The sequence below is a fragment of the Protomyctophum parallelum genome, assembly GCF_964188405.1.
Source record: "Protomyctophum parallelum genome assembly, chromosome: 3".
Taxonomy (NCBI): Eukaryota; Metazoa; Chordata; class Actinopteri; order Myctophiformes; family Myctophidae; genus Protomyctophum; species Protomyctophum parallelum.
The window spans coordinates 55,155,211-55,227,299 of record NC_139698.1 but is presented as its reverse complement, the minus strand read 5'-3'; the positions used below and the strand labels follow the sequence as shown (position 1 = coordinate 55,227,299).

General features: G+C 42.2%; 1 protein-coding gene across 1 annotated transcript; it reads right to left on the bottom strand.

Moving 5' to 3' along the window:
• Positions 1–28,537: 28,537 nt before the first annotated feature.
• LOC310856760 (uncharacterized protein) lies at positions 28,538–53,214 on the bottom strand (the record flags this gene model as incomplete). The annotated part of the gene is made up of 4 exons (XM_083762235.1): positions 52,481–53,214; positions 34,986–35,228; positions 29,431–29,562; positions 28,538–28,548 (listed from the first exon to the last, which is right to left on the bottom strand). Exons 1-4 carry the CDS (start codon positions 52,767–52,769, stop codon positions 28,538–28,540), a joined length of 675 nt encoding a protein of 224 aa, XP_083618361.1. The 5' UTR covers positions 52,770–53,214.
• Between the last annotated feature and the right edge of the window lie 18,875 nt (positions 53,215–72,089).

Sequence of the window (72,089 nt, the reverse complement as noted above, 5' to 3'; positions counted from 1 at the left end):
GGCTGAACACGCCACAGAACAGGGCTTAAGGGCCGATTCATACTCCTATTTTACCGCTGTTTCAGCGCTGTAGTGCCGAAATGATTTCGGCTCGTCAGAACTTTTCAGTAGCACCGAAGAGCCGACTTTAGGACGGTACCCGCCCCCCGAACCTCAAATGACGTCAAATTGTAGGCTCTACAGAGCCAAATGACGTCACATTGTAGGCTCTACAGCGCCGAACCGACTTTTATTCGGCTCTAAAATAGGAGTATGAATCGGCCCTTAGAACAGGGCTGAACTGAATGTTACTGTGTTACGGAACCTAAAGATGTCACGGTAACAGCCATCACCAAATCCATCAGGTGTGAGTCCAGCAAGAGAATCTCTCTCTTTGCTGGTTTCAGGACCTGCCAACCATTTCCATTTCCAATACATGATACATTAATTTTCAACATACATGAAATTAATGTAAATTTTTTCAGCATATTTTGATTTAGTCTTACTCTTTTGAATAACACACATTTAGTCTTTAGTCCCATTTAGTCTTCTGAAATTATTTTTTGTCTTTTAGTCTTAGCCTTGTTTTTTTAGTCTTTTACTAAGGGGGGGGGGGGCAGTGTCTGGGGAGGCATTGGGGGGGACACGGGGGGGGGGGGGGGGGGAGTCTTAGTCGACGAAATTAACACTGGCCTAGAACAAGAAAATAGATGCACAGCACAAACTCCGTTCAATATTTCTTAAGACTTTTGAGAGGATTTTAAATAGACTCACACAAAGCAAATAGTGATCAGCTTGCTCTGGCTGTCGACTCCAGGCAGGGACGATGACCAAGTCCTTGGACCCGATGTCACCCTAGCATTTCAAACAAGGAATTTTGCAGTACTACGGCATCAATCTCAAACAACACAGACTGTCACAGAAAAAGAAACTTACGGGCAAAGCAGCCATAGGATCCACAGACCGGGTCTTCCACGTCGGTACAACATAGAGGTCCAGAATGTGTACATCTATGCCCTATATTGACATATTACATAATCATGAAGATTACACAACTGTTGGTTTGCACCACTCAGAGGCTCAAAAGCCATACTTGGACTGGAGTGGATGACAGTGTATTGTTTTATGATTATGGATAAAACCTCACATGTCTTTGAGCGGCTTCGCTCACAAGGTTGAGGCATGCATTTCCAATCTGCAATAGAGAAAGAAAAAAGGTAAGTAATGTGTGTGCATTCATTTTGAACGCAATGCAATGCAATGCAAAGGGCCACAGCCTGTATACCTACATTTGAGTCCATCCATCGGGGAGATTAATGTCCTAAAGTCAGCGCGATTAAGACAGACATTGCCATCCCTCACGATGACCTCTTCATCCTTTTTGGATGCATCAAGTACATAGTTCAGCTGAAAAACAGATTGGAAAAACAGTTAAAAACAAGATAGTCAAATTAAAAGAATGAACACAAGTGAGAATACAGTAGATATATTCCGACCAACCAGCATTTGTTGACGTGGTTGCAACTCCCTGGACCAGTCTGCACCAGACCAGTAGGAATGGTCATGCAGCAAATCAACTGTTAATTGAAGGAAAAGGGACATGCATATGGAGAGGCAATTCAATATTTTGGCTATATTCCTTACTACCACAGCTTCTGGCAAAACTGCATTTTAATGTACCTTGGAAGCTACTCGCTTGCGGGATGGTGCTGTCCATTCCTGACTCTATGGAGAAGAATATGGAATTATTCAGAAACTACATACTGTAGATAGTCTTTACCATTCATGATTGTATTAACAGTACCTCTGAAATCAGGCCTTCTATACGGCTTCAACTGAATGACATTTGTCTTTGTTTTTAGCAGAGTGCCCGTCTTTCCTTCGGACAGACTCGTGACACCCTTAGAGGAAATGGAGTCTACAATGTAGGGCCCACTCCATTCTGGCTCCAGCCGCCCTCCTTTTCGGCCTTCCTTCCTTTTGTTGGCTTTCAGGACCTCGTCTCCAACTTTAAAAGAGAACGATTTGACATTATTTCCTTTTCGTTTCTCGTATTCTTTTTTTTGGATGTCCTGGGCCATTTTGATGTTGTGGTAGATCTGGGGAAACAAAAATAATAATAGTTTTCATTAGCATCAAATGTGGCATGGCGCCCTTTTATTAACAGAAACCTTTCTCTTACAGGAAAATAAATGCAGTCAATTGTCAGAGGTAAGTGCAACTACGCAGTCTTTCTTTCAGGGGGAATAGGGCGACGATGGAGGACCAGCGGACCGGGACCAGGAGGACCAGGACAATGGAGGAGGTAAGTGGTACAAAGGTAGGTTTAGCTTGAGACTTTCTCTTAGCTTTGCATTTGTCTTTTCAGGGAGCAAAACAGTAAACTAAAACTTTCATAATTAATTAACTTAAATCTTCTTCCTTTCTAGGGCTTCAGAACAAAAGGTCCATTCACTGACACACAGGTATAGTATAGTTCTTACTTACTCCACAGGGTGGGGGATTTAGGGGTACAGCCTTCAGTTTACAAGCCACACTTGAACACATCCAGCCGAGCCCAACTGACCTTTTCAAGGCATCAGAGCAAAGCTGCTAGAACTAGAACATTTCACCATCACCTTTGCATGCATATCAGCAATGTCTTTGGCCTTGGTCTCCAGGTGCTCCTCCGTCACATCCTCACAAATAGGGCTCTCGTCATCCGCTGGTTCTGCAGCATTAATGAGACCAGGGACGCGAGGGTGTCGCCCGAATAGTGCACAGTATGGTGTGTACTTTGTTGACCTCTGTTTTGTTTTTGTTTTTAAGAAAAGAAAAAAGAATCAATTGCATTTTGCAGTTTCTCTCTGTTAAATATAGTTTCCATCTGCTGTAGTTACACAATATGACCTGTTTCGATGTGTTGACGGCAGCCACAACCCCCCTTATATGGACATCCCAGTAATTTTGTTCTTCCCCAACGTATTTGCTGATGGCGTCCTTTATGGTCTTGTTGGTGCGCTCATCCTGTCCATTGGCCTGGGGATGGTAGGCTGATGTGATGCATTGTTTCACCCCAAGGGCCGCAAAAACACCACGGTTGAGCTGGAGACATATTCATTATGCAAACAATATTTACATATATGCGTGATTTGATAATCAGTCAGTGTCACACATACACTTCTTTAAATATTTATCTAATTTACAAATTCACGTCCCTGGTCAGTGATTATCTGCTGTACGAGTCCGAAGTCCATTAAAATGTTTACTATCTTCCTGGACACCTCGGGTGCCGTTTTGGTGTACAGGGATTTTGCCACAACCCACTTTGTGAAGAGATCCGTGGCTGTCAGAATGAATCTGTGACACAATAAATCATATATACACATGTAAATATATGCTACATTCCTGACTGTCACTTTTTCCTTGCTTTAAAAACTAAATCAAAAAACATTTACTGTCTTTAAAAAGGAACAGTTCACGCAAAGTTGAAAATACTGTCATCATCTACTCGAACGACAAGATGACATACTGTTTGGGTAAACTGTTCCTTCAAAGGAGGGTTACAACAATTCACAGAATATAATAATACCTCTTTCCCTTTGAGGTAGTGGGAAGCGGACCGATCAAATCCACGCCAAGGACACTCCATGCTTCCTTGACATGGATCGGATGGAGAATAGGTGCGAGGGTCTTAATCATCTGATCAAGGCATCTGATCTAAGGGGCATTAAAACTACAATGAATAAAGAAACTTCATTTTTTCCAGAAGCATATGTAGCCGGCTGGAATTGAGCCTTTGGGGCCACCGTCGCAGCAGCCTCACACGCTGCGTCAATCGTATCACGTATTTAAATGCCCGACCGGAAACCAGACATTAGCTTGTTGTTGTGGTGTCGGCTGTGGGTTTTGCGACCCAGGTTGTTTGTTCGCCTTTCTTTTCCCTGACCGGGTGAGTGACATGATGCATTGTGTGCGTATATGTATATATGTGTGTATATATAGCATTTTAATTATTTTTGTTACTACCCAGGTTTAGGTCACGTGTGACGATGGATAACGTGATAACGTGTGATATACCAGAAGGATAACATGACAGAACACAGACACTTAAAGGTACATATGTAAACAAGTTGGTGTTCTGATGCTTTGTTTTGTTATGTTTTACTAAATGGTTGTTTGTCTCCATTTCCCTAGTAATCGCCACTGCTGTTTTGTTTTGTTTCTTTTGTTTAGTTTAAGTTTCTTTTGAGCCATTTCTGTTTCTTTCTGTTCATTGAGCCGTTTTCGTTTGTGTATTAATTTGTTGTTTTCTCCCCCCACATGGTGGCGAGTACACTGCTACTGAACCTGTTGTATATGGCTGCCGAAGGGAGCCGTTGGGTGAATTAGCTGACTGGCCGTATGGGTTGCGGCAAGTTAGGACCTCACGTTAGCCCACGAGTCACGACTAAGGTTTGGCTGTGAACGCGAGCACCTCTCTTCACGGTGTCACTCCTGTTTTTTCTTGCATGCTGTGTGTGTTGCTGTGCGTGTGTTTAGTTCATTAATAGTTTGTTTCTTGGTCGTTCTTTGGGTAGATCTGTGCTTTCTAGCTGCTTAGCTCCCCGTTTAGACTGGTCAGTTGTTTTGCCTAGTGGCCCCACTGGCTCCGAATACAACATTGTTTCCCCCTTTTATCAGTAGAGTTTTGACCTGTGTATTGGCTTTAGTAGCCTACAGTTTTAAATATATTGTTCGCATGATATATAATAATAAATGGTTTGTACACTTAGTCTTAAACGTTTAGTTTTGACCTGTGTATTGGCTTTAGTAGCCTACCGGTTTTAAGGATATTGTTCGCATGATATATAATAATAAATGTTTTGTACACTTATTCTTAAACGTTTAATAAATGTCCTGTTTTTTGGAACTGTGTCTCAAGTCCTTATAAATGTACTTGCATATGTTGGGGAACCCAGTTTACTGGTCTAGTTAGTTAATTCCTTGAATGATCTCAAGGTGGCGTAGTCATACCTAAGAGTAAATCCTTTGCTACACTTGGTTACACATAACATAAATCTCACCCATTTTTTTACATCCTCCCGCAAGTTCAACCAGTGGTAGGACATCGTGACCTTCTCGGTGGTTCTCCTCACTCCTGGATGACCTCCGGTGCCGAGGTTGTCATGGCACTCCTTCAACGCCGTGCATACCTCCTCTTTGGTGAACAACACCAGGCGGGGTTTCCCCTTACCCGCCTTAAGGTACCACAACTTGTCATCTGATGAAGTAGAAAAACACAACATTTAGTGTATGTACAATAACGACGTCACGTGGGTTACATTATGACTAAAAGCAACTCCAGAAAATCTAATGGCCTTTAAATGTTGCAAATTGGTAAAATACAACATACATTACATTATAGTACTTAGAAGGAATATAGACAAAACCTCATAGAGAACTAATAACCATTTACATTTTGTGTTGTGTATAATAACTAGTGTAACAGTTATTAGAATATAGGGCACAGGTTGCTCCCTGACAACTAGTATTACTACTACTAACCTGATGCCACTGTCCTTAAGTCACAGCAGGAGCAGAATAGTGGTGAAGCCTAATGCCTAACACCCAGACCCAGTCTTCGTCTGATATGCAGAAATAGCAGCAAGACAAACATCAATGGATATGGGACCCATTCAGGGGTGGCTCGTATCTATGGGCAAGGGGGGCTGAGCCCCCCCTATCTTATGGAGTAAAGATGAGAAATTATTATTAAAATGTTTTAGAATAGATACTTTTATATTCTGGTATAATCTAAAGCAGCAACAGCATCAAATAGTTACAAGAAAAACACAAAATAGCCCAAAATGGGCTGATTTTTTACAGCCCAAAATGCTTCCATTGGCTTTCATTGCGTTGAATGATTGACAGCTGCCAAGACACGCCTGCTTGGTTTACTTGACATTGGGGCTACAATCTCTCAGCCCCAGAGCCAATAGAGGGCTGTGCTCAGCCCTAAGGCCCGCCTCAGACCGTGAGGTCATTGGCTATTGACCAATCACAGCACGTGGCCACCTGCTCATGTGTGGTTGTTTATGATGTGAAAGAAGTAGCCTATTTTAAATGAAATAAGTTTATTATTTACTTTATAATCCGTTTTGTCCCGTGTCCGTGGAGGGGAAAATGAAGTTAAGAGACTGGGAGCATATCGTCCATTTTGGATATAACAAAAGGAAAGGATACGAAGAATACGTTTTGTGAGTTTGAAATTCTTGCTTGGGGCAGACACCGGACCCACAGAAAGGTAGAGTGGTCTGCTTCATTCATCTCACAAAGTTAAGAAACATAATCGCTGGTTTAATCACATTGAAAGTGGCTCGAGCTCTCATTGAGTTGGGAAGAGAGAGAGAGAGAGAGAGGCTGTGTTTGTGTGCGTGTGTTAGTGTTGTTTCGGTGCCGTGTGCGTGCGCACGTGCGTGCATGTGTGTGTGCCTTGCAAGTTGCTTGTTTCGAAACGGCACCGACGCGCGCGCGCAACGCAACTGGCGCAAACGGCCCGTTTGCGCCAGTTGCGCGCGAGCGTGTGTGTGCGTGCATGTGTGCGTGCATGCGTACTGTTATTATTAATGACAGTATAAGAGCAGCTATCTGTACATACAAATACAAACAATGTTCAGTGGAGTGTTTTTTTGTGGGCATGCACTTCTGTTGTTGTGGAGCATTTGCTGTAACAAAGTATAGGCCTGTAGTAGTGTCATTGCTGTACTTTGATATCTGGAATATGATGCTATTGCTGCAGGTTGAACTAGTTGGGTAGCATAGTGTAATAGATTTTCTGAGTAGCACTGCATGGGTACTGGCTGGGTTGTTGTGGAATGTGATGTTGATGCTGTTGTTGCTGTAGACCAGTATTCTGTGAACATGCTGTAGTATAGGGTGAACAATGGATAGCATGTTTTTGTATTGAGTTGTACTTGAAATGTACTGTAATTCTGCAAACTGTTAATAAATCAATCAGCATATACTATCGTATATTGGCCCGTAGCATAAGATTTCTTCAGCCCCTCCAACCAACATCAGCTAGAGCCGCCACTGGACCCATTTGTGGGTCACAGACCAATTTTTATGGGTTACACTTGAGTAAAAATCCCATTTTCTTTTCCTGCGGCAGCAGTGGTCCATGGGTAGAGTGGCTGGAAAGGTTGCCAGTTCGAACTCGGGCTCCCCCATAGTTAGTGTCAAAGTGTCCTTGAGCAAGACTCTGAACCCCTAATTGCTCCTGATGTGCAGGTTGGTGCCTTGCATGGTTCCTGCCACCATCTGTGTATGAATTTATGTGAATGGGTGAATGTAATGCACAATCTATGTAAAGGTGTGTGAATGTGAATGTAATGCAAATGTAATTACATCTATGTAATGCCCCCCCCCCCCCCCCCTCGACATGGCTCTCAAATCCCCCCCAAGGCTTTTATAAATGTGGCAACTGCACACACTGCTCCAACTCTTTCAACTCAAATTTTTTTACCCATCCACGCACAGGCAATTTTTTTAAAATATCATCTTTTATTAATTGCAACTCCACACATGTCATGTATATGCTTAAATGTCCCTGTGGACTAGCCTACATAGGCCAAACCAAAAGACAACTTAAACTAAGAATTGGAGAACACAAAACTGCCATTCGTACCCAAAATCTTGATTATGCCATGGCCAGACATTACAAAGAGGCTAATCATGGGTCACCAGCTTCCCTCAAATTTTGGGGAATAGAAAAAATCACAGCCCCACCACGGGGAGGTGACATAATTAATAAATTGCTCCGTAGAGAAGCACAGTGGATACATGCACTAGACACTTTAGAACCCAATGGCCTTAATGAAGAGCTGAGCCTTACATGCTTTTTATAAACATGCCCCCTTTTTAGACGGTCCCTGACATCTTCTGTTTTGTTGTTTTTCTGTTTTTCTTGCCCTGAGAGTGTTGTATTGCCTTGTCTCTGATGTACCTCTGTTCTGTTTATTTTTCCTTTCATTTGGCCACAAGGCCCTTAAATATGTATGCGCACTGTTGTTCTTAACCCATTCTGACCTGAGATCAGATTCACACGAGGTTTGCACTGGACACACACTGGTCTGACGAACCCATTCTGACCTGAGATCAGATTCTAAAAATGTCAGTCGTTCTTCGATTTTTCAAAAAATAGCAGACCTACAAGCTCGTATCGCGCCACTCGGTGGCGCGATATGAGCTTGTAGATCTTGTAAATAGCTAAAGCACGACATGATGCTAACACCAAAATGGGTGCCCGTTCAGAATGGGTTAAATACTGTTTTTATTATGATGGCTTTTTTATGGTTAAATCACTGTTTTACTTTATTTATTTCACTGTTCAACAGCGTTTTCTCCATAGCCACCCTTACATTATCTAGACTGCTGGTACGTAGTAACGGGTTATTACATGTCATATGGTACCCTGTCATTGGCTTATTGAGAGCCCAACCTGTATATATAAGACATGCCCAAATACTACCACTCATGACTCTGATGAAGACCGCAAGGTCGAAACGTTAGTCGTTTTTGTATACTGAGCACCTAAATAAAAGGCTCTAAATGTCCGTGCTGCTCCAGTCTCTTCTCCTTATGTAATTACATATACACACACACAATCGAGTCGGAATGTTAAAATCACGTTGTGTGACTTACCTTTCACTGTGTAGTGCTTGGATGCCTGCCTAATGTAAGTCTTTCTGCTGTCTACATTCTTGTGGCTGCTCGTGAGTGAGTGGTATGAATCTGGACCAGGTCCATTTTAAACATATAACTTGATTTCTTCAAATAAAGACATACCGACTCGCCACTCCTACTACTCTCTACTCTACTATGTCTCCTACCACTCCTTACTACTCCTTACTCCTTAGCCTACTCCTTACTCCTTACTCCTTACTCCTCCTTACTACTCCTTACTCCTTATCCTTACTACTCCTTGCTAATGCTACTACTGCTACTACTACTACTACTACTACTGCTACTACTACTATACTACTACTACTACTACTACTAATACTACTACTACTACTACTAATACTACTACTACTGCTGCTACTACTACTACTAAATCTAAATATGAGGTACAACTGAATTACTTTCTATCACAACTACTGCTTCCAAATTCCTACAACACCAATACCATACACAACACGCAGAGGGCTGAAAGGGGCGGGCGGTCTCGGGCGGCGCGCTTTAAGCCTTCGCGGATGTGACGTCGATCTCCTGCGCGGAGAAAGGACCCCACAGACTTCTACCCACACCGTCACGGGGTGCGGCATGTTGTCACAGTCACAGGCTTTTGTCATTAATTGTACAGTCTAGGTCTTGTATTTCTATGTATTGTTCCATGGTCTAGTTTTCTTGGTTCTATGTTTGTTTGCTCCAGCTGTCTCTCATTTTGTAATCAACCCTCGTGTATATCAGTCTTGTTCCCCAGTCAGTCCTTGTTGAGTCAATGGCTACGTTTGCATGGACTGCAGTTAAATCCCCTTTTCATTCAGAATAAAGTTAAATCCTATTAAAAGTTGTCATGTAAAAACCTACAAAAACCTAAATCGGAATGAAAATGGCCAATCTGATTTAAACTTAGATCTGATGTAACTGACCGGTTTATTCCATTTTAAAATCCTATTGAAACAATTGTGGACTCATGTAAACACTCATTCGGATTTAAGTTAATTCTGGTCTTTCTGCGCATGCTTGTTTCCATGTAATTGGTATGGCTATATTATGCTCTTTTTTGTGATTAATTATAAGAAACTAGACATGTTTAATTTCACATCTCTGGGAGCAACCTCTCATAGGCTACAGCAGGGGTTTTCAACTGGTTTTGACCCAGGGACCACCATTCTGACTAGGAGCAGCCTGGGGACCACCACTATTGTGTCTGGTGGGTTCATCGTAGATCTATGATGGACCCACCCGACACAATAGTGGGGGGGCATTCATGCACCATGGGTTAAGATTGTTTTTGTTTTCTTCTTACTTGTTACTCACTAATCACACTATCACAGGCTACATTCATGTAACCTGACGCTGCCAGATCCAAGAAGCTTGCTACACAAATTTGTTTCACAGCTTATTGGGATCTGGGATCGCGGAAGCAAATTCGATGACGGGGCTGTTCCTTTTTTTCAAGATACTTGGTAGATGATTGGATGGGACCGTCTGTCTATCACCGTGTGGGCGTGCAAACACAACCAATCATATTGACGTGTCTATATAGCTTCACATCCGGTTTCGCCCATGTCCCGCCCTTAGCTCACGCTGATTGGTCCGGTACGGAACGGATTTTTGTCAGCTCAACTGCCTGAGAGATGTTTCAAGTATTTTATTATCAAAAGTTTTACAGTGTTTTTTACTTGTACTAAGCATGACTCAAAATAAGTCTCAAAATAATAATCCATTTCAGTTATACACACACACACACACACACACACACACACACACACACACACACACACACACAATATATATGTTTTATCTTATTCTATTTTAATAATCTTCTTTATTTTAACCAACCTACAACCTGCACTACATTTTACTATAGGCCTTATACAGTACCTCTCTAACAGACAGAGGGAACTGTTCATTGTGTACCGTCACTTTAAAAGCGTAATGTATACATCATCGTACCACAGTGTCACGCACCAAAAATAGCCAATCTACAAGCTCACATCACACCTGGTTGCATCGCGTTGTGAGCTTGTAGCTCTGCCTTTTCGGCAACGATAGACTGAGAAGTTGCACATTGAATACGTCGCGTATTACGTGAGACTATTCAATCGATCCGCGGCAGATATAACTATCGCAGGGAGATTTGACTTTCCCAAACGTATTATTATGAATTGGATGAATAACTTATGGCAACGTCTTACCGTGCTTGCCTTGGGCAGAAAGCACGGTAAGCACAACATGCGTTGGGTGGAAGAGCAGGATGGTTGTTCCGCAGAAACGAATTCTGTGCATGATATGTTTACATCGTGAGTTGTTTTTTTTGTTTATTTGACGCGTTGAGCACTTTTTGAAATGTTAGATTCGACTTAAGTCATTATTATTATTCACAAACAAGTAAAAAGAGTGCAAATAAGTTTTATATATATATTAGAAAGGTAAAAATACAACTTTTCTGAATGCCTGGCTGCGGACCACCAGGCTGCGGACTACCAGCAGTACCTCCGCGGACCACCGGTTGAAAACCCCTGCGCTACAGGATACATAAAATATAAAGTAATATGGCATAAAAGTGTTTTGTTTATTATTATTATTATTTTGTTGTACCTGAAATGTAGTGGAGTAGAAGTAAAAGTATTGGAAATTGGAAATACTCAAGTAAAGTAGAAATACCTCAATGTTTTACTTTAGTAGAGTACTAAAGTAAATGTACTCATTTACTTTCCACCACTGGACGTAAACATATCCGCCCCGCCCCCTATCCAATCAGAAGCCTTCCCAGCCCCAAACCTGATGTGGAATGAAATAATGGGATTTAAAAGTATTGTCCATGTAAACACTCATTCGGAATGACCATTCCCCATGTAAACACGCAGCAAAAAACTTACTTCTGAATTAATTAATTCTGAAGTTTTCATTCTGAATGAAAAAGCCCTCATGTAACCGCAGCCATTGTATCCTGTCACCTGTTTTAAGTTGTTCATGTTCACCGGTCTTCTGAATTAAAACACCAATTCATGGTTTTGAACACTACATGCCTGGCTGTCCTGCGCTTGGGTCCTTACCTCACCTACACGTGACCAGGGGGGCAGTCAGCCAGATATTTAGTGAAGCCTCATTTGAAATCGGTAGTTCATATAATGGCCTGTTGTGGCGCTGGACTGGACCAAAAAGCCCCATAGCTCCATAGAGGCCCATGTATTTTGGCCCAACTTCACCTAGACTGTATTACCTTAATAAACATGGTCATGAATACTTTCTTCTTCCAGTCACTAGTTTAAAGTCTAATTTCTAATGTCATAATATTCTTTTTGGAAAATTATGGTCACATTAATTAAAATAATGACCATAAAGTCGCGTATGTTCTGAGGGGCGTGGCTACCGTTACCGTCTATGATCGGGATTCCCCTCCCACTCAAGAGTCTTCTCCTCCCACTCGAGTCAAAATAAAAACCAACGGAGAAGAAGGGGGGAAGTCCCGCCTCGTTGTCTGGGCAGCCAATGGCCAGCTGGACCCAAACGGAGCCAGCCAATGGCCAGCTGGTCCAAAACGGATCTAGAAAGATGGCAATTTACAGTGCAGGAATAACAGGCTTCATTTTACGTCCATGTTAGACCCGGAGAACGCTTTGTCCATATTTTTTACAGTCTATGCACGTGACACATGTGAGCGGGCTAGCCAATAAGGTCTCTGTGTTGCGGATGGAGAATTGTGTAGGTTAGTGTGTGTGGTGTAGCCGCACTGGTTGGTGAGAACATGAGGGGGATGTTGCACAGCAATCGGTGACCCCTACATTAAGCTGTGTCCTTCCAAACATGCAGTGTGGGGGCTATTAATGAATGCATTAAACTTTATTGACAGCCATAGCCAGTAGAAGACAAACAACAATTAAAAACATACAAAAGTTACAAATAAATACATTGGTTCATAAAACTCTAAAAATCTCTCGTAAAAAAGAGAGGCACTCATACCAATGTTTCCACATCAAAGAGCGGTATCTAACAGTGCTAAACCTAGGATTGGTCAACACCTTAATCACGTTATTATGTGACGCATCAAGTCTGCTTTTAAAGCTGAACATAAGGTTTCTAAAGAGAGCCTGGAAGGTGGTTAGACCAGAGTCGCAGAAGAGCTGACTAGCACTGCCACCCCTAGGTTGCTTCAGGAGAATGATGAGAGCATCATTATAAGCCACCTTTAGCTTGTGCAGACTCTTTTTTATAATTCACCCATAAGGGGGCTGTATACAGCGGGGTGCAGTACGCTCTAAATAGGTTCACCTTGACCTTAACTGAGCAGTAGTGAAATTTCCTGGCTAACATATTAGCTTGGGCATAGAGCATTCTTCGCTGCCGGTACATGTCAGCATCAACTTCCATCTTATCAGTAATGATGTGCCCCAAATATTTACAACTGCTACATACAGAGAGGGTTTGATCCGACAAGTAGAATACTGGGAAATGTTGTTTCTGATCCTCCTTGGTCCTGCAAATGACTACCACACTCTTTTTGGCATTGTATATGACATCATACGTGAACCCATAATCAGAGCAAATGTTCAGTAGCTGCTGGAACCCAGCACTACACGGGGAAACAATGGCCAAATCACAGGCATACATAAAATGGTTGATCAAGGTGTTACCTATCATGCAGCCAGTCCTGCAGCCTTGACAGGTCATCCATATACAGGTTGAATATGCCTCACACCATTGCCTACACTGAAGGGGGAGGATAGGCTGTTCCCCAATTTTACCTGCATACTCTGCTTGGCATACCAGTATGCCAGGATGCATATAATGCATCCAGGCACACCCCTCTGCTTCAGTTTGACAAAGAGCTTGTAGTAGTTAATTCTGTCAAAGGCCCGGGAAGCGTCAATAAAACCAGCATGGTTGAGACGTGCCTTCTGTAGGATTCTACTGCTTCTTTTAAGGGTAGGGGAGGACACTGATGACTATGAGACTGTGTTGGAGAAGCTGAATAATAACAACAACACAGAGGACGAGGAGGGGCACGAGGCAGCGGCGGCTTCCAGGCGTCACGGCATCACGCCGGGGAAACAAAGTGCTTCAGGTGTGGAAGGGACCACCTGACCTGCAGCGCACACTGTGCGGCCAGGCAGGCAAAATGCAGGAACTGCCAGAAGATTGGGCACTTTGCCGTTGTGTGCCGCTCTGCGAGAGTGAATGAGCTGACAACGATGGAGCAGCATGACGACGGTTACAATGACGGACAGTTCCTCGGTGAGGTTAAAACATCATCATCATCGTGACGGATTCCAATAGGCCATGGACTGTTAAGTTGAACGTCTGTGACACATCAGCTCAAACGGCTGCCCCGGTTGTCCAGCAACCACAGAGCTTTCGAGAGCCCCGGAGGTAGGCTTAACTGTCTGGGACTGTTCTCTGCTGCAACCAAGTACAAAGGCCGGAAATACAAGTTCGACATCCATGTGATCAAGACGGCTCATGGCAGCAACCTGTTGGGCCGTGGTGTTACGGCGGCGATGGGACTTGTGAAGAGAGTGGGGCGGATCTGGCGGAGAGTGGGGCGGACCTGGGCCTCTTAAAATCTTATCACTGCGGGACGATGCTGTCCCATACAGCATTACAACAGCAAGAAGGGTGTCTGCCCCCCTGCTTACCAAGGTCAAGGCTGAACTGGACAGGATGCTCAAGTGCGGTGTCATAGAGGAGATCACAGAACCGACAGAGTGGTGCGCTCCCATAGTTCCAGTTCCCAAGAAAACTGGGGAGGTGAGGATCTGTGTTGATCTGAAAAGACTGAACACGGCTGTGAAGAGGTAGAGATTTGTTCTGCCCACTATAGATGACATATTACCAAAGCTGGCAGAGTCTCGAGTGTTCTCCCTGCTCGACGCAGCGAGTGGCTTCTGGCAAATTCCACTAGAGAGAGACACAGCTAAACTGACCACGTTCATCACCCCAGTGGTTAGGTTATTTTTCAAGCGCCTTCCTTTCGGGATCTCCAGCACACCGGAGATCTTTCAGAGAGAAATGTCAGTGCTGTTCAGAGGCCAGGAGGGAGTAGAGATCTACATGGATGACGTCTTGGTCCATGGCAGGGACGACAAAGAGCACGAGGAGAGACTCCAGAACGTTCTACATATCATGGTATATGCTGGTCTGAAGCTCAACGACAAGAAATGCTTCCTGCAGCAAAAACAGGGCATTGGATCGACAGTGAAGGCAGCCTGACCCCTAAAAATGTGAGCGTCATCACAGGGCTACAGCCGCCATGTGACGTGCCAGGCTTGAGAATGTTCCTGGGCATGGTCGATTATCTTGGGCGCTTCCTGCCAAACTTGTCTGAAGTGATAAAGCCGCTCAACAACCTGCTGAAATGTGATGCTGTATGGTCCTGGGACGCGCCACAGGACGTTGCATTCAATAAGGTGAAGCGACTCATCTCTACCGCACCTACACTGGCTTTTTTTTTTTTTTTTATATATATTTTATCCCACGATTTTGTAACCCATTTTTCACCCCTGTGTCAATCATCTAATGTGATCCTGGGCTCTACACACCCTCCGCCAACCTGGGGAGAGCAACAGACTTAACTCATGCTTCCTTCATGCTTGAGTGTCCAAGTTGCTCCTTTACACCTGACAGGGGGGAGTTTCCCTGGTTGGACGTAGCGCGTGGTAGGAACACGTTATTCCAACCAGTTCCTTTCCCCTCCATCAGGCGCCCCGGCTGGCCAGGGGGAGGCAGTTTAGAGACCAGGATTACTGCATGTTTTTGTGAGGGTATCTATCCTAGGGGACACGGGGAGAACATGCAAACTCCTACACTGGCATTCTACGATGTGAACAAACCCACGATAGTGAGTGCAGACGCAATCGGCTACTGGCTGGGCGGAGTACTGCTACAGAGACACCCGGATGGACTGAAACCGGTGGCATTCTGTTCAAGGACATTGACTGATGCTGAGAAGCGCTACGCGAAGATAGAGAAAGAGTGTCTTGCTGCTGTTTGGGCCTGTGAACGATTTTCCACGTACCTATATGGCCTGGACAGCTTCACAGTCCATACAGACCACAAACCACTGGTTCCGTTGATTAACAGCAAAGACCTTGATACTGTTGCCCTCAAGCGAGAGACAAGAGCGGACCACGACCTGCTGGTCGTGAGCAGACTGATCAAAGAGGGATGGCCGAAGTACATGGGCAGTGTACCAGCGCAAGGCAAAGCATATCACCACTGCGGTCACAGCCTGTCAACATCAAAGGGTCTTGTGCTGTACAGAGATCGCATAGTGATCCCTCACAGTATGAGAAAAGAGATACTCCACCGGCTGCACGACGGACACCAAGGCATCACCAAGTGCAGAGAAAGGGCACACATGAGTGTGTGGTGGCCCGGGCTGGAGATGGAGATTCAAGACCTGGTGACACAATGTCCCGAGTGCATGCAAGTCAGACCTACACAGAGAAGGGAGCCTCTGATTACACCACTGCCACAGTGACCCTGGAAAACGATCTGTGCGGACATCTGTGAGTATGAGAAACAAAACTACTTGGTAGTTGTTGACTATTATTCTTGCTGCATAGAAATAGCTCATATGCCTGACATGAAGAGCGAGACAACATGTTCTCGTCTGAAGAATATCTTCTCCAGGTGGGGCTGTCCAGACGAGCTCCACACAGATAACGCCAAGCAGTTCACGAGCAAAGTGTTTGAAGATGTCACTGTTGCCTATGACTTTGAACTCGTCACCTCTAGCCCTTACTATCCTCAAGCCAACGGTGCGGCCGAGAGGGCGGTACAGACAGCGAAGATTCTGCGTCAGGACTCAGGATGACCCGTTTCTGGCTCTCATGAGCTACAGGGCTACTCCAATACAAGCCACGGGTGCCAGTCCTGCACAGCTGATGATGGGCCGTCAGATCAAAACGACGGTGCCTACGGTCGATAAATTGCTTTTGCCTAAATGGCCCAACTTCACAAAAGTGCGTAAAGCTGATGCCAAGTTGAAGAGGGACTACAGGCAGGCCTACAACCGGCGCTACGGCGCCAGAGCACTTCCACCTCTCGGCCCGGGACAGAGCGTGGCGGTGAAAATACGGCAAATTAAACACATAAAACAAAAGGCGGGAATGTCGTATTACGCACGGTGGAACCCTGGATTAAACAATTAGCGGCCGTCAAACTGTTTTAATGGCACTTTTCTATTGATTGATATGAATAGAGGACACTACTATAAATATATTGTGGCCACAGTGTTGTTCTAGCATTGTTTAAGAGTACATGTTATTTGCAGATCTGAAAGGACAATACACTGATTTTGTATTCACCAGTATACACTGTCTCTGACTCAAAGGAGGGGAGATGTCATGTGAATGAATGTACTGACGGAACAATGTGCGTTTAATCGCGGACAGCATTGAGAGGTGCACGCGCCGGAAGTAATAGAACTACATGTGATGATAACAAACAAGCCAAATAAATACTACCTCTACAGTTAAAGTACGTTGTCAAGAGTTGCTCATTATATCGGTCATAACCTGCACATGCTGCACGCACCAGTTTGGGAACCACTGCTCCATAGGAACAACATACATTTAACCCCTTGTTGGAGACAAATCTGGGTTGAACGTGTTGGTCTGGTGTTGTGAACATGGTCATGGACTTTGTTGACATTAAGGAGGTATTTTGATGTCCAACGGTATACAATGTGGAAGAAGGGACATCCACACACTGCCACTTGCTAGTTCAGAGCAATTTTGTCCAACGGTATAAAAGGTCAATGCCTAAAACAGTGTTACAATCGAGAAATAATCTACCTAAGGCAAAATGTCCAAACGTTTTGCGCCATGTTTATATAGGTTTTACATACAAAAGATAATCAATATAAAAACGTTAATCGTGGTGGTCTTTAATCAGTCATGTTGATATTGTCAGATTATGTGATTCCAATGTTTTAGTATCCATCACTTGTCATTGCGTGGATTAGAATGAAGGATCATTCAATTGTCTGTGTTATATCATGTGTCAACTCAAATGGGTTAATGGGGAAAATGTGCATTTATTACAATACAACTAACCACTTCTTCCCTGTATTTCTCATTAGCTCATTAGCTTTCTCACTAGCTTCATTTTGACCCAAGCATTTGCCCCCGGCCTTTTCATGAGTCCTCATGTGTTTTTTTAGATCACGATTGATAGCAAAGTCTTTACCAAACATGTTACAAGTTAACACCTTGAGGGCCCGGGCCTATTTAATCCATTAATAAAATGTGCCCATCGTCAGCAAGCGCCTCTAGGCTTGCTGACGATGGATCAGTTTTCATAGCACTAATTTGACAGAGATTATCAATCTCTGTCTCGGGCACATGACTTGAACTTGACTTTGATTTACGTCATGGGCCCCGATGGTGTTAAAGGCTTCTCACCTGTATGAGTCTTCATGTGTTTGTTTAGATGAGGAATCTGAGAAAAGCCTTTACCACACACGTTACAAGTAAAGGGCTTTTCCCCTGTATGAATACGCATGTGTGTTTTTAGCTGACCATTAGTAGAAAAGCCTTTACCACACACGTTACAAGTAAAGGGCCTTTCCCCTGTATGACTATGCATGTGTATTTTTAAATGACCAATCTGAGTACAGCCTTTACCACACACGTTACAAGTAAAGGGCTTTTCCCCTGTATGAATATGCATGTGTAATTTTAGATAGTTTTGATGAGAAAAGCCTTTACCACACACATTACAAGGAAAGGGCTTTACCCCCATGTGAGTCCTCATGTGCATTTTTAGTTGCCTACTAGAAGCGCAGCCTCGACCACACATGCTACAAGTACCCCCTGTATGTTTCTTCATGTGTGATTTTAGATGACAACTCGTAGGAAAACCTTTACCACACACTTCACAAGTAAGTAATGAATTGAAATGAATTGAAATGAAGTGTTCCTTTAGAGCAGAATTTCTAGCATAACCTTTGCCACAAACTTGGCAAGTAAAGGGCTTTTCTCCTGTGTGAGTTCTCATGTGGTTTTTTAGATCACCATCCTGAGAACAGCCTTTACCACACACATCACAAATAAAGGGCTTTTCCCCTGTATGAGTCCTCATAGAGCGAGTTTGTTTAGATGATTTCAGGTCCTGGGACAGCTTGCTGCTCAAAGACAATCTTTGTCCTTCCACATGTTGAGTCTTGTGTGATTTCAGTGTGTTTGAAGTTGACTGACCTTCACTGGTCTCCAACCAATCATCACTGTCTTCAGTGTCAGATTCAGAACAGTGTGAATAGAGGAGCTGGTCGTCACTAGTTGGCTGTGATGTTCCACAGTCCTCTACATCAGCTTGTGTTTTCATGTGTTGAGTTGAAGTGCTGGCTACAGGCTCTGTCTCTCTGTTTTCATCATCATGACCATCTTCACTTTTCACTGCTAGTAATGTCAACGTTGACTCATCAGACTCCTCTGGTCTTTGAAGTAGCTCCTCATGTTCCTCTTTAATCTGTGGAGGTTGTGGTTCCTCCTGGACCAGACTGGAGCTCCTCTCCTGTTGTTCATTGAAAACCTCCTCTTTACACACAGGGAGGTGTGGTGCGGCTAGAAATAAAGACAAAAAAACATGTGAAGGGGTGCTCTCATCATCATACATCCTCATACATCACATCCCGTGCTCATACACATAGACACACAAAGCTTGACATTACATTTTTGAGCCCCTTGTCCTTGAGGGAGGGCGGAATCCGTCCGGATTTTCTTTTTCTTTGTACCGGTTGTTTGATATGTCGGCCGGTCCGTGGATAGGTCGGCCGGTCGTTTGATATGTCGGCCGGTCCGTAGATAGGTCGGCTGGTCCGTGGATAGGTCGGCCGGTCCGCGGATAGGTCGGCCGGCCGGTCGTTTTTCTTTTTATTATTATTATTTATTTATTTTTCGGGGGACCCCCAGGGACACCCAGGAACCCAAATGGTAACTCTGTCATTTCTCTACCGTTTTGGACGGGGGTGGGCTCGTTGGAATCGTGTCGTCCCCCTGGGGGCGTCTTTGGGGGTCTCAAGATTCGGGGACCCTCAAGGACCCCAGGGACCCCAAATGGTAACTCTGTCATTCCTCTACCGTTTTGGACGGGGGTGGGCTCATTTGAATCGTGTCGCCCCCCTGGGGGCGTCTTTGGGGGTCTCAAGGTTCGGGGACCCCCAGGGACCCCCCATGGTAACTATCAATTCTCAACCGTTTTGGACAGGGGTTTGTTGGAATCGTGTTGCCTCTCTGGGCGCATTATCGGGGTTTAGGAGGTTCGGGGACCCCCACATGGTAACTCTTGAATTTTCATGATAGATCTTTATTGATGGGAGGGAGACAGAGAACCATTTATATTGATCTGCATATTCTTCTTACAATAACTCTCACACACTTTTCACCCCCATCCAAAACGGTAGAGGAATGACAGAGTTACCATTTGGGGGTCCCTGGGGGTCCCCGAACCTTGAGACCCCCAAAGACGCCCCCAGGGGGGCGACACGATTCAAATGAGCCCACCCCCGTCCAAAACGGTAAAGAAATGACAGTTACCATTTGGGGGTTACTGGGGGTCCCCAAACCTTGAGACCCCCAAATACGCCCCCAGGGGGGCGACACGATTCCAACGAGCCCACCCCCGTCCAAAACGGTAGAGAAATGGCCTATCCTATCCACGGACCGGCCGACATATCAAACGACCGGCCAACCTATCCAATTCAATTCAAAGGGCTTTATTGGCATGACAAAACATACGTTTACATTGCCAAAGCAGAAAGAACAATACAACAATACAGCAATACAATCAAAACAAAATGTACTTTGAAGGTCAGGATCTTCAATAGATCAACTTCTATGTACCAAGATCACTCGATGCAGGTATAGTGCAGGAATATACACAATGATTAGTGTTTACTCTCCTATCACAGCAGCTCACAAATCTTGCTGCTGTGTTTGCACATTGTTGTACTTCGCCCAGCAGATATGGGAGTTTTTTGTCATTGGTCATGTTTTCAAAATCTCCGTGTGTGGTTGTAATCTGTGGGAAGTATGTGTCTCTGATGTCTTGGTACAATGGACAGATGGTTGTTGAAGTGTAGCTCGGTTTCCACTTCATTTAGTGTGCAGTGGGTGCATAGTCTGTCTTCTCTCGGGATACAGGTCTGTCTATGACGGCCTTTCTCGATCGCGAGACTGTGCTCACTGAGTCTGTACCTAGTTAAGATTTTTCTTTGTTTTGGGTCGGTCACGGTGCTCAGGTATTCTGCCACTGTGTATTCTCTGTTTAGGGCCAGATAGCATTCTAGTTTACTCTGCTTTTGTGTTGCTTCTTTCCAATGTGTCAGATAGTTTTCCTTTGGCTGTTTTATAATTTGGTTTAGTCCAATGGGTTTTCTATTTTGTGGCTCTGTTTGTGTTTGTGCCCGGAGTTCCAGGGCCAGCTGGAGAGGGGGCATCTCTCTAGAGTTTCACTGTGTGTGAGTGCCTTGTTATGGAGTGCATCTAGGTCGCTTTCTTTTAGGTGGTTGTATAACTTAAGTGCTCTCTTTTTTATTTTGATTATGAGTGGGTATCGTCCTAATTCTGCCCTGCATGCATTATTTGGTGTTTTTCGCTGGGTACAGAGAATGGATTTGCAGAATTCTGTGTGTAGGGTCTCGGTTTGGTGTTTATCCCATTGTTCAAGGTCATGGTTTGCTAATGGTCCCCAGATCTCGCAACCATAGAGGGAAATTGGTTCTATCACAGAGTCCAGTATTTTAAACCAGGTTTTAATTGGGATGTCTATTTTGATGTTTCTTTTGATGGCATAGAATGCCCTTCTTGCCTTGTCTCTCAGGTCCTTTACAGCTTGGTTGTAGTTCCCTGTGCTGCTGATGTTTAGGCCAAGGTAGGTATAGTTTTTAGTTTGTTCTAGTGGGATTGTATTTAGGAAAAATTGGTGGTTTTGGCGGCTGGGCCTATTTTGAAATATCATGATTTTAGTCTTGGTTAGGTTCACTGTCAGGGCCCATGTCTGGGATAATTTGTGTAGGAGATCAAGTTGCTGCTGTAGTCCTTCCTTGGTTGGGGACAGCAGCAGCAGGTCATCTGCGTGAAGTAAGCATTTGATTTCTGTGTTTGCCAAGGGGATGCCTGGAGCTGTAGACTGTTCTAACGTTTTTGCTAATTCGTTGATATATATGTTGAAGAGTGTTGGACTCAGGCTGCATCCCTGTCTAACTCCACGGCTTTGGGGGAAAAAGTCTGTGTGCTTTTCGCCTATTTTAACTGCGCATTTGTTGTTAGTGTACATTGATTTTATGATGTCATAGGTTTTCCCCCCAATGCCACTTTCCAACAGTTTGTACATCAGACCCTCATGCCAAATTGAATCAAATGCTTTTTTGAAGTCGACAAAGCAGGAGAATAATTTGCTTTTGTTTTTGTTTATTTGGTTGTCAATTAGGGTGTTGAGAGTGTAAATGTGGTCTGTTGTTGCTGTTTACACAAATCCCGCTGTAGTTATTTGGGTTATATTTGTCTCCACTTTTGTGGAGTGGCGTTATCAGCCCTTGATTCCATGTGCTGGGGAAAATCCCAGAGCTGAGCACGATATTTAGGAGTTTTAATATGGCCAGTTGGAATTTGAGGTCTGTGAATTTTATCATTTCATTTAGAATTCCGTCTGCCCCACAGGCCTTCTTTGTTTTAAGTGTTTTTATTTTGTCTTGTAGTTCTTGATTTGGGAATCTAGTGGATTCTGGTAGTCTTTTATGGCTGACTCTAGGTTTTGTAGTTTATTTTATTTGTTTTTGTTCTTTGTTCTTCTTGATTGGGCCAAAGAGGCTAGAAAAATGGTTTACCCATATATCTCCATTTTGGATGGGTAATTCGTTCTGTTTCAGCTTATTAAGTCTGTTCCAGTTTTCCCAGAAGCTGTTTGTCTGTATGGAATCCTCAATATCTTGCAGTTGGTTTCTAACGTGTTGATCTCTTTTTTCTCTTATTGTGTTCTTGTATTGTTTCAGTGTTTCCCCATATTGGAGACGTGTGTTGTGGTTGTCTGGGTCTCTGTTTTTGGTTTGATAGTTTCCTTATTTTTTTCCTGAGATTATTGCAGTCATTATCGTACCATTTGTCATTCTCAACATTTTTTCTGGCTTTCTTGTTTGATACTTTTAGGTTTGCTAGTGAGGCTGTAAGTTCGAATATATAATTGAGGACTTCTACTGCCCTGTTTACACTTTCACTGTTTTCTTCAAAGTTTCTAGGAACTGGTCCAGTTGTGATTGGACTTGTTTTTGTCTAATAGCATTTTGAAAGGCTTCTGCGCTATGTTCCTTCCATTTGTAACGTTTTCTTATATTGTGTAGTTTGTTTGGCATTTGTTCTTTGTGTCTGTGTGTTGATCTGTTTAGATAGGCTGTGGTTCTGTTGTGGTCTGACAGGGGTGTTTGCGGGCTGACTGTGAAAGCTCTGAGAGATGCCAGGTTCATGTCAGTGATAAAGTAATCTACCGTGCTGTTTCCCAGGGATGAGCTGCATGTATATCTACCGAATGAGTCCCCTCGGAGTCTACCGTTAACGATGTACAGACCCAGTGAGCGACAGAGCTGTAGTAGTTGTGACCCATGTTTGTTTGTTGTTTTGTCGTGGTTGAATCTCGGGGGACATGTTGGGGAGCTGATGTTTTGCCCTCCTGGTAAGTGTTTGTTTCACTGTGTGTTGAGGGTGTCAGGCCCATGTCCTGTTCTGGCATTTAGGTCTCCACAAACTACAATGTGACCTTGTGCCTGGAAACGGCTGATATCCTCTTCTAATGTGGGGAAAAAGTCCTCCGTAAAGTAAGGGGATTCAATTGGGGGGATGTAGGTGGCACACAGGTAGACATTCTTTTCGGTTGTGGTAAGTTCCTTGTTTATTTATAGCCAGATGGAAGAAGTTCCAGTTTTGACTGGCTTAATGGAGTGGCTTAGTTCAGATTTGTACCATATTAGCATACCTCCGGAGTCCCTTCCCTGGGTGACTCCTGCCAACTTTGTAGATGGTACCACGAGTTCTCTGTAGTTCTCGAGTTCTCTGTAGGGTGTCTGGGAGAGGGTCTGCCTGGTGGGTGATGTCTAGTAGAGTGTCCTGTGTATGCAGTGCGTTGTACTCTGGGTGTAGGATGTTGTCCACGTTGGTTGCGTTTGTAGGATGTTGCGTCTTTAGGATAGTCGCGGTCGAGTGTGGTGTCCTTCAGGCTCTTTGCAAAAGCTGGGATTTCAGCCTTGCGGATGTGTACCTTGTCGTGTAGGCTTCCCTTGTGCAGGGTTGGGTGTTCTGCGAAGTGGACCTTATGCTTCCTTGCACAGATTTTGGAAGTCTGTGCGTTGATTGCGTCAATGTAGTTGTAGTCCACATCGCCTCTGTGTAGCAGTGCCGAGATGACTACTTCTGCGTTGGGAAATGTTGAGGTGGCTTTCTCTATCATTCCCTTGGTAGATCCACGGACTGGCCGACCTATAAAACGACCGGCCGACGGTGCGCAACGGCCGGCCCAACAGCCGGAACAAATGGATTCTGCCCTTGCTGTTGTCCTTTGGACAAGAACTCACTTGTCCGGGTAAATATTAGTCATTATTTATTTTATTCTCCTGAATAAAGTGTCTGGTGCAACGCACAGGTCCTGGCGGTACTCCTAGTGAGATCAGGAGTGGACCTGGTGAGACGTAGGAGGGGCCCGAACATGAGTCAACCCACAGAGCCTAGTCCCTCCACATGCCAGAATTGTACCTCCCAGTCCCAGAAGAGTAGTTCCGGAGTGGATTCAACGGATTGTGTGGCCCTGGTCTTTCCCTAGTGGGTCTGATCGAGACTAGCTACTGGGACATAAGTCGGGACTTGATCATCCCGTCCGGGTCACCCGAGTGAGGGGTATGATGTTCGCGAGACCCGAAACCCAGATGACCTTGGGATACATCACTGAGGATACGTCCCAGGTGCATCCAAGCAATGCGCTTGCACACATGCCCTCTAGGCCGCACACAGAAGCCTGTGTGCTGCGTTATTGGCTGCATGGCAGCCAATCGGGCACTATGTCCTTTTTTGGGAAACAACATTATAGACATACAAAAACTAGACTAGAGCACAGCCTCATTGCGCACTTAAGGCCTCCTGCATGAATACATTTAAGCAAACCCGTTTGTCCTAAAGCCTTTTTAGCCTACACACCCGTCGACCTGCGGCAGTGGTAACACATTCCAAGGTGAATTAGTATGTTACAATACTAATTCACCATTGAGCAGCCTGCCCTGCACCGAATGTCACATGATAGAACATCTATCTATGATAGAACAACATCTATCTATCTGCATAAAAGATGAATAGTCTATCAGCAAAATTACAAATTGATTATCTAGGTTATATATAAAAATAATATAAAAATGATTGTACAATAAAATATTGTTGTGATATCGTGATATTGGCTGAAATTGGCAAAAAACTAAAAATGAAAATGAAACAAACAACAACATTTAAACAGGCAGGCAGTTAAACACTAGGATAGTAGCAAAGAACATACAACAGTGGCAAATTAGGCAAGGACAGTGGTACAAAAATAAGAACAGATATTTTAAAACTCAACTAAAAGCAAGAGTCTTAAGCTGTGTCTTAAAGATGTCTATAGTCTGTCTGAGCTGTAGTGGTAGTTTATTCCAGGCCGTTGGCCCATAGAAGCAGCACCATATGTCTTAGTAGCCACCTTTTTAGGGAGTTCAAGTAGGCCAGCAGTGGAGGACCTGGGGGGGGGGGGGGGGTTAGGGACATATCTAAGCAGACAATAATGGAGATAAGAAGGTGCAAGACCATTACGAGCTTCATCATTTAATTTTAAAATCAATCCTAAAAACCACAGGGAGCCAGTGCAGTGAGGTTAAAACCGGAGTAATTTGATCACTCGTCTTACTTTTGTTAACACCCCCATCGCCCAGGACAAAGTTCTTTGTCCTTTCTATTAGTAACGACCGACGCCCAGGACGAAGTTTGATCCAAAAGACGAAGTTTATGCCTGTTGTGCAATGTTTAGACTAGTCATTGGTTAGACCAGTCATTAGTCCTACGACTACAACCTATCTCAAACCCTCACCCTAAACCTAACCTCCCACGGGGCAGCACACCTAAACCTAAAAACTGCTCCCGGTGTGTTCACAAAACCCTGAGTAGACAATAAACAATTATGTTGAAAGTGAAATATCCCTTAAAACAGCACATACCTATACGGTACAACTTTACAACAGGTTGCATCATTGCATCAAACGGTCCACGTCCCTCGTCTGTCTCTGGCTGTTCCTCTGAAAACGTTGAGTGTCTTTTGGAGGCCATCTCTCTAGATATGGTAGGCCTCTCCCTGTGGTGCTCTGTGGAAATCACTGGTATAAACAAAATGATTAGAATTTGTAATCAGATTAATCACAGCTTCAAAATCATTAATCATGATTAATCACCATTCAAACTGATGATAGTGTACTCCCAGAGAATGGTATCAAATGCGGGTCTGTGGCCTAATGCATACTATAGGCTACTAGTGTGTAAACTGTGTTGTATATGCTATAGGCCCCTCTTATTTAGCTGCTACAGTATTTATTTACTCTTTGAGTGAGAAGTAAAAAATATTATAAGCCTTGAAAAGTCATTGGTTTAAGAAAGCAGGGCTGTCTGTACTACTGTCACTTTGTACCTTTTGCATAATCATATCGGTGCAAAATCTTTGCCTCACAGAAAAGGCGTGTTTTTTTTGTTTTTTTTAGATATTTTTTTTGCGGCTTACGCCTTTTATTGATTTTTTAAGGGACAGACAGTAGGCTGACAGGAAATGGGAGAGAGATGGGGGGATGACATGCAGTAAAGGCCGTGTCGGGTCCGGGAGTCAAACCCGCGGCACACTGCGACTGGATTACCAGTCCGGTGCCCAGACCGTTACGCTACGGCCTGGGCCAAAAGGCGTGTTTTTATTCCAGTTTTAAATAAATCACTATATCGGTTGCATATCGGTTATCGGTGATTGTTACCCTCTATCGCATCGGTTATCGTATCGGTCACAAAATTCCATATCGGTCGGTCTCTAATAATAACGGCATTTATTGTGTGCTGGCGCTTCCTTTCTTTCCATTTAATTTTTAACTGTTACAAGTTGTACAATCTAGTACAAGTTGTACAACCTGTCAACCTTGATTCCAATGCCAATGTATTAATACCTGTACGCTATAGACGTTTTATTTAAAGACATTTAAAAAAAATTGACTAAAACTGGACTAAAACCTTTTACATTTTCGTCGACTAAAATGACTAAAACTGACTAAAACCCTTAGGATTTTATTTATGTGTGAAAATTAATAAAAAAACTTTGATCAAAAAACAAAAAAATAAAACAAAAAAACAACACTGCTTTTATCAGACATGTTCATCAATGTTCCAATGCAGCCAATGCATGACATCAGAGTGTGCATCATGCCGTGCTTTCAGATTCCAAGACGTCCGATCTACCTCATGAGCCACTGCTGCCCCGTCCCTCCACTGGATTAGACATGTCATAAAATACGCCGAAAGAGGAATTAGTATATAGGCTACTTCATGCAAATTATGCAAATGAGGAACAATTTCATGATTTAGTTATGGCAAGAGATTAATTTATGTAACATAATATAGATGTAGACTCTAAAACAACCTTGATATGTTGATATGTTAAAAGCAATAACACTGTACAGCTAATTCCTAATTTGTACCTATGTTTTACATAATTTATGCCAATTATGCTAATGAAGAAAGGGTGTATGACTTCACCATAATAACAGTTATGCGTTTCTGGATATCACAAACATAGACTTTGACTCTTAAGTCAGTTAAATTGAGTTAAATGGATGCAAAATGATAGCCATCTCCAGTTAATTTGCTCATTAAGCAATTAATTTGCTCATTATGCTAATTAATCAAATTGTCCAATATTTAACTTTTAGCAAACAATCATCATCTTCTAGCCTATAGATGACATTTTAATCATACAAGTTTAAAGGAAACAACATTTCTGGGTTTAACATGGGCCCTATGGCGGTTTACAGCCCGAAATGTGTAAATTCAGAAGTGTTTCCACGTCTAAAAACAAACTTCATGGTATATAGAAACACTGTAGAAAGTGTCATGCTTTAGTCATAACATGCACAATACCTTCCATATATGAGCTTAACCCTCTTTCTCTCCTCTCTCTCTCTCTCTCTCTCTCTCCTAGATGTTTTTAATGTTATAACAATGTCATAACATTTATATCATAAAAGTTGACATGATTCAACATTTCTGTAGACTATTGGGGTTTAAGTTTTCATTCATTAGAACAAAACTTCCATTTAACAAAGAAATAAATTATTATAGTGGAAAATAAACGTGCAAAAAAGCAATTCTGAGGTCAATGACTCCTCAAGGTCACCAGAGGTCAGTCAGAAAGTGGTTCCACCCGGGCCCCAACAATAGGGGGCCCGGGTGGGAGATGCTGCGAGCTGGCCCGGCGCGACTGGGGGGCCGGATGGGAGAATCACATGGCGCTGGGTGGCTGAACAGACGCCGGTGTCCGTTTGGCGAACTTTGTCTGTTCGGCCATGTTTGAAAACCTTTCCCTAACGGCGGGGAAACCGGTCAATAAAAGTAGGATGAAATGTCTCCCCGCTCAGCATCAAGGTTTGGATTAGGGTAAGGTACAGTAAAACATTTAGGCCAAAAGTATTACACAACAATTCCTGGGGACTTGTTTCCTGTTCCTATATTATCCAGATATTATCATTGACATATGTTTTGCCAAGATTATCGTATAGTGAAAATACATACTACGGTTTGGGTGGTCTTCAGGTTCCTCCTGTTTAGGAGAGCTGTCTTCAGGTTCCTCCTGTTTAAGAGAGATGTCTTCAGGTTCCTCCTGTTTAAGAGAGATGTCTTCAGGTTCCTCCTGTTTAATAGGGATGTCTTCAGGTTCCTCCTGTTTAATAGAAATATCCTTGGCTGAGTCTGGGGAGTTCATCTTCACCTGCAGTCTGGACTCCACACACTGGTCTGAAATGAAGGAATTGAATAATGACTTGAGCCCTAGAGAATATAACAAATATTGGCAGAAGGTAAAGGCAATATTATGTTAACCTTACAAAAGATAATGAAATTGATATATTAGGGCAGAATCTTGCTGAACATAAGATTGCAAATTCGCCAAAACTGATATTCACAAGTAGGGATGAGCAAGTTGGTTCAGGATGGGTCCCCGCCCTGCATTTAGTTTGGCTGAATACAATTCACCCTTTGTCAAGTCCCGCCCGTGGCTGTGCCCCTCATTGCCGTTTCGTGGTTGGACAAATCCTCTCTCTTCATCCACTACCATTGAAATAAAAATTCAGTTGCTTTGTAGTGATATTCTGTGCACTCAATTCTTATTTTAAACTTGGTGTCAGTAAAAAGGAACATCACAAGTGCAGCATGGTGACTGGGCATATCATGTTTGTTTTTAGTTTTTTCCACAAAATATGTTTTAGCAAATTCAACATAAACAAGGCGGAACCAGGTCGGAACAAGGCAGAAAGAGCCTGCTGATTAGTCAGTCAGGGACCAATCAGAAGGCTAACAAAGGGTGAATTAAATTCATACTCCCTCATGGCTAGCTAGTCGCTTATAAATATTGGGGGTTTGTCAAGGACCTGGCAATGGCCAGGAAATGAGCTTCACAGACATTGTAGCAGCCCAACAGAAAATATTAAAGAGAGTAAGACCACATGAAACTTACTTAGGTGTAGGTGGTCTTCAGCTTCCTCCAGGTTAATAGAAATGTCTTCAGGTTCATCCCGTTTAATAGAAATGTCCCTGGCTGAGTCTGGAGAGTTCATTTTCACCTGCAGTCTGGACTCCATACACTGGTCTGAAATAAAGTTAATCAGGACTTTAATAAGAATCTTGAGATTATGGGATTCATGAATTACTACTATTGCGTGGTTCTCAACTATTCTCCAATATTCGGAGGTCATTTCTGATTATCTGGTCATTGCGATTGGAACATTGTCATTTTCTAGAGCAAGGATTGGCCTTATTTTAGCTTGGTAATAAATGCTAATACTTTAGTATCCAAGATGGTTGCCAAAAGCGGACGTGAGTCATAGTGGAATAGCCTGGAATCACCGGCACCCAAGTCCTTCCATTCATCTTCAACCGCTTATCCGTAGTCGGGTCGTGGGGGCAACAGCTCCACCAGAGTGCTCCAGACTTCCCTCTCCAGAGAGCAACATTAGTGACTTCCTCCTGGGGGATTCCGAGACGTTCCAAGGCCAGTGAGTCGATGTATTTCCTCCAACTGCGCCTTGGTCTGCCCCGGGGTATCCTCCCAGTGGGACGTGTGTCGAGGACAACCCTAGGGAGGGGCCTGAGAGGCATCCTAACCAGATGCCCGGACCACCTCAGCTGACTCCTTTCCAGGCGAAGGAGCAGCGGTTCTACTACCGCTACTACTACTCTCTCGTGTGACTGAACTTCTCACCCTATCTCTAAGGGAGATGCCAGCCACCCGCCGAAGAAAACTAATTTTGGCCGATTGTATTCACGACCATATTCTTTTGGTCATGACCCACACTTCATGACCATAGGTGAGAGTAGGAACAAAGATTGCTCGGTAGACAGAGAGCTTTGCCTTCTGGCTCAACTCTCTTTTCGTCACAACAGTGCGGTACAGCGACTGCAATACCGCCCCTGCCGGCATCCAAGTGCCATACGACTTTCGTCCAGCAGGCAGCACTCATTATGTTAAAGTGGGTTTGAGGCTAAATTTGCAACGTATGAACAAGACAGGAAAACAATTTCCAATGTCATGCATTACCTGAATGGTCATTCTAAGACTGACACAATAATACATAATGACAAAGGTTTAGTTGGTAAGATTTCAATGCTTGTTTCATGAAGACATGGAGCTATACGTTCATTTGACAATCACATTAACATTACAGTGGACAGAGTAAATATCCTACTCGTTTACAATATACATTTGCATTGCTTGCAGGGCTTGACATTAACTTTTTGAGGCACTTGTTCTGTGGACAAGTACATTTCCCATTCACTTATCCGGGCACAAAAGTCACACAAATACATTTTAAATTAACTAACTGTAAGTTGGTTTTGGTGAATACATGTTTGAATATTAGTTAAATATTCTCAGTGTACAAGTTAATAGCCCTAGAATGTCTGTGATCTAACTCCAAATACACAGGAATATATTGTTTATTTCCACGCACGGTTAGCAGAATGACCTTGTCGGCATTTAAACTTGTAGCACTGCGTGTGCACTCACCCAATAATTAATTCTAGGGATGCACCGAAAGGGAAATTCTTGGCCGAAACCGAATACCGAATATAGGAAACAGTTGGCCGAAAACCGAATACCGAATAGCCGAATACATATTTGTTGTAAAGCTACCTGATTATGGCAAAAGACATGATTTTGGCAAAACCTAACTTAAATAATAAACACTTATGGGTCCATTAAAAAACATATAATTAATTGGAGGCTTTGTGATTAATTAATCTCAATTAATCACATTTGAATCGCATATCAATAGGCCTATTTGACCTGAGCAGTGAGCTTTTTTTTCTACATAAGCATAGGCAATAAAACAAGTAGTAATAATAATAGTGATAATATTATTTATATAAAGCTTCTCTGAGTACTTAGACACTTTTCAAGGAGAACATGAGAAAACAAATAAAAACAACTTTATTAGAGAAAAACTAAAGGCCTATTCATAGTCTGGATTTTCGGTGGTAAGGTGACCACCTCTCCGGTGGTGAGCTGACCACCGGAGCTGAAATAACGTTGAGCGGTGGTGAGTAAAAACAGAGAGAAGGGCTGGAGCAGTGGCGGTGGTTTGCTCTTCACCGCGGCTCGTGACGTCATGTTGTAGTTCGGTGGTCACCCCACCACCGTAAATCCAGACTATGTATGAGCCTTAAGACTATGGAATAAAATAAATTAAAGTGGAATGAGATAGCAATATTCCAGAGGTGGGTTTGAATTTATAGGTGGTGGCATGTCTCTGAGTTTTGGGAAGTGCATCGTTTTGACAGGTCTGCCTGCTAGTGAAACCCTTCATGACCATTAAACATGGGCAGACGCAACGATACAGTATCATTGTGTGAGGTGTTACCGTGTTGGGGAACGGATGGAAAGTACTGTTAAAACTAACGTTAGCTCCCATGCTATTGCTAGCTATAGCTTCCCTCGTCAACACCACCCGTCCACAGATTGGGTGGAAGAGCTGCTGATACCACGTTGCTTGTGCCCGTGGATGGGAAATAAGATTTAAAAGGCTATGGAATCTTGGATGAAAGCAGATGTATGCAATAAAGTTGTGTCGGATCTGCCTGTGCATTGAAGCATTCCGTGACTGCTGCCCGTGTGTTGTGTTAACTTGTGACTGCTGCGCTGATGCAAGAGCGTCATAAGCATGCGCCCTTCCTGCGCTGAAAGTAGCAGATCTACAAGCTATCTACCCGTCGCAATGCACAGCGCGTTGGGCTTGTACATCTGTGTTTTTCCCGCAGTTTAGTTCGATTCACAACTTTAGGACCACTACTACTATTCAGTGATATTTTTCGGCTTATTTGAGCCGAAACCGAATAGGCCGAAAATACATTTTTAGCCATTTTCGGCCGAATATTTTCGGTGGCCGAATTTTCGGTGCATCCCTAATTAATTCCTAAGGCTTGGAGTCGTTTGGAGACTAGTTTCATATCCATTTGAAAGTTCTGGCATGAAACTTATATTTAGTAAAATATCTCTACAATTCCACGAGCTGCACACGGATGACATTCTCTCAAGCAAGGGGAATGAGCGCAGGAGTCAGGACTGAACATATCAAAACTTCCTTTAGGAAGCACAAATGTATGGGCCCCATAAAAATAGGTGGTGGGATCAATTACCACCTGTCAATTGTGTGCCACATACGTTTGTGCTTCCCAAACAACTGTTCCCAATGGAAGTTCATATTTACAGTCCAGGTTTTTCTCGTGTAAAAGTGGCGATATTTTACTTAAAACACGTTTTCTGCCAGAACTTTCAAATGGATATGAAACTAGAGCACAATATCTGACTCCAAATCTTAGTAATTCATTACTGGGTGGGTACAAACGCAGTAGGACAAAAGCATGGCTACAAGTTTAAATGCCGATCCAGTCTGGATACCTCTATTGCTGTGTATTTGGAATAAATTAAATCTATGTAAGATCAGACATTCTAGGGTTATTACCAATATTGGAAAGGTGATTAGGAAAGCCAGACAATAATGCCAGACAATATGTGACCAGTGCCAGTATTTTCAACCATTAGTCTGCGTTGTTTATATTTTACAATTGACCAAAATACAATGTATTTATTTTTTTGGTGTTTTTTTTAATTGCTTAAACATAACTAACAAATGCTAACCAGAAAATAGAGTTTTCCTCTTAAAGTATGCAAATTCCGCTAAAATTCGCCTTTTTGTACACAATCGTTGAAGATAATACTAGTCTTTTACTAACTGGCGAAAGGCTCATACATAGTCTGGATTTTCCGTGGTTATGTGACCACCGAACTACAACATGACGTCACGAGCCGCGGTGAAGATCAAACCACCGCCACCGCTCCAGCCCTTCTCTCTGTTTTTACTCGCCACCGATCAACGTTATTTCAGCTCCGGTGGTCAGCTCACCACCGGAGCGGTGGTCACCTCACCACCGAAAATCCAGACTATGAATAGGCCTTAACAGAAATAGCAGAGAAAGAAGTATTAACAGTCATATTTTGTAAAAAGTGTGTTTATTTTCAGTCCTCCTAAAGCTAATTCATGCTAATGTTTTAGCTAGGGGCACTGTTCATCAAAACAATGGAACATGGCTTCCTATTTTCAGCAGAAGAAGAAGACTCGAATTAATTGTACCATTGTACCATAAACATTGTAACATTATGTCACCATAATGTGGTTATTATTAGTTGCTTTGGAATGTACCTGCCATGAAAATTAAGGTCATAATAATGCAGATTGCATCGATATGTAATATAGCGCGATAATGTACTTGTTTTAGCTACAGGATTGACGATTGATATCAATATAATGCTAAATGTAGCTATAACGGCTATCGTTGCGGGGTTGCCAGGTTCTGCGAGAGTAACAAGCAACCCATATATGAAAATAAGTGAAAATAGCCGATCTACAAGCATTTAACAAAACCAATCTTGTCCCTGGCATACATTATTTTCAGATGGGGGTTCTGCAGACAAATAATAATAATAACAGGCTAATATAGCTATCTTATTTGTACTCATCTGGACCATTTACATAAGCCTAATTTATCTGCCACTGTTTCTTGCCCTTTTTTCATACTACAAAATGCCAAATAAATACAGTAGCCTATTTAAAAAAGGAGAGATAACAGGCAAACTATCAAGATAACAACATTCTCTAATTGTGTGGACTAGACTTATTGGTACAGTAGGCATATGCATTATTTTTCTTTAGAAACAAGGCCAACTAATTATAATAAGCAGACATGGCAACACTGCTTGTTGACTAAAGGGAGGAATGAAGGGAAAACAGCGCCCCCTAAAGTCACAGATCACTGCTGAAATCTTTGAAGGGGGAATGCTCCAATTTGACATTTCTGGTTCACCAAGTTTCAAATGGTCATATCTTCTTCATTCCCCCCCCCCCCCCCCCCCAATTTCAATGAGCAATACATCATATGAAAGGTTACAGTGTGCAGTTTCATAATATGTAAAGAACTGAAAAATGACCATGGCCCCCTTGTATATCAAACTACTGTCCCCGGTCACATATTGTTGGCTGCTAGGAGTATCTCAGAAAAGGTTAAACCAAGAGTCACTTGTCCAATGGACAAAAATGGAAAAAATGTCTGGAAAGATGTATTACTTGTCCCGGACAAGCCTTAATGTTTGACATTTGTAGTTTGAGATGTACAGACGAGAGACGACCCGGAAGTAGGAAGTTATTTTCAAAATGGAATGAAAAAAAACAATGGTGTTATGCTGTCTATGAGAATGCAGCATCTTAGAACGCTAATATCTGGTGTTATGCTGTCTGAGGACACAGCATCTTAGAACGCCAATATCTCAGATTCTTCTTTTTAGACCAAAAACAAGCTTGATTTAGATTTTCTCTAAACGCTTTGGGTGGATTAGATGGCAATCGTGGGATTGTTACACAGCAGATTTGTACTTCCTGATTTGTACTTCCAAACCGGCTTTCAAACTAAAAGAGCTCGCCATTGAGAATACAGGCGTGGCGGCGATAGAGTTTGATTTACCTGAGAGAGTGTCATAGCTCGTTTCCCAGTGTAGTAATGTCAATGGTGACACATCAGCCTCCTCCTCCTGTTCTTCTTTAATGTGTGGAGGTTGTGGTTCCTCCTGGACCAGAATGGATCTCCTCTGCTGTTGTGGAGGTTGTGGTTCCTCCTGGACCAGACTGGATCTCCTCTGATGTTGTGGAGGTTGTGGGTCCTCCTGGACCAGACTGGATATCCACTTCTCATATTCAGTTGAAACCTCTTTACACACAGACAGAAGGAGAGAATAGTCGGTCATTTGTCTGGAAATGAATGGTTTAAAAAAAGATCTTGGCAAATCGTACCGTGAACCCAATATCTTGATTCGAATCGTATCACAAATTGAATCATTGACACATATTTTAATATCATCGTTAACCTACTGACTATTCTATCATTTACTCTCTGAGTCTACACCGAACCTAGATCTGTGCCTGAAATAGCCGATCTACAAGCTCACAATGCCTTGCAAGATTATAGATTGGCTATTTTCGTATAATGTTCCCCTCATAATGGGGATGCTAGTGCTCAAGTGGTTGATGCATTTGTTTTCTTCTTCCAATAACACAACACATTTTTATGTGCTTTGTTTAACTGTTCAACAAACAACCTTTTTTGTTTTTGCAACACATTTTTTCACCCAGTGTGAATGTAATCCTGGGCACTACACTCCCTCTGCCAACCTGGGGAGGGCAGCGTACTGACCTTATGCTTATTTATATGCATGAGGAGTCCAAGCTGTTTCTTTTCACCTGAGAGGGGAGAGTTTCCCCGGCAGGACGTAGCGCATGGAAGGAACACGTTATTCCAACCAGTTCCTTTCACCTCCATCAGGCGCCCCGGCTGGGCAACAAACAGCTACTGGGAAATGTAGTTCAGCTAGCTTAATGTAGTTCAGCTTGCTTAATGCTACGTGTAGCTAAGCTGGTGTTGTTCAGGGTTCACCAACATGCAGTGTGTAGTTTGGTGTTGTGTGTAACACACACACACACACACACACACACACACACACACACACAGTGTGTAGTTTGGTGTTGGTGTTATGAAATATACCTGCAAATAAGACCCTTCCTCACCCAGGAGTCAGCCCAGCAACTTATCCAGACATCAGTCATATCAAAACCTGACTATTATAACTCTCTCCTACTGGCCTACCAGCATGTCCACTTAAGCCTCTCCAATTGATCCAGAATTCCGCAGCTCGCTTAGTCTTCAACCAGCCAAAACTATCACATGTCTCCCCACTTCTCCGCTCCCTCCATTGGCTCCCGAGAGTACAAAATTATGATGCTGGCATTCAAAGCAACCCACGGTATTACTACATGGGCTAGAGGTCTATTTCTGGGATATTGGTACCACTAAAAGGGACAAAGGTTGCATATGATTTTTGTATTGCTACATGACCTGTAGTTCATGAAATGATATGATATGATATGATTACTTGTTTTCAGCCCTTATATCTGGTATCTGATGAAATAAATTGGTACATAGTGAATGGCATAACTTGGCAACCAATGGGCCGATTTGGATGATTCTGCTACTAAAGTATAGGTTTACTGGAGTGCAGTACTTTCATCCGACGGAGCATTGGTCCGAACGACAACCTACCTCCTCCCTCACCCTAACCCTAACCTCCCCCGGGGCAGACACCTAAACCTAACCGCAACCCTCTCCCGACCCGCAGCGCACCTCGGAGCATTGCTCCTGCGGAGCAATGCTCTGTCGGATGATAGTATGCCTCCCGGTTTACTGGGGTGCTGAGTTGATTTATGAGCTGACAAAAGCAATTCAAGTTCATTCAAAGGTCGAAGGTCAATGCAATTTTCGATCCAAAATGTTAAAAAAACTGGCATATCTTGGCCTTGACTTTTATGTTGACCTTTATCTCAATAATACGTATACAATTAAAATAAAGAATTGTAGCAAATAAACAACAAGCTCAATAGTTTTCATTTTTTTTAATCACGATAATCACAAATATTACATCAGTAAAATGTATTTTGCCGTCTGTTCTCCCCTTGGTAAGGCCTTTTCAGTCAGGTCCATATTTTAAGGCAAAGATTAGCCCAGGTCGTTAACAGGAAGTTAGTAAATGGCTAACGGATCGACCTGCAATCTCTTTATAATTAACCCGAAACGTAACCCCAAGCTAATCAGATGATAATAATTCCGGAGACCTTTCTGAATTCATAGATCTAAATATTCTGTGGGTCTTGAAAGATTAGTAAAAATGCTGACAGTGTTCTAGATGAACAGTTAATGAGTTAATATTGAATTATGCACCTCTTCCTCATCAGAACTGTCCTGTTCAACTGTAGGCATTTAATCTTCCTCAGGAGCTTTGTTTGTACAGTTCTGGAGTTTGCAGAGGTCTGTATATTTCAACCCATTGCTGAGACAACTGCAGTTAGGAAGCCTGCATAGACGTGCTCATTTACAAGCCAAAAACTCAAGGTGCAGGGGCTGAGCGCATCCAGTGAATTGCTAACTGTCCATCATCAACAGTTGTCCATCCACTTTGTATGGGATCTGGTGCAGATGGGCGAGTCTGCAGAGAGCATCTCCATATTAGAGTCTGGTAATTGGCATGGATGGCATGGAGAAATAGACATTCTCTACATGTTAGGATGTTGTTTGAATGTCTCCTGAAATTCTGGGTTTTTCTTCAATAATCTCAGTGCATTGAGTTTTCCACGACCAGCAATTAAAGGCACTCACATCCTGTAAATGGGTGTAGCGTGACCATATCACAGATATTTTCTCCCAAAGCTTGTCTATGTCCACAAACTGTGTGCGGTTTAGTGTACCTGCACTTCTGATAGATAGGATAAGGGATGTGTTTTTGGAAGGCTAAATAGAGAACCATTACATCAGTATCTCCAGAAGTAACATACATCTATACAACTTAAGTCGTTTTGTATACTCAGCACCTAAATAAAAGGCTCTAAATGTCCGTGCTGCTCCACTCTCTTCTCCTTATGCAACTTTGATGTCCCTGCACCTGTGAAGCACCGGATCAGCCGTTTCAGGCTTGAGGCGCGTTGGTAGACTCCCTTTCTATCTATACAACTCTGTGTGTGTGTGTGTGTGTGTGTGTGTGTGTGTGTGTGTGTGTGTGTGTGTGTGTGTGTGTGTGTGTGTGTGTGTGTGTGTGTGTGTGTGTGTGTGTGTGATCTCTAAGTTAAGTCTAATTGTGTGATCCTCATTTACATGTTTATTACATGTTTTCCTGAGTTGAGTTGTATGCTGGGGTACAACATTGAGTTTGAGAGTTCCTGACTCTTCAAAGTAATGTCTAAATGGTTTCTAGATCCTCAAATAAATAAAATTAGGTATCACTCATGATTCTATTAAGTTTTAAGATGTACCCTGTTTCAGAGAGGCAGCCATTGTGTATTTTCCCGGTATGACTACCAGAAGTATAATTCAGCATGTCTGTTGTTTTGTTATGATGTTGGTCATGTCTATCCATGGTACAAACATCAGAAATGTGCATAAAAGTGAATAATTTTGGAGTTTAGACAACAATGAATGATGTGGTTTTGCATAATCCCCTTCTGAAACTGCCACCACACATTTTCTCACTCCTGGATGTCAGACGAACAAAATGATACTACATATCAGTGTGTTTGTGAATCAGTGGACCATGACACAGCTTAACACAACTCTTCTTTACTTTCAAACTCAGAGTAATAATCACACCAACGACAGAAGCAGCAACATCACACACATCATGTTGTATCAGACTGACCTAGTTGATCCCAGATAACCCCCCCAATCATCACAAGGCAACACAGGAATATGCAATGAGCGCAGCACAATCAAACAGCTGTCAGTGAGACATAATATGTCTTGTCCCTTTTAGTGGTAACGATATCTCATTCAGCCCATGGACTACCGTAGGTATGGCACACCCATATTACGCAAGTCTGATCGGACCCTACAAACCTTCCCGCTCACTCAGATCAGACACTGCATGGAAGCTGGAAGTACATTCACTAAAAACGCCGGGACAGCGCTCCACACGTTGCAAACTCTTCTCCCTTCTGGCCCCAAAACTATGGAATGAACTTCCCATTGCAATCAGAACTGCAGACTCACTCCCAATCTTGGTCCGATGAGCTGAGGAGCTCACTAGTCGAAGAAGCATGGCTTGGCTTTAAAACCAAATTTACATCAGTACTAAACAACATGGCTCCTTTGAGAACCAACAGGGTCAAAACCCGCTCGGAACCATGGATGAATCCGGACATAGTCTGACTGCAATGAAAGCCAGAGACAAGAAATGCTCTGAACTTCTTAACCCATTCTGACCGGGCACCCATTTTGGTGTTAGCATCATGTCGTGCTTTAGCTATTTAAAAATAGCAGATCTACAAGCTCATAGCGCGCCACCGAGTGGCGCGATACGAGCTTGTAGCTCTGCTATTTTTTGAAAAATCGAAGAGCGACTGACATTTTTTTAATCTGATCTCAGGATAGAATGGGTTCATCAGACCAGTGTGTCCCCGGCGGAAACCTCGTTATGAATCTGATCTCAGGTCAGAATGGGTTAAATGCAAGTCCAAGCTAGCCAAGAGCTTCAACAGTGACATCCAAACCCAACTGGGTATCCTAGAAACCCAACGTTACAAGCTAAGAAACATTGTAACTGCCATGATCAAATCCGCAAAAAGTAACTTTATCAATGATAAAGCTGAGGAAAACAAAAACAATCCTCGGGAGCTCTGGAAGCTACTAAACTAGGTTTGCAAACATAAACATCAAATCCAACGACACACTGACAATAGATGTGGCCAACTTCTTAAACATCTTCTTTGCAAACATTGCAACAACGCTGGTTAACAAACTGCCCTCCCACTCTGGGCGTTTTGGTGTAGAGCACATCAAAGCCTTCTACAAAAACCTAGGTGTTTGTAAAGATGATTTTAAGCTGACAATGGTAACAACTGAGGAAGTGCTAAAAAGAACTGAGTGCCCTTCAACCCCACAATGCCACTGGCCATGACAATATTCCCTCTAAATTTCTCAGAGATTCAGCACCCACATAATAAACCTCTCCATCAAACAGGGACAGGTCCTCCAAGACTTCAAACTGGCCAAAGTAACCCCCCTGCACAAGAAAGGGAGCAAATTAGACCCCGGCAACTGGGTTCTGTTTCTATTCTAAGCTCCATCTCGAAAGTTAGGGATGCTCCGATCACGTTTTTGGGGGCCGATGCCGATCACCGATCTTTTTTTTTTTTATCGGCCGATTCCGATACCGATTCCGATCTTTTTTAATACATTTTATTTTTATTTTTTATATATATATTTTTTTTTTACTTATAAAAAAAACCTGGCAACCTGCGCTCCGGTCATTTTCATATACCGCTGATTTAATTTGATTGATTGAATTTAAGACAAGTATTTAAGTTTGCAGAATTACAGTACATTTCAGATTACAGTACTAGTCTAGTATCATGTCTTGTTTAATCTTTCTTACCCATACCATGACGAGACTCATTTGTACCTTAGTTTGCCCTTTATTAAACAATAAACTTTGCATCAAACGTGTTTGAATTGAAACAGTTGAACTAAATCGACCTCCTTTGCCAGGGATTGCAATTTTATTTACCTTATAGATCAGTTGATCCCGCGCTGTTGGTGGGCGATTCTTCCTCAAATGTTTTCCCTCCGTCCACTTCCATTATAAGCGCGATTTTTTAGTAGTGTTTTTTTATCGGAATTGAAGCTCAGGTTGAGGTGATGGGGTTATGTTTAGTTAATAGCTCAATAAATCAACGCAACTAGCGCTTCTGAGTTCTGATACTAGATATAATGTTGTTTTGAATTTGTTGACAACAGGACCGGAAGTGGAGCGGAGAGCTTCCGGTTACTAGAATGTCTAATCAAACAAAGAGATTTCGAACAAAGAGTCGGTTGCACGTCTAATGTAGTGGCTAAATCCCTGGCAAGGGAGGCGTAGCGGCGCCATCTAGCGACACTGGCATGTAATTAATCTCCAAAAAATATTCAGTACAATGGACCACCTGAGAGACAGTAGTAAAAAAAATGGCCTGGGACATTCCATATTATCTATATGATAATGGCAGCATTGGCAGCCACACATTGCTACATTATACGTAGCAATGTGTGGCTGCCAATGCTGCCATTATCATATAGATAATATGGAATGTCCCAAGCCAATTATTATTATTTTTTTTTTACAAGGTGCATCAATCAAAATGAAATGTGTGACTCACAGTCACTGAACAGAGTTGAATTATCAGACAGTCTCCTTATGGATTCAAGTTGTCATGAGGTATATCAATGTCAAAAAATGAAACAAATACCTGAAATATTTCAAACTCTAAGCTAAGCTTAAATGAGGTAGGACTCTATAACAAACAATATCTGAATTCTGAACTGAACTCCCTTCCAATCTTACAGTAAAAGAGTAAAAGCAAACGGTCAGTGTAATAAACATCTCAACTGCATTACAGTTACAATATGTCATAATAAGGTGCATTAAGAGAAAAAATAAAATCAGTTGCAACTTCAATCAAAAATAAATTTTCAATGAGATTCACATTTACTAATGTGTAAATAAAATACACTTCTTGACCTAAGGTGCATTAAAAGAAAATATCAGTTGCACTTGCAATAAAACTTAAATGACATTCAAAATTTCAAATAGTGCAAACAAAGAAAATAAATGAATAGTGCAAACTAAAGTGCAAAGTCTGCAAACAAATAAAATAAATGAATGGCAGGTAGTCGGTAGACTAGTCTACTTAAAGCCTTGAGCTTGGCTTTCCAGGAGCATGGGCAAATTCACCTTGGTGAATATGAGCATCTCTGCATTCTTGGAGGTCAACCTATTTCTTTTTTCGTCAATAATTTGTGCTGCTGTGCTAAACAGACGCTCACTATTAACACTGGTGCATGGTGCCCCAAGGTACACCCGGGCTGCTCTAGCAAGCGCTGGGAAACGCTTCTCTCTCTGCCAATAAGCGAAGGGGGATTGGTTTAGACTGATCATTTTCTCGCTTAGATACATATTCATCTGAAATGCTACGGACTCGCCATCATTGTCAGTGGCCTGTTCCTGACTTCCTAAAATGGCAGAATACATCTCATACAAGGCTGATCGTCGCTGGACTTTGGGGATGGGCTCTGCTGCTGTCTCGTCTTCGTCAATGTCGTCTGGGGCTTCCAAGATGTCATCTGGCACGACTGGCTCTGCTGGCACTGGCTCTAGATCTGGCTGTGGTGGTTCTGGTCTATCCGGGTTTGAAGCAAGCTTAGTGAGAAGTTGGGAAAGCAACTCCCGTGCATGGCCTTTGCGATTCTCTGTGAAGAACCCATCCTTAAACCTTTCATTGAGAAAATAAAACATTACATTAGTGAGTGTCATATATTATTGATTACCTAACCACTAGAGGGCGATGCAAACAGTGAATGAATAAACAACCATATGTAACTGCCCCCTGGGCTTGGTGTGGACTTTTATAGTGAGACAGTAGAGTATACAAATAATATACAATGATGAATGAAACTTGTGGCCGCCCACCACGGTAAACATTTATTTATTAACGGGATGTCAGCTGAGCAAATAAATAATATATATGCATATATAATTAAAATTTAGCCCATTAATCATTTTTATTTGATTGTTTTCAACTTTTCATGTTTTGTTACTGTTAGGCTCACCTGGGATCAAGCATTGTAGCCAGGATGTAGAGGGGCTCTGTCACAATGTCTCTGAATCTCTTTTTGACGGCGTTGCACAACGTTTCTTTGGCTGTTTGGACTCCTCTGTCGGCATCATCTGGTGTCTCGAGCAGAAGCGTCAGTGCTGCGATGGCTGGGATAACATCAGCTGCTGTGGCTATTGCTTTGCAGATGTCATTTGTAGTCTCCTCGAAAGGTTTGAGGAGAACCGCTAGATTATCCAACAGCTTCCACTGGTGGGTGGTGAATTCACAGGGCAAAGTGTAGTCTGATGCATAGGACAGCAATGCCCGTTTTTGTTCGAGTAGACTCTGTGCCATGTATAAAGAACTGTTCCAGCGGGTTTCTACATCTTGTTGCAATCTCTTCGGCACTTGGCCCATCTCTCTCTGGATGTCTTGAAGACGTCCATACGCCAAAGGGGAGTGTTTGAAATGGCCAACAATGCGTCTCCCTATAGCCAGTATGTCAATGATGGCGCGCTGTGACAGAAGTCCATCTTTTATAGCAAGCTGTAGGGTGTGTGCCATACAGGGTAAGCTGGGGAGCTTCGCATCTTTCATGGCCTTTTCCATATTTTTGGCATTATCCCGAAGGATCACATGCACTTTCTCCTTCGGTATGCTCCAAGCTTCAAGCATGGTCTTGTATGTCTCTGCCAAAGCAAGAGCTGTGTGTGAGCCACCAAACTCTTGTGAGTGTAGAACGGCGCTCTGCAGTACAAAGTTTTCATCCACCCACTGTGCAGTGAGACTCAGCATTGACATGGGCGATACACTAGAACTCCAAATATCTGAAGTAAAACTGATGGCTGTGGCACCGTGTTTCATAAGACTGTCAATGTGGCTGTAAACGGCATCGTACAACTCAGGCAAAGCCTTGTCGGTGAAATACTTGCGTCCTGGTATTGTGTACCGTGGCTCCAAGTGTGATAAAAGCCGTATGAAACCTGCATCATCCACGACTGATAGTGGCTGCTGATCCAGCGCAATGAATTGCATGACTTTCTTATTTATGGCCGTTGCTTTTTTGCTGTCGTGAGGGAAAGGTTCGACGGCTTTAAACGCTGCTTTAACCGTCATCTGTGTGTGCTTCTTTTCTTCTGTTTCTGATGTTGCAGCAGCAGCAGCTTCTTTCGCTTCACTTAGCCTGATGTATTCTGCATGCTCGTCGTCGTGTTTAGTTTTCAAATGCCGTTTCAAGTTGGTTGTATTAAAATTCTTTGGTATATTACCTCCACGTGGGACATCTTCTCCACACGTGTTGCAAACAGCATATTTCGGGTCTTTATCTGAAACAACGTAAAACTGCCAAACGAGAGACATTTCTAATGTTGTGTCGTGTTTGTTGCTGTTGCTCTGCAGTGTGGCATTCTGTTTACTTCCTCTTTGGAAGCGCGCGTGTGGAATGGAATCTAGAAGACGCTACTAGTGGCTCACAGAGCGCCAGATCGATGCCTTAGTGAAATGGCTGCAGGCACACTATTTTTTTTTAATATGAACGGCGCGGCTTTTTGCTTTGTTGATCGGTTTCGCGGATCGGTGGATTTTGCACGGCCGATCCGATACGATCGATCGGTGATCGGCGCCGATCGATCGCCCACCGATTGATCGGAGCATCCCTATCGAAAGTGATGAAAAAAATTGTCTATGAACAGGTTGAAAAGTATCTTGCCACTAAAAAACGAATGTACGACACTGTGAACCACTCCATACTGGTAAACAAGCTAAAAGCAATTCACCCTTTGTCAGCCTTCTGATTGGTCCCTGACTGACTAACCAGCAGGCTCTTCCGCCTAGTTTATGTTGAATTTGCTAAAACATAATTTTTGGAAAAAACTAAAAACAAACATGATATGCCCAGTCACTATGTTGCACCTGTGATGTTCCTTTTTACTGATACAAAGTTTAAAATAAGAATTGAATGCACAGAATATAAATACGAAGCAACTGAAAAACCTGTTATTTCAATGGTATTGGATGAAGAGAGGATTTTTGTCCAACCACAGAACAGCAACCAATGGGTGCAAAGAGGGGCAGAACCACGGGCGGGACTTGACAAAGGGTGAATTAGTTTTGATAGTACATCAGTGAGCTGGATGGAATCCTACCTGGAGGGGAGAGAACAGATGGTGGAGGTGAACGAAACACTGCCCCCCTCCCAGTGAGCTGTGGTGTTCCACAAGGAAGCATACTAGGGTCTTTACTGTTCCTAATATATGTTAACGACATGACATCAGCTTGTGACTGCAAATTGTTCCTGTTCGCAGATGACTTAGCACTGCTGGTCTCGGACAGGAACAAACTGCAGGTTGAAAAGGCCCTCAGCTCTGAACCCGGTAGAATCTGCACCTGGCTCGCTGATAACAAACTATCTTTACACCTGGGAAAAACTGAATCCATTATTTTTAGCTCAAATAGTAATCTCAGCAAGGCTGACGTCTTCTTGATTAGAGTGGGTGACAATATTATCACACGAAAAGATGAAATTACCTACCTAGGTTCCATCCTGGAGGCAAATCTTTCCGGTGATAAAATGGCCACCAACGTAATAAAAAGGTCAACCAAAGAACAAGATTCCTATACAAGATCTCCTCACTGGTCAACAAAAACACCTTGAAGACCCTAACAGGAGCCCTAGTACAAGGTTTCTACGACTATGCATACACCTCTTGGTACCACAGCACCTTAAAGGCCCTTAAAAAACAAACTGGTCTTTTTAATATACTGTATCTGCCATCTGGAGAGGTGCCCGAGTGCGTCGCGTCGCTGGACGCAGAAAAAGCATTTGACCGTGTTGAGTTTGGGTACTTGTTTGCAGTTCTAGAAAAATTCGGTTTTGGACCAAAGTTTATAGCTTGGATTAGGCTGCTCTACGCGTCTCCCACCGCGGCTGTGCAGACCAATGGCGTGTTCTCTCAGCCTCTTGCCTTGGGCCGTGGGACCCGCCAGGGTTGCCCGCTGAGTCCGTTCCTCTTTGATCTGGCAATCGAGCCTCTTGCGATCTCTTTGCGCCAAAATGCCGACATTGTGGGCATTCAGAGAGGCGATAAAGAGCATAAAGTGTCCTTGTATGCAGACGACCTGCTGCTGTTTGTCTCCGACCCATTAACCTCCTTGCCAGCAGCTATATCATCACTTGATCAATTTGGTCGTATCTCTGGCTACAAAATAAACTTAAGTAAAAGCATAATATTTCCAGCCAATGAAGCTGCATCTGAACTAGACTATAGTCACATACCCTTTAAGGTTGAGAAGAGTCAATTTACCTACTTAGGCGTATCGGTTACGCGTAAATTTAAGGATCTTTTCCCAAAAAACTTTGTCTCTCTTGTAAATAGAGTTAAGGAGTCATTACAGCAGTGGTCGCCTCTTACAATGTCCCTAGCTGGCCGCATAAATTCAATCAAAATGAATGTGCTTCCCAAATTCACATACCTCTTTCAATGTGTCCCTGTGTTCATTCCAAAGTCGTTCTTTTCTTCTTTAGACTCAACAATTTCATCATATATTTGGCAGAATAAGAGGCCGCGTGTGAGTAGAATGTTACTTAAAAGGGTAAAGAGGGATGGAGGCATGGGGCTCCCTGATTTTCGTCACTACTATTGGGCTGCTAACATCCGGTGTCTTGCCTTTTGGAATCATTTCTATCTTAATCCCAATTGCCCAGAATGGACATCTCTGGAGCTTAAATCGTGTAGGAATCTATCACTTCCAGCTATTCTTAGCTCACCGCTTGGCCGCCCCCTGCCTGATTCAATAACTAACCCGGTGGTGCGTCATACGCTGAGAGTGTGGGCCCAGTTCAGGAAAACTTATAATTATAGAGACCTCTCCCTGATCAGTCCTGTGGCTTCCAACCACCTTTTTGTTCCATCAATGCAAGACGTGACCTTTCAGAGTTGGCATGGGAAGGGCATCAAATGGTTTAGAGACCTGTTTGTGGGAGAGAGGTTTGCATCCTTTGATCAAATTTCAACGAAATATAGTCTACCTAGACCACACTTCTACAGATTTCTGCAGGTCCGGCATTATGTGAGCTCTATATTACCTGGCTTCCCTAATAAGCCTAATCCCAACCCTATTGATGAATTTTTGTCTTTGGACCCAATGACTAAGGGCACCATTTCAATATTATATGATACCATTTCAAATTCGAGGCCAGCACCCTTAGATAAAATAAAGGCTGACTGGGAACATGATCTGGGGCTCACACTGTCTGAGGAAGTGTGGGATTCTGTTTTCTCTTCTATACATAGGTCCTCTCTCTGTGCAAGACATTGCTTAGTGCAGTTTAAAATAGTCCATAGAGCTCATATGTCTAAGGCTAAACTGGCTAGTATTTATCCTGACGTAAGTCCTACCTGTGACAAGTGCAAGAGCGGAGATGCAACTCTGTTCCATCAGTATTGGATGTGTCCAAAATTACAACCATTTTGGGGGAATGTGTTCAAGACTCTGTCCAACATTTTACACCAAAATCTAGACCCAGATCCCTTAATGGCTCTCCTTGGCACTGCTGGAAGGGATGACCTTCCTCTAACACGCATAGAGTGTCGTATGGTCGACTTTGCCTTATTGCTCGCTAGGCGTGCCATTCTGTTCAAATGGAAGGATGCTGCCCCGCCCGTGCTCTGTCAGTGGCTTCGTGATATAATGTCCTGTCTCGAGTTGGAGATGTTAAGGTTTTCAATCGCCGGCTCTGAAAAAAAGTTTTACAAAACCTGGGCTCCGTTTATGACATTTTACCACAACACACAAACGGTATAGTTTGTTTTTTATTTGCTGCAACCTAATTTAGTTAGTCTGAGTCTCCCAGAGTTTTTCAGACTGTTTTTTTTTTGTTTTGATTCTATGTTGTCATTAATGAAGTTTTCTTTTTGCTTTTGAAATTAAGCTATTTATATTGCGTTGTTTATTTTTATTTTCATGTGATTGTTCATTTTTGTTTTTGTATTCTGAATAGTTTTTATTTCTTAATTTGATGTTTGATTTTCATGTTTCCCCCCTCGTCCATGGCTCTATACGGGCCCTAACCCTTACCAATTTATTTCTAATATTATTATTATATATTATTAGATGATGGGCCTATGCCTATGCCTCGGCCACGCCAACCACAACTGAAACAAATTCTGCTCTGCTAGTAAAATCTGCTTTATTAGTTTTATTTACATTACATTAATGATGTATGCATGTATTTCGTATATAGATATGTATTTTCCAACTATCCTTGGGATTGTGGGTGGGGGGTGGGTGGGATAGGGGATGGAGCTTTATTTTTTCTATTTTTTCATATTTGATATGTCTTTGTCTAATGCTTGCCCCTGGGTTTGTTTGTAAAAAGAAAAATTTCAATAAAAAGATTTTGAAAAGAAAAGAAAAAACAAACTGGTCAGGCTACTTGGCCTCACTCCTCGAACCCACCTCACCCCTACCCATTTTGACAGACTGGAATGGCTTAGGGTTGACGATAGCCCTCCAAGCAGAACCCAATGGTACTGAAGTTTCTGACATTTTTTAGACCCAGACCATGCGGACATATACGCGGACATAAATAAAACATAAACACCGTGGATTACGCCTGTCTGCGCTCTTTGACGACTTTTTTTTCGTGTGAGGGCTTCTGAATCTGTGAAGTATAAGTACCCATACATACCGCTGCGAATATCTCCTGTGGAAGCCGTTAAGTATTTTTACAAATTGTCTTTGTTTGACCGATTTGGTCGCTTTGATTCTTCTCTTCCTTCCTTGTTTATTGACACCTCATTGTACTGCCTATCTGGCTAGCTAGTGGCGCTATAGCTATGACAGAGCAGATCAGAGGCAGGGACGTAGCCGCACAAGCCAACCGCACACCGGGAGGCGGTACAATAAACAGTAAACAAACAAGAAGAAATAAAGCGACCAAATCGGTCAAACAAAGATTAAAAATACTTAACAGCTTCCACGCCACAGGAGATATTCGAAGCGGTTTGTATAGGTACTTATAGTTCACGAATTCAGAATAACTCAAACAAAAAAGGCCGTCAAACGCCGCAGATACGATGTTAGTGAGCATATTTATGTCCGCGTTCCAAAATTCCCATACGAAAATATAAATATGGACAGGGACCCTACACAAAGCGACACAGAAAAGCTTTATGGAGGGTTCCGAGAGGGGCTAGGTTGACGACAGAGTACAGCATATTGCAATGGGTCTGGTCCACAATATTCGCTACACCACCAAGATACCCATGTACCCGTCTAAATACTTCCTTAATGTCAACGAAGTCCACACCCACAAGACCAGAGGGAGCGCAACTAACGTGTACAAACCAGATTCGGCACAAACAAGGGACTAAATTGAGATGAGATGAGAAAACTGGCCCCCGTAAAACATGAAAACCCCCACCGACCCCTTTTCCCTCACTGTGTAGCCAGATGTATGTTTGTTTCTTTCCTTTTTTTACCTCTATGATTTTTTGTTTTGTATATAGGAGTATATTTGTACGTCTAGGTGTTATGATTAATTGAACATTGTGGGCCCTATTGTAAACAAGTGTAATGCTTTATGCCTTTATGGTGTCGTCCACAGTTAACAGTTTTGTTTTGAGTTGTGCTTGAAATGTACTGTAATTCTCCAATCTGTTAATAAATTAATCAACCAATCTTCCGCTATAGTCTGAAAACCCACCTATTCAGACATCTTAACCCGTAGCACTTGCCCTAGCCTGGACAACCTTACAGGCGTAAATAGGATGAATGTATGTAAATTAGATGCCCATTTGTCTAAATATGTATTTATGATAGCACTCTATAGTGTATACACATAGTTTCATTGTATCAATATTCCACTGTAAGCTTAGCTTACGTATGAGTCTTGATGACTATTTTCTAGAGCTGGGACTCGATTAAAAAAAATAATCTAATTAATCAGAGGCTTTGCGATTAATTAATCTAGATTAATCGCATTTTAATCGCATATCAATATTCAACCCGAGAACAGCGAGAAACCTTTTTTTTTAATGTTTTTTGGTATCCCAGTGAATCAACGAATAGTGACTACAGGATACCACTCATTTTCAACATTTTACTGTCATTAATACAGTCTACCTGTTGTGGAAATAATAATAAAAAGTCACCCCATTATGTGTTGCCTAGAACTGGAGGTCTGAAAAAAAAATTGTAACAGTAACAAGTACATCTCAGTGACATCACAAAGCTGTACTTACTTCATATTGTTACTGTTTTTTGTCAGACCTCCAGTTCTAGGCAACACAAAATGGGGTGACTTTTTATTATTTCCAGTTTTCAGTACTATAGAAAAGCGCCCAGTGAGAAATGTTCCGCGGTGAAAAAAAAGGTGCGATTAATTTATCTGTAGTTAATCGCGATTAATTTTTCTGTAGTTAATTAATCTAAATTAATCGCAATTAGTCCCGGCCCTACTATTTTCATGTATTTGATGAATTACCATGTTTTGTGCTTGCTTACTCAGTGATGTAACTAGGGTGTGTTTTGCGTCCCAAAACGCACTTTATAGTTTTGGGACGCATTACACCATCAACCTCGGCGTCCATGGGATGCACTACTGTACTCTGACCAGCGCGGCCCACAGCAGTTCATTTTACCGTTTTTCCTCTGCACAATTTTCCAGTCATTACGGTAACCTTCCCCAAACGTCTCGCTCAGACTTGTATTGTCTGTATTGTAGTTGTGTTGCCATTTGCCATGGTTTGATTATTTTGCCTCCTCCCTCCTCCACTCCATGCACGCATGCACGCACTGACAGCTCTCACTCACTGACACTCGGCCCGGCTGACGCGGTGATTCAGGATTATCACACAGAGCCCGTGTGTTAAGACCAACGTGACTCGTCTTCATGGATATACACTCACAAAACAACACCACGCAACAGCATAGCCATAGACTGTAGGACTCCTCCACCATTTACCACGCTATCGTCTGCTACGTTAGTTGACAGAGTAAATTGTCCGTATTAGCCGTGGCCAGCGTCGCTAGCCAAATGCTATAGTAGCCAAGCACCAGAGCACACCACGCGTCGCTCGCTTAATAATCATTAATTTCTGTATCAATGCAGACATAACGTGGTAAATGTTCATAAGCACACAATTGTACAAAATGCTTTTTACACTTGACGTATCCTCAGTACTGCAGCCCCACCATGCCATATAGGCTATGCCAGTCTAGCCTTAACATCTACATTTATATGTTATTCAATATATTACTTTAGCACAAAATATAGGCTTTTCTAAACCAAGCCCTCATTCAAAAGTTATGTACTGTAAGTGAGTAAAAATAAATGTGCTGAACAATTTGCACAGTATAAACAAAAGAAGAAATTTTAAAACAAGGAACATATCACAGTTGTGACAATATCAGAACAAAAACAAACAAGGCAGAACAGAAACATAGGGCTATAAAAATGAATGTAGGCTGTCTGTCATTGTATTTTCTGTGAATTAACTCACAGTTTAATCCAGTGATCCTCAGCCATTTTAATTTTAAGGACCCCCAATTTAAATGTATATGAATTAGCCTAGGGTGACAGGGTCCTAGAGGCCATTTCATTATGATTTTCATCTCTGCACTGGGACCCCATGTTACAGACATGTTTACAATATTTTACAACTGTAGCTACTTATATTTTGTTATTTAAAGCTGTGATTATTTATTTAAGAAGCACTATTCTGAACCAATGTTCGCCTTTAAATTAAAAAAAAAAATTAATCATCCTTAACCTTAGCCCTCCAAGCAGAACCCAAATGCTACTGAAGTTTCTGACATTTGTTCGACCCAGTGCATTGGGTCCTGTTCCACGTCGTCCATGCCACCTGATTAAAACATTTACTGGCTCATGTTTACATGTTTACCGCCTCCCCGCGCTCTTTGACGATATTCTTCAGTATGAGGCTTTCTGAATATGTAAAGTATAAGTACCCATACATGCCGCTGCAAATATCTCCTGTGGCGCGGAAGCCGTTAAGTATTTTTAATATATGTTTGCCCGATTTGGAAGCTTGGATTCTTCTTTTCCTTCCTTGTTTATTGACACCTCATTGTACCGCCTATCTGGCTAGCTAGTGGCGCTATAGCTATGACACAGCAGCTCAGAGGCAGGGACGTAGCCTCACAAGCCAACCGCACACCGGGAGGCGGTACAATAAACGGTAAACAAACAAGAAGAAATAAAGCGACCAAATCGGTCAAACAAAGATTAAAAATACTTAACGGCTTCCGCGCCACAGGAGATATTCGCAGCTGGATGTATAGCTACTTAAAGTTACCGAATTCAGAATAACTCAAGGAAAATAATGGCGTCACATGCCGCGGGTCCTATTTTAGAGAGAATCTCCACTTCCGCAAATAGGAATTTCCATACGAAAATACAGTAGTGAGCAGGGACCCAACGTAAAACTCAACAAAATATCATAAAAGTTTTACGTAGGGTCCCGAAAGGGGCTACCTTAACCTTTAAGCTAAGGGGACTTAAAATCATTGTTTTAATCAAATGGCCTTCATGCCCTGGCAATTGGCCTTGTGCCCTCAAAAAGCTGACCACACTAAAGGCCAAGTGGCTCCCCCCCACACGGAGTTGCACCACTGATTTTTTTGGGACTCATTTGAATGACCACCTGTGCATCCCGGGACCCATTACATTGAAAACCTATTTACATCACTGCTTACTGTAGCCTAAGTCACTCTGCGTAAATTGTAACTGCAGTGTGTAGTTTGTTGTTGTGTGTGTAACACACATACCTGCATTGTGTAGCTCGATGTCCATATCAAAATCAATGTCCAGCAGTTTGTTTTGTTTCTCCAGCTGAGTTTCTAGTGTCTCCATCTCCTTCTGGAAGAGGTTGACCATGAACTGTCCGGCTGCACTGAGGCGCTCCAACACAAATACTCTGAGTCGACAAACATCACCGCTTGTTGTGTGTTTGTCCAAAACGCACAATATGTCCTCTCCCACCACCGACGTCATGTGTTCATGTATCTTCAGCCGTAGAGACTCCATTAGACTCGTTTTACCTCCTTTAGGAGACATTTACACCAAACAGACACAGTACTCTATCGCTGGAGTGTCGAGATGATTTTGGGTCGTCACAGTGGCACCGAAGAAACGACTTAATGTAATATAAACTTATATCATGTGTAAATATTTCTGTTCATACTGATACTGTAATACGTATAACCTATAGAATGTGTAAAATGTCCTCCATTGACTCGTTTTACCTCCTTTAGGAGACATTTACACCAAACAGACTCTCTTCCAAACTACCGCTGTTTCCTTGGCTTCAACGCCGACAAATAGAACTCGAAGCTGGGCTAAATGAAGGAGGAAACCACCAATAGGGAGCTAGCTCTCCTGGCGTGGCTGCTCCATAGAGTTGGAGATCGGGGGTCGTTTCTATCTCAGGGTGATAAACGTTACAACTTATAGAATGTGGAAAATGTCACTTTTCTCTAGATGAGGATCAACAACAACAAAGACTTTCTCTCCGATCCCGCCATTACGCTGAAAACAAATAACCAGTGTTGCCACATTGTGTGAGAGAAATAAGCAACCAGGTCAATGAAAACAAGCCAACTCTTGCTAGAGAAATAAAGCCAAATCAAGAAAAACAAGCCAAAACAAACAAATAATAAGACCATATAATCCTAATAAAAAAGAGTTGATGCATTTATCAATATAAATACTGTGTATGTCTAGGATAATTAATGTTTTGGTAATTTATTATAATAACAATTAGCCTATAAAAAAAGAAGCTGAAAATAGCGGGAAACAAGCGGACTTGGCAACCCTGCAAACAACACGCATCTACTTCCGGGTCAACGTGTCACACCGATAATGTGCCGCTGCCACCTGGCGGAGGAGGTGTGTAACTGTTACTGAATACATGTAAGGATGAATGGACTGCCTTCCACTAGCTTTAGGAATAACATGAATGTTAAACACTGTTACTGGACACATGGATGGTGATGATGATTGACATTCGATACTTATAGGAATAATAAACCCTTATCTCATTTTCATTAAGGAGGTTCTACACAATAGAAAGCATAGTGTAATAATGCTTAATAATGGAAAGCAGTGTTTGTATTGACTTGTGTTTGACCCATTCTACATAGGCCTACTGTGAAAAAAAAGACAGAAACTACAGCAACCATCAACCAAACAATAACAATTATGCAAAACAAGTAAGCACAGCCAACGATATGACAAAATACAAAGAACAAACAAAACAACAATACATAAGTCAAGCAAGGATAGAGAATGTATCATTAATCTATAAGGGATCATTAATTTATAGAGAAGGGATCATTAATTTATAGAGAATGGATCATTAAGTTATAGAGAAGGGATCATTGATTTATAGAGAATGGATCATTGATTTATAGAGAAGGGATCATTGATTTATAGAGAATGGATCATTGATTTTATGATTTATAGAGAAGGGATCATTGATTTATAGAGAATGGATCATTGATTTATAGAGAAGGGATCATTGATTTATAGAAAATGGATCATTAAATTGGAAACATCAGTCATGAATGTCAGGATAGTATGCAGTATAAATTAATATAGCCTACTGCATAGGCTACTATGATTATAGTGATTAAAAAGGTTAAATGTTAAATTAAGGATGAATGGAGTGCCTTCTACTATCTTGGAATAAATAACATGAATGTTAAAAACAAATGTAATTAATTAGATATGATATTGTGTAACATAATTAGCCTGGCATGACCAGACTATATCACTGCTCAGGGCTTCTTCCTCTGGTCTGAGGACCACCGGTGTTCCTTGAGGGGGTTCCAGGTGGTCCAGGGACCACCGGTGGTCCTTGGGGGGGTTCCAGGTGGTCCGGGGACCACCAGTGGTCCTTGAGGGGGTACCAGGTGGTCCAGGGACCACCAGTGGTCCTTGAGGGGGTCCCCCACCGGTGGTCCTTGAGGGGGTTCCAGGTGGTCCGAGGACCACCGGTGGTCCTTGAGGGGGTTCCAGGTGGTCAACCAGCTAAATGATGGAGGGTTGCTAACCAAATGGACCCTTTTAGGTCAAGTGTAAAATGACACCAAATGGTACATGGTAACGCCCCGTCTGCCTCTGATTGGCCTACAGACACTGCCGGCCTTACCAGAGTTTCCTCCGAGGTGGAAGTTACATGCTGGATAGTCTGCTGCGAGTTTACTCCGTGGTGGGAAATAAATATATAATACAAGTACGATATATAATACAAGAGAATGACAGCTTGGCACCCACGGCAGTAACTTTATTTTTGTAGAAGAGGCGAACTAATGTTGTTTATGCCATTTAAATTATTTGTATACATGTGTAAACTTCAGTATAATAATAGTTTACGATAATCAACACTAACACTAAAGTGTTAGAACACACCCAAATCCAATCATACAACGTACGCGTTCAATCAATTATTCAATCAAAGCAAACAACATAACCAATATTACTTTGCCTCTTCTACAAAATTAAAACGTACAATTTACTGCCGCGCGTGCCAAGCTGCCATTCTTGCACTTATTTCCCACCACGGAGTAACCTCGCGTCTCAGAGGACAGTCTGGTGAGACCATATGGGGGCAAGACGGGCAGTGTTCGGTAGGCCAATCAGAGGTCTCTGCCCGAACCCAACCCTACCCGACCCGGCCCAGCATTTTCGGGTAAGGTAGGGCCCAAAATGCACGATAATTAGTCGGGCCGGGCCAAGCATTGGGCTCTGTGATTTTCCGTGATTTTCTTATTTAATTATTTTTAATAATTTTATAATAATAAAAATAACAATGTTGTGTAATGTATTTATGAAGAGTTCTGAGCTGTATGAATGTTGGCGATTAACTTTTACAGTTTAGGCTACTATGTGACCGGTCTGGTGAAGGAGGAGCAGCAGCGCACCAGAGAAGTGACAGAATAGAACGGTGTTTGTTGAACTTTCTACCGCAGTCTGGCCTCTGGTTTGCGAGCCAAATGAGCTGCTTAGTGAGCTAAGCATCAAGTACAGTATATAACTTAAGTTAACTTGCCATATGCTTAAAATGTTAAGACCATCGTTTAATCCGCAATAGCTCGTTTTGGAAACGTCAAGACATTGCTGTCTTGTTGAAGCCAGCTGGGTGAATAACCTAAATTACCTAATCAACATCACCACTGTAAATGCTCCATATAAATATGTAAGCGCTAATGTTAATGTTCACTGCATATGCATACACGTAATATAGTTACATGATGACCAAGCAATTGTAACCAGATGGAGTCGCTACAGTAAGTACTCCTAATGTCACAATAATACTATGACACTCCCAATTACAGGGTGGGAGACCCGTAATAATACTGTACTGTATGAAGGTAAGTGTTCAGTTTGAGTGAACAATAATTGTCGGTTGCTTCATGGGAATATAACTTTATTCTGAGAAATTGACATTTGACATTTCCTTTAAAACGTATATTCACTATTCACAGTATTGATTGACATCTCCTTTAAAACGTATATTCGCTATTCACAAAGTTACCAATAGAAGGTTATCAAGTCGTCCACTACACAGGTAAGGGATTCAAATCAATTGCACTAGGATGCACTCATTTCCTATGTCCATAAACACACTGTTAAGCACTGCAAAGAAGCACACTATCACTCTGAGCCAAATATGGTTGGCATTAAAGGACAACTTTAGTTTTTTTCAACCAAGGTTCATGTTTTAGGTTGTTATGAGAGAAAGTAAAAGATGAGTCTAATTTCTTTTTAATCACCTGCTTTCTTTCGTTTTAGGGATTTTAGCTGTTTTTGACAGGGGGCGGGGGCATTCGAGCATGGGGCTAAATATGTATTTCTTTACAACATTTTATAGCGATTATTTTTTAAATTCTTTACTATAGTCCTACTAGAGTCAACTAGACCCCAAGAAATTACATCTGGCCACAAAAGATCACAGGATCTATACTGAATGTGAAGGTAGCCTACTGGGGGAAGTGTGTCATAGGGTCAATTTGCCAGTTTGACACATTCAATATATCCTGTGATCTTTTGTGGCCAAATGTAATTTCTTGGGGTCTAGTAGGACTATAGTAAAGAATAAAAAAATAAATCGCTATACAATTTTGTAAAGAAATACATATTTAGCCCCGTGCTCGAATGCCCCCACGCCCCTATAAAAAACAGCTAAAATCCCTAAAATGAAAGAAAGCAGCAAATGAAAAAAAGATTACACTCACCTTTTACTTTCTCTCATAACAACCTAAAACATGAACCTTGGTTGAAAAAAACTAAAGTTGTCCTTTAAACACTGCAAATGAATACTAAAAGGCTAAAAGCCAAAAAGAACACCACACTGTAAAGGGACAGTAGTCCTTGAGTGAAACTCTGCATTATAATCCTAAACCAATATATACGTCGTTGGCGGTTAACTAGTTAACCCGGTCGATGCCAAATTTTGCACACACACTCCCTGGATGCCAACGATGAACCTCTGCCCCAAACCTTCCAGAACGGCCTGTTATAGCGCCACCAGGAGGCCGCTTTGTGCAAAACAAGTTTTTGCACAGTACACCTACAGATTTTGTCCAAACATTGCGCAAATTGGTACACAGTCTCTCTAGAGCCATTCAACGAAACCGGTCTTTCAGATTTCTCACACTCCATCCTGATTGGTTAAGATTGGCTTCCAAAGTTCACAGGAGTGCTCAGTTTCAAACAAAATGCTGCAAATCATGAACACATCGCGTGATTTCCGTGGAATTGTGCACGCACATTCCCACTAGGCCAAGGACGAAATGCCACATGAACAATTTCAACTCAGCCTCAAGGTGGCGCTATAACTGGCCGAAAAGTGTTTTTTACCTCTAACTGCACGGATCTGTGGATAATTTACTTTTGTCGCCCTTTTATCCAACCACCAGATGAAGGCAAGCTGCAATGTCCTACATTCCTATCCTGGTGGAGACCTGTGCCCAGAAGGGCACTTTTTCTAGTTATTGTATAAAAACTAAACTAAAACATACCTTCTTCTGGTATAAAACACACGGCGCTACACCTCCAAAGTGGCCGTGGGTATTCCTTGAAGATAGTTTAGTATTAGCGTTAGCGTTTTCACAACGAGCCAGTCTGTCACTGTCTCCACAAAGACTGTCTCGGACACAACGAGTTACACAGAGATTAGCCTCGGTACCAGGCTTTTGTTGGTGCAAAAATTGAAAGCCTGGAGGAACGCATTGGCCGCTCTGGTCTAAAAGTGGAAGTCAACCCTTCCGGGTTGGCGTCGCTCCAAATGATGTGACGTAGCGCTGCACTAGGGGGGAGAGGAGGGGCCGGGGGTGACGGACAGATCGATGAGATCCAATCAGGGCGTGCGCAAATCTGAGCCGTGACCCGCCCCTCTAGACCAGAAACCTAACACGTTAGCTCAGGCTACACAGAGATGGCTTTGTTCCATAGAGTTGTATAGAAGGGTGTGTTACTTTGTTCACTACAGACTTCCTCTGTATCACGTTCACTACTTCACTCTCTGCTCTGCTCTGTTTACTTTGGTTGGTGACGTTTCCACCCGGACGGCGTGCCACTCTCTCTGTCGTTCGGGTTGAAACACACTATGCTTATAGTTCTAGCAGAAAACATACAGATCATAAACAGACACATTGATTGTAAAAAACATAGTAAAATCAAGAAATAATACAGAAAATAAAACAACGCCTAATTAATTCATATTGTACCATGAATTCCAAGGTGTATTATAACAAAAAGAAAATGGTTGGAAAAACTAATTTTATGTCAGGACGTGTGATGCATTTGTCCGTTTTCACCACAAGAGGGCAGCAAGAGCAAGCCTATATTTTGCATGCGTATATTATGTTGTAAATGAAGCTGTTAAATGAGGAAAAGTAATGTAGCCTAATCAGTGGTCATGTGATCACTTTTCTTTTTATTAACAGTTTTGTATAACTGAATGTAACTTTGGCACAATTATACAACAGCATTGGTTACACTTTCTTGGAGACATGAAGTTACAAAGTTACATTTTATAGGTTAAATACAATGATACAAATAAATTCAAAACCCTTCATTGGAGTAAATGTCCGTTTTTCTTCGATTTTCAATCAATCAATCAATCAATCAAACTATAGAATATTCATGTTTAAATGTTCTAGACAAGGACAAGATGTTCTCACTTAGGTGACACTCCCCAACATAATCATATTTCAACTGAGATATATTGTTCTTTTACTCCACTATATATTATATTAGTTACTAGTTACTTTGATTATTATTACAAAACATACATTACCCACTTCAGCCCTATATACATTTAGGCCATTTGACAATAGCTGATCTCGCAATGCGACGCAATGAGCATTGTGAGCTTGTAGATCTGCTATTTTCAAAAGATTTTTTTAATACATTTGAAAACTTGTGAAATGGGACATAGCCTACTGCATAATGAGTACTTTGTACTTTAAGTCCTACATTTTGACACCAAAAGGCTACTTTTTTTACTTTTACTCTAGCCTATATATTGAATTCCAGACTTTTACTTGTAACAGCTATTTCGATCTTTATTGCAGTAGGCCCATTGTAACTTAAGTAAACAATGAGTAGCCTACTTTTTCTGTCACTGAGGGCCACATAGCGTGGATTGTAGCCTAGGCCTAGGTTAATAGACGAGAGAGTGGGGAGAGAGGGAGAGAGAGACACATTTGTGACGTGTGGTGAGCTTGTAGAACTGCTGTCTTCAAAATAGTCAGCATGAATAATATGGTTGAAGTGGTAATTCCACTGATTTGATTTTGTTGCTTAAAACATGGGCTGGGGACCCCCTGGAAACCCCTCAAGGACCCTCACTTTTCCGTCCTCACTTTTGTCTTCAATGTTTGTACAAAAACCCGGAAAGCTGAGCATTGGAGGCGCTAGCGCCCCTCAAAAAATACAAGGTGACCTCACACCTCTTGTGGCTTATAGACCAATTATTTGTTTACAAACACTGGGACTGCGCGCACGGGTGACAAGCTCACATCGCATCGCGGATGCGACTATTGTGTAGCCCTGACAAGCATTCAAGACTGACTTATAGATTCATGTCTGCTCTTGAATGCCAAAAAGACAGTCTGCATGGCCTTCTCCAAAAGACCAGTTGTGTCTCTGGGTGGAGAGGAACTTGACCTTGTCACAGAGTTCAAGTACCTCGGAGTCATTTTAGACTCAACCCTAACATTCAAAATTGTAAACAAATTAGACCATTCCTGACAGTTGGAGCGGCCAGATCGTATCTTCACTGCATGATCACTATCACACATTGAATACTGTTTGATGAACTGGTCTTGCACAGGTGTGACTATACTCTCAAACCCATAGAACTGCGTGAGAGTGCGCTCAAGGTGTTTGACAGGAAGCCCCGCTCATATCATCATTGTAACATCCTCCGGAGGCTCAATTATTTTAGCTTTGATAATTTTAAAATCTTCAAACAGGTTGGGGTCATATACAAGACCCTGTGCCCGCCTGTCTGTGCCCGCCCCCCCTAATAGTTAGGGAAGTTTAGCAATATAGTTGGACCATCTGTGAAAAAATTTACCGCCAATAGCTTTCTTCACCAATGTGTTCTTATAGGTGTCTAGAATCACCTCTCAATTTTTTCAAACCCAATTCCTCGTGGAAAATTCTGGGGAGCCAATCAAAGTTGAGGAGTTAAGGAGGCTTGGGTGAAAAATATGAAAGTCTAAAATTAACTTGTGTGGTGTCTAACTAGGGGTTTTCAGGGGTGCTGAATCCATTCCAACCATTATTTTTTAGTAAAAATGTCTCCCTGGCCATATAATATTGGTATATTGGTTATTAAGCTGTAATGTACAGCACACAGTGTATAATCAATGGTAGGGGATTGGGTTGTTGTTGAATTGATTCTATTCTGAAAATAAAAGAAGAAAATATTGCTAAACACTTGATAAGAGTGTACACCTACTGTGCACATGCTCAGTGGATACACTGTCTGCATGTGGGGACTTAAGGAGCCCGGCTTGGGTCTAAAGATTACTTGTGAGGTGTCTAACTAGGGGGTTTCAGGGGTGCTGAATCTATTCCAACCATTATTTTTGAGTAAAAAAACCAACTCATTTTCCATAAGAACATATTTTATTACATACTGCAAGAAAAATGTAAATCAGAAATGTGCAGTATTGATGAAACCTGGTGTCAACCGGGTGTTACTCAGCCAACTCCTCATCTTCCTCACTCCTTATCTCGTCTTCCTGGTTGATTTTTTCCTGCTTTTTACAGCAGCAACTGCGTGTACTACAGTCTCCCTCACAGTTGCAGCTGATGAATTTCAGTATATAGTCTGGGGCAATGGGGTCTGTTGTAGGGACTGGTGCATAGCCTTCTCCTCCCAGTTTCCACCCGTAGTCAAGGACATCCAGTGATGGACTTTGTAGCAGTAGCCAGTCTCTGGTTTGGAGATATGCCCGGAGAGAATGTTGTGCTGCAGCTACAGTAGTCGGGGGCAGTTTCTCTGGTATGATCTTCCCAGCAGCAGCATGCTTGCTGAAGGTCTCAAATCTCAAGTCCCCCAAGTCCTTTGGTGGTTTCCCGTGGTACATGATTTTGAAGATTTCACAGCCAGCTGTGATGATGGCATCTTTCTGGGCTTGGATGTCTCGGCTTGGTCCGTCTTGCAGAGTTTACGCAGTATAGTTGGTTTGCCAAAACCAAAAATTGCAGACACAGTATCACAGCCCGAGAAGCTGTGTAAGAAGAGCAGATACTTCCTGTATTTCTCTGGGAGGGCCTCTTGGATCTTTTCAACATCGTAAGATACATTTTTTGCTGCTGTGATGAAGACGGAGTGGTCTGCTTTATGGTGAATGAGCATAACCAGGATGTCAGCTCTCACCTCAACAGCGGACTCTCTTGCTTCATCTAGAGCTGCCTGGACAATAGAAGTGTCTGCATCATCGGAGCATTGCTGTACACGGATTCCATTACTACTGAATGTCTCAGCAAGTAGCAGGATGAGATGGGCCTTGTTACTCTTGTTGTCAAGGAACTTTTCTCTAGGAACTATAAGGTTACCTCAGACTTTGTAACAGGGTTCATAAAGTCTCTTCTGCATCGATTATGATATACTGCCTCTTCTGCCACCAAATCTATAATACCAGACAGGCGACCAGCAACTTCAAGTCCCCAGTCATCACCTCGTCGCTTTGCTGTCTGCATCAAACTCCTTTTCAGTCGGTCTTGGTATAAATTATCAGGTGCACGATACAACTGCCGAGCTCTGTCTGGATGAAAGGTAGCCACATACAGTATGTGCATGATTAAATTACAATAAGGAGCAAGAAAAACAATTACCAAAATGAATTTGAATCTTACAAAAGACTTACCAGGGTTTCTTTTCAATGTGCCAACATTGACACCTTCATTGCAAAGGATGCAAGTATTATGGTACATCAAGTTTGCCACGGTTTTGGATGTGGAGCTGCTAGCACTACTACTTGACCCAGACAATGTACTGTGTCTTCTCTTCCTGTCTGGCTGTTGGTCCTGCTCATCTTGCTCTAACGAATATATTATGTTTAAAGTTTGTATTAAATTATGATGTCACTCACAACATAGAATAGGATTGAAATCTGCAAGTGGCAACTTTCATCACAATGGAAAAAAACTTACGATTTCCAGTGGATATGCTTCTTACACGATTGGATAGCTTGGTTCTGCATTCCAAATGGTATCTAAATTTGGGGTCATCTCCGTTGTTCCAGTCCTCATGTAGTCTTTTGATTAATGCTGCATCATCCAGACTCTCAGAAAGAGACGCAATATGTGCACAGCCTTTATGAGTGACTTTTAAGAGCTTTTGAATATCAGGACCACCACAGATGAAGCACCTTAAGCCACAAGCTACAGAATCCTCTTCCATGTTGTTTTCCAGGATGCAACACTCCTGCTCCTTCCCCACATGCAGACAGTGTATCCACTGAGCATGTGCACAGTAGGTGTACACTCTTATCAAGTGTTTAGCAATATTTTCTTCTTTTATTTTCAGAATAGAATCAATTCAACAACAACCCAATCCCCTACCATTGATTATACACTGTGTGCTGTACATTACAGCTTAATAACCAATATAACAAAATACCAATATTATATGGCCAGGGAGACATTTTTACTAAAAAATAATGGTTGGAATGGATTCAGCACCCCTGAAAACCCCTAGTTAGACACCTCACAAGTTAATTTTAGACTTTCATATTTTTCACCCAAGCCTCCTTAACTCCTCAACTTTGATTGGCTCCCCAGAATTTTCCACGAGGAATTGGGTTTGAAAAAATTGAGAGGTGATTCTAGACACCTATAAGAACACATTGGTGAAGAAAGCTATTGGCGGTAAATTTTTTCACAGATGGTCCAACTATATTGCTAAAATTCCCTAACTATAAGTGAATTAATTAAACGAAAGCCCCATAGGGGAATCAGCTGAGCAACAACTCAAGGAGACTGCGAAGTGCCGCACCGGCAAACAACATTCAGCCAAAATGTCCTCTCAGTGCAGGGTTGTGTAGCATGGAATGGCCTTCCTCTGCGTATAAGGGATTGTGCTACATTTCCCTCTTTTAAATACAATCTGAAAAAATGGTTGCTTGAAAACCAAAGCTGCAACCATTTATGATTATTTTAGGTGTATTTCTGTTCCCTATGTAATGTCATGTAAATGTAATCCACTGTTTGACTGTCTGTTTTTCCGTTTTGAGTTTCCTGTGAGGACTGCGGATGAAAATTAGCAACTGTGCTATATCCGGTGTATTTACGTCCATGTGACGCCCATTAATATGCATTGTCCTGTCCAAATAAACAAATAAGTGTAGAGGTCGCGGGACGAAGAGGAACATAACAGTCTGCTCTCACTACAGAGTCTCTTACATTCTTTGCACGTTTGTGCAAGAATGGGAGGCTCGATAATATGTACCAATGCTTCTTTATCGCATTTTTTATATCCTGACACAGAGGAGAATAAGTTGAGGACAAAACCATTTTAGATTCACCTGTCTGAGCAGGTTTGGGAGTCACCAAGCTAGCTCTCTCTTTTTCTCTAGCTCTCTCTAAGTTAATATTCAGCACATTATCACTATAACCTTTGGTTTTAAAATGCTCACACAAGTATTTTCACACCACCATATATGGTTGATGCTCCATATATGGCCATCTCCATATATGAAGATCATGACACTGACCTCATCAAACCCTACATGGAGAAGACTGGATCATCAGCTAGATCTGCATATATGGAGCCGGTCAGCAAGATTAAGATTATATTTGCAGAGAAGATGTTTCAGTGTCCACAAAAACGAGAGGGGAGTACAGAGACAAGTCGTGAAAAACAGTTTTTGTATCTGTCTACTGAAACATTTTCATGTGTTTGTATTGGTTGTATCAGTATTGCATGATTCTGATGAGCCTGACAGCTGGCTGTCCTGCTGGTATCATTACAGTTCTATTTCCTGATTGGAATTCCAAAGTGGGTAAACGTGTTGCACCCTGTCATTACAGTTCATTACAGTTCTATTTCCTGATTGGAATTCCAAAGTACAGGGTAAACTTGTTGCACCCTTCTTTGTCCTTTGTTCTGGGTAGAAAGACTTGCTCGCCGCATAACTATTTAGGAAGACTCCTTAGACTTAAGAAATTAGAATTTATTGCTCAAAGAAATGGTAATTGAGAAAAGCAGGTGCACAGGCTACTTTGGTCTGTAGGTTTCTGTTGGTCTGTAGGGTTTTTCATGTCTGGAACACGTGAGTTGAAACAACATCAGTGTGGTGGCACCGTCAGCTGCTGCAGCGGGTCTCAGTTGAAATGATATATTATCCAATTAATGATAATACGTTTTGGAAACTCAAAAAGCTCTCTGGCCAATAAAGTTATAATATATCCCCCTTGCGAATGAATGCATAGTGTCGCCTAGCCATGACGTATCGTTGCCGGAAAATGCAGATCTACAAGCTCACAAAGCGGTGTGAGCAGACAAGGTGTGGGCTTGTAGATTGGCAATTTTGTATGTGTGACACCGTCGTACCATGACGTTCTCATACTTTAAATGCTTAGTATGAGGTATTAAGTACAGCAGCCATGTGTTCATAAAACAGAAAGATTGGGTATTGGGTAAGACTGACGTTATGTATCTTCCAGGACCTTTCACTGCTCATTACTCAATGGCTCTGGTCTCAGACCCCGCGGTGGATATTTTGAAATTCCGTTTGTTTTTGGAATGTTGCCACTACTGTTGGAGCAGCCATAAACTAAACCGGTTCATCTCGATGTTCTGGGCATCTTTGTAATGTTAGTGTTAGTAAAAAGCAGGTAAAAGAGTAACGTTTGACTTGAGGCAGACTAACATCAGTCACTAGGGCTGCGAATCTTTAGGTGTCCCACGATTCGATTCGATTCCGATTCTTGGGGTGACGATTCGATTCAAAAACGATTTTTCCGATTCTCGATTCAAAAAAGATTTTTTTTCGATTCTAAAGCATTTTTTTTTATTTATTAAAAACAATTAAATAGAATTTTAGCATGATCTACTCCAGTCTTCTGGCATGAAAGCATGTAGGCTACATTTAGTAAAAAGCTTGTATAATTGTAAAGGTTTTATCAACTGAATAATTTAAACACACAAAGGTTAAATCCAAGAGTAAGAACATGTCTCATTTATTTAGCTTGCACAAATTTGAACCAGTACAAAAGTTACAAAATCTCTTCTCACTCAATACCAGAACAATACATTAGTATTAAAACAGGTGTAAAATAAATACAATTGACAGGCTTAGCTTAGCTGGTAGTAAATGCACTATGCAGAAAGCCAGGCCATAATGCATTGCATGCACAGGTACATTTGTGCAAGAAAAAAAAAGAAAAAAAGAAAAAGAGAATTGATTCTGAATCGGACGGCATTAGAATCGCGATTCTAACTCGAATCGATTTTTTTTGACAGGCCTATCAGTCACTCTATACAGTTCACTGTAGTAGAAGAGGTGCGCCTGGTGAGGGTTTAAACCCCGCAGCTATGTCGAGTTTGTCTATATGTAGCCACAATTTGCAACACCATTCTTTTAAATGTTAAATGTACAGTTGCAACACCAACCATTGACAGCCCACATCCAACCTGATTGCACCAGATGCCCTTAGGGCGAGGTTGCTTGCACGCATCCGCCTGGGTGACGGCAGACTGCTGGGCGAGCACTGGCGCTTTGGCATGGGGGGGTCAGATCAAGTTCAACATATGGAATGAATTCTGTACTGGCCATATATTGAGTGTGTCTTGAGTGTATAGGGTTTGATGAGGTCAGATGGAATGTCAGAACAGGCAGAAGTTAGAACAGGTCAACTCCAAGGCAGTGTCTTGAGTGTACAGGGTTTGATGAATGGAATGAATTCTGTATTGGCCATAAGGAGCGTGTCATGAAGTGTGACTGACGGACGGACTGACAGGTTTTGCAGGTTTTCATAGTAAACTGCGACGTACAGTCGCAATTAAACAAATTTAACTCACCAACATTACAGCTGTTGCCTATACGGAAAGCTTAAATTATTTTATTTCTATTGCAGTTTCTGATTAGCCAATGAAGTCCACAGTAGCTGAAATATACCATATTAATCAGTTAGGCTATGTCACTGTATAGCTGAGAGAGATATACAGTAGAAAATGTTGCTAATTAAACATTTTAATACATTTCACAGATAGCTTTGTACTTGTTTGACAGCACTATCATCAGTGTTAAATATATATTTTTTTAATATCTTTTACATTTAAAATGTCAGTTTTTTCCTTTTGCGGTCAGAAAGGAGAAAATGACAAATGGTCCGTTTTCCCTTTTTTTTGTATTGTAAGGGGAAAGGAGATAATGGTTTGTTTTCTCGTTTTTCGTAAATCTAACTTTCTCTATTTTCATTTGATCCCGATAACAAGAAAAGGAGAAATCGAGTGGTTTTCTGATTTGTTTTTCAAAGTAGAAATGGAGTAAAGGGTTTGTTTTCTCGTTTTTTTGTATTGTAAGGGGAAAGGAGATAATGGTTTGTTTTCTCGTTTTGAAAGGGTAAAGGAAATAATGGATTTGAATCTCGCTTTAAATAGTTCTCTCCATTTTCATTTGTTCCATAAAAACCAAAAAAGGAGAAATATAGTGGGTTTTTTCTCGTTTTTGAATGCAGACAACAAAAAAGGAGTGGTTTTGTCCTTTTCTGATGTGTGCACCTGCTGGAGACGAATTACCCTTTAGTACCCTGACCAGTTCACACGGACGCATGCACGCATGCACGCACACACACACACACACACACACACACACACACACACACACACACACGCGCACGTGGTGTGTATGCTCAGCCGTGTAGTTTTGTCACATCCACTCAGGTGTTGCAACAGGAAGGATAATGGCAGATTTCAACTTGGCTTCAGGTAAGCCTTTATTTTAATTCCATTAAGACCTATAGGTGGATTCTACAAAATGTCTTCTAAATCCTAAAAAAAACAGTTTAAAACAGTTTTATGATAAACCATCAGACAGAAATGTGAAAACAGCATCAGTAGGCCTACAGTCAACTAGCCGATCTACATTGAGACATTGGGAACTTGTAGATCGGATATTTGAACTATTTTAAAATGTTTTAAAAAATTCAAGTTTTAGGGATAAGGAATAATTTAATTACAGCAATACGTTATATAATGTATCCAGCTGTAGGTATAGGAATGATTTAATTACAGTAATACGTTATTATTATAATGTATCCAGCTGTAGGTAGGAATGATTTAATTACAGTAATACGTTATATTATAATGTCTCCAGCTGTAGGTAGGAATGATTTAATTACAGTAATACGTTATATTGTAATGTCTCCAGCTGTAGGTAGGAATGATTTAATTACAGTAATACGTTATATTATAATGTATCCAGCTGTAGGTAGAAATGATTCAATTACAGTAATACGTTATATTATAATGTCTCCAGCTGTAGGTAGGAATGATTTAATTACAGTAATACATTATATTATAATGTCTCCAGCTGTAGGTAGGAATGATTTAATTACAGTAATACGTTATATTATAATGTATCCAGCTGTAGGTAGAAATGATTTAATTACAGTAATACGTTATATTATAATGTCTCCAGCTGTAGGTAAGGAGGACGAGGTGAAGAAGGACGATGCCTCGGGTCTGGACCAGAAGTTCTCCTTGTTTGGTCTGGGGAAGAAAGACAAGGACAAGTCAAAGGACATGGTCAGAACCATATGCTGTCGAGCAGAAACCTCCTATCTCCATATTCTAACGATTTTGCAACCCAGTTTTTCACACAGTGTCAATTATCTAACGTAATCCTGGGCACTACACTTCCTCTGCCAACCTGGGGGGGGGGGGGGGGGGGGGGGGAGGCAGCCGACTGACCTCATGCTTCCTTCTATCCATGAGGAGTCCAAGCTGCTTCTTTTCACCTGACAGGGGGGAATTTCCCCGGCCGGACGTAGCGTGTGGAAGGAACACGTTATTCCGACCAGTCCTGGTCACTAAACTACCTCTGCCTGGCCAGCTGGGGCGCCTGTCCCCTCCATCAGGCGCCCCAGCTGGCCAGGCAGAGATAGTTTAGTGACCAGGATTAATGCATGTTTTTTGTGAGGGGTATCTACCCTAGGGGACACGGGGAGAACATGCAAACTCCACACAGAAAGGCCCTTTCGCCAACCCCGCCTCGGGTATGGGCACTGATGAAGCAGAGGAGAGAACACGCCTTCATCACCCAATGTCGGACGTACTTGATCACACTACAGTGTCACACAAAAGCATCAAAAGTAGCAGATCTACAAGCTCGAAACGCAGCATGAAGCAATGCATTTCGAGCTTTTAGATCTGCTACTTTTGATGCTTTTGAATTTGAATCAAATGTACTCTCAGAGATATGGGGTTGCTTGAAATGATATAGTTTGAGAAGTGACTGGTTTTGAAAACAGAGTGCTAGTGTGGTGAGATGTTTTTACACCCTGTTTCACAGATAAAAGATTGGGAGTTTGACCTGGTCAAAGATATTCAGTCGTGAGATTTCATTCTTGTGTTTAATTCCAGAATACTTTGCTTTGTTTCAGAGTGACAAGTCCAAGGACAAGTCTGACTGCAAGGACAAGTCCAAAGACAAGTCTGAGGTTTGTTTTGATAAGTATATGTTTTTATTAATAAAAACTCATACTGCCAGAATTGATTCAGTCTGTAGCCCTTCCCTACCGCGGCCAGGTTGCATTATGTTGGTTAGCCATAATAACACAGCAAGCCAAGTGACATAATGATGACGTTATGATTACGTCCTCCGGTGAAGTTCAGAACTTTCAGGACTAGGCACACAGCCCATATGGGGATGATCTTTACATCATGTCCAGGACGTCTTCACCAGTTGAAATAATATAGCTTCTTCTGGACCAGATCTGACTAGTTGATATGACTTATGTTGATCTGGCATCGATCAGACTCTCTCTGATTCATCCAGGGACGTCAGTGTTAGTGTCCAGAATTTATGTTGGTTGAAATTCAAATCGGGTGATATTCTGGGCCAGATCTGACTATAGTCTCGGTTTGACTTGATCTCGAGACGTCACTAATTCCTCCAGGTCTCGACCGTGCTTGCTGGGAACAACCAACAGTTATTCATTTGCCAACAGTGTCGCTCCCGACATGCGTCGCTGGTTACAACTAACCCATGCTGCGGTGGTGCCCGACTTCTGCGGCAGGTTAAAACTAACGCATGGCTAACATGTGTGGCATGTTAAAACTAACATGTGACATGGTGATGTGACTGTGATGCACCTGCATGACACTTTCATGGGAGCCAAATCTCGCACCGGAAGTTACATGATACAAAGCAGTGAATGGAGCAAGCTGGTCCAGCTCATAACAAACATTATTTATTAACCATTGACCTTTGTCATATAATCGGTTCAGGCATATAAAAGAAGACATATCACAGCTTGTTTTCTAATCACTTGCTTTTCAATGTGCACAGAGTGCACTATACATCATTTTATTTGAGGATTTAAACAGCAGCAGGTATCGTTTCCGTGCCGGGGGTATCGCGAGATTTGGCTGCCAGACAGGAAATGGTGGACAGTCTCGCGATATTTGGCACGTTCAGAAACATACTTTTTGCCCTTTAGATACCTCTATAAAATTACACAGCGTACACATCGAAAAGCAACACAGCAGACATAATGTGTTATAGCCTATGTCTTCTGTTATTTGCCAGAAGCGATTACTTTACAAAATATCTCAGTCACTCAGAAATAGTGTTTGTTCATGAGCTGGTCACTGAGTTCTCACATAATGTGTTATAGCCTATGTCTTCTGTTATTTGCCAGAAGCGATTACTTTACAAAATATCTCAGTCACTCAGAAATAGTGTTTGTTCATGAGCTGGTCACTGAGTTCTCATTGACTCCAGTGCATTCTGCCGAACTTCCGGGTGCAGTTTGGCTCCCATGGTGCGTCAATCTGCCTCCTGGAATTGCGTGATAGCGAAAATGACATCGGTGACTTTACCTGCATTTCATATACCTTGCTTGAGACCAGGAAGTTGTACATGCCCGCTTCCCGTCCTCTTTAGATAGTCCTTGGTTTAGGGTAGGGCGTCAGACTCATGACTGTAGGACTGTTGGTACGTCGGATCAAACACATGCACCCTTCTCTATCCTGATTGGATAAAATTGGTATCCCAACCTGAAAATGCATAGCTGGAGAAATATGGAGACACCTGTTACAGAACCAACACTCAATAAGTACTTACACAATATAGAGCTTTTTAACACTTATTTTTACTAAAGAAAATCACTTACCCTACCTTTTAATATCGAAAATTGTTAGTCGACTAAAACTACAGGTGTTTTAGTTGACTAAAAAGTACATGTTGGCTGGGTGGTGTATGCACACAAGAGCGGCTGTGGCTCAGGAGGTAGAGCGGTTTGAATCCCGGCTCCTCCTGTCCACATGTCGATGTGTCCTTGGGCAAGACACTACATGAATCCTACATTGCCAACAATGTGTCGTTTGGTGATGGCTTGCCAAAAGTGCTATACATAATGCAATTCATATACCGTTAAGTTTGTGACACGCTGTGAGCTTAGATCTGCTATTTCCAGAGCACAATATCCGTACACCAAGAAACTTGACTGGATCCCTTCTCCACTAGTCCCTAAATTAGATTATATTTGTTTGTGTCGATAAAATGCACAATGCTTACTGTCTGTGTGTGTGTCTGTCTGTCTGTCTGTCTGTCTGTCTGTCTGTCTGTCTGTCTGTCTGTCTGTCCAATCCAAGGAACACAAGAAGAAGGACAAGGACGGACACAAACAACACGAGGATGGGCATGAGTCATCTTCATCTTCATCTTCCTCCAGCAGTGATGAAGAGGTCAGCAGTGATGAAGAGGTCAGCAGTGATGAAGAGGTCAGCAGTGATGAAGAGGCCAGCAGTGATGAAGAGGCCAGCAGTGATGAAGAGGTGGGTCTATAACAATTATCTGGGCAATATCGGTAGAGGGCGCATTTTGAGTAATTAAAGTATTCTTTTTTCCCGGTGGAAACAAAATCCCTTTTTGGCCAAAAAGTACTGTTAAATACGTGTGGTGGGGGGCTCAGAGTGCTCCCACTAAGGAACGTAGGCTTTCAAATGTTTTAGTGAGTAGTAAACATGTTCTTTTTTAAACGTTCCATTATCATTGCGAAGCATATTCAACACATCGACATTCGTGAAGAGTTGGGTGAAAGGTCCCCAGACTTCATCATATACATTTAACTTTTTTTCTTCAAATTTCTATTTGAAGAAAGTTATCCTTTCCATACCACAACAAATGCTCACTTCCCTGAGCATGTGCACACATTACTACGATTCGGATAAATAATAATAATAAAAAAAAAAACATTAAAAACAAAATGTGCTGTCAAAACGATAAATAATTAAGTGGGTCCATTATAAGACATTTTATGTGGTTGGAATAATAATCCATGCCTGTTTGGTGTTGGTTAGAGGTGCTGTTATGAGGATTACAGAGGATTGTGTTACCTGAAGCTCTTAATTTACTCACAAAGGACTCTAGTCTAAACTATATGTGACTTTTTAAAAGAATGCAGTCGAGCAGGAAAAGGGCTGTGCTGCTTCTGTTCAGATACTGTGAACCATGAACCAGTGATGACAACTCACAGGGCTCCTTTTCTACCGGGGTCAAACCGGTTCAGTTATAAATTTCGCCCCGCATAATGGAGGCTATAGTGTGTGACATCATTGTACCCAGGCCAGACGTTGTGTGGGAACACCTAATGAGTGGATAAAGAAGAACTTTCTGGCCT